The sequence below is a fragment of the Protopterus annectens genome, chromosome 17.part0 (assembly GCF_019279795.1).
Source record: "Protopterus annectens isolate FY-2018-M chromosome 17.part0, PAN1.0, whole genome shotgun sequence".
In the NCBI taxonomy this organism is placed as follows: Eukaryota; Metazoa; Chordata; order Ceratodontiformes; family Protopteridae; genus Protopterus; species Protopterus annectens.
In genome coordinates, this window is record NC_056751.1 from 30085386 (window position 1) to 30157474 (window position 72089).

Below are 72089 nucleotides of genomic sequence, written 5' to 3' on the forward strand. Positions count from 1 at the left end.
CCCACAACTGGCCACCTCAGAGGGATGCTAGTGGTACCTAATGAGGAAGTGGAAACATTAAATTTCATTCACCAGGCTGACTGATGGCTGCACAGCAGCTCTTGCTCAGAAGTGAACTAGTGATGGACATATTCTCATTGCTGTGTTCTGTGATATGGAGGTAGACAGAACTGCATGTCTTTGGTGCCAATATCCAGACGTAAGTGTGCACAACATCAAATGTGGACTTATTTTACTAGCATGGGGAGCACCCACCTCTTACTCCACAGTTTTTTATCTATTTCCCAAGAGAAGTCACAGACTCATCTAATAGTGGGGTTCCCTATTAGAAGACCGAAGACGCATTCTTTCGAATGCGTCTTGGTCGAACTGAAAAGACTGAAATGGCAAAATATCAAAGTGGCTTTTAAGCAAATTCTTTCCCGGGGAAAGAATTTGCTTGGGCTCTTCCTTACTTTGCCATTTTCGGCACTGTAATGCAGTCTCAGAGTTAGTATATTTAAGTAGGGGGGTGTGGGGGTGACATCCCCCACTTAATGTAATGTTTAAAGTATTTTATTTATTTATTTGTGTTGGAACAGCGATTTTTTTTCCCTTGGAAAAAAATCTCTGTTCTTCGACATTGTAAGCTTTCACTTATATAGGGTCGATTTTCTTAAGACAGAAGTGGTAAACTTCACGACACCATGCAGATGGATAATGGAGGTACGACTGCTGAATCCTACACAAATGCACTTTATAAGCACTTACAGAAGTGCATGGATCGTGCTATCCCTAACAGAACCAAGATGCTATCCTCCAAAAAATGGAAGCCAATCTGGTGGTCTTCTGCCATAAACAAACTCTACAACAGAAGAAAGAAACTGTTGCAAAAAAAGGGTAAAATCCAATGATTGGAGGAACTCCCTGGTCAGCCTCAGTAAGAAGCTGAGATCCCTCACAAAATCCTCCAAAGCTAGTTATGAAAACAAAATCGCCACTGATTCTAAAGACAACCACAAAGCATTCTATAGCTATGTTAAGAATCTCAATGGCAACACTCAGATCTGCTCTGAGTTACAGCACAATGACACTAAATATACAGAACCAATTGATATTGCCAACATCCTGGCAGATAGGTTCAGTGCTAACTTTACCCCCTTCTCACCCCCTAAAGGGCCCATCTTTATACCGGAAGAATGCAAAGTTCCTGTAATCATGGCTGCACAGGTAAAAACCTCATTCTTCAAAGCCAAGAACACAGCACCCATGGGACCTGACAACATCCCAGGCTGCCTTCTACATGAACTACAGAATGAACTGGCACCTCACCTAAGTACCATGTTCAATCATAGCCCCACCTCAGGCTTTGTGCCCATTGAATGGCACACAGCGACGGTTATCCCACTTCACAAAGGGGGGGGCACAACAGACCCCGAGAACTACCGCCCCATTAGCATGATGAGCCTGGTCTGCAAGGCCATGGAATATATCATCATGGAACTCATAAACAAAGACATTGGAGATCTCCAAACTCTGCACCCCACACAGTTGGGTTTGTGAAAGGCAGATCATGTCTCCTAAACCTGATAGACTTATTTGAAGCAGTCACCAAAGCCATAGATGAGGGTAAGGTGGTGCACACAGCCTATCTAGATCTCACCAAGGCATTCAACACCACCCCCCACTCTGGAAGTATAGATAAACTCACTAAATGAGGCATAAATCCCTATGTCACAAGATGGGTTGCCAACTGGCTTACTGACAGAACCCACACTGTGAAAGTAGCAGACTCTAAGTCAGACTTCAGACCAGTGACAAGTGGAGTACCACAGGGTTCAGTCCTGGGTCCTCTCCTGTTTGGTATCTACTTCTCTAAAGTACAGGCTAACACAGAAGGTCTTTTGCTAACTAAATTCACAGATGACTGCAAACTAGGAGCCATAATCAGAACTCCTAATGATGTGGACATCCTACAAAAGGGCCTCACTGAGACAGATGCCTGGTGTCAAAGCCATGGTCTCAAGCTCAATGCCAAAAAGTGCATTGTCATCCCCTTTGGTAAAAACTCTGTACCCATGAAATACCACATAGGCAGTAGCCTACTTAACACCGAAAGTGTGATAAGAGACCTTGGAACACAGGTGGACAGTAGTCTCTCCTTTGCTAATCACATTGCCGCAGTGGTCAGGAAATCCTTCTATGTGGCACACCTTATCACAAAAGGTTTCTCATTCAGAAAAAAAGAGGTCATTGTTCCCCTCTACTCATCATTCATTAGACCCATTATAGAGTACAACACCCCTTTTGGTATGTACCTCACAAGACATCTACAACAACTGGAAAGGCCGCAGAAATACGTCACAAAGAGGATTACCAGCCTCAAACAGATGCCCTATGCAGACCGACAGATGCCCTACGCAGACTGTCTCAAAAAACTCCAGCTTTACTCCGTCGCATATCGCCTACTCAGAGACGATCTCTGCCTAACATACAAAGCTATGTCAAACCCAGAGCTGTTGGACATGCTCGACTTAAAGAAATCTCAATCCCTCCGAGCTACACACTCTAGGGACCTAAATCTTGCCACCACAATAAATAGAACATGCTGGAGGGATTGATTCCTGTCCCAGAGACTTCCAATACTCTGGAACAGACTACCTATCTATGTCAAACAGAGCTCCTCATTAGCACTCTTCAAGAAAAATCTTGATGATTGGCTGGGTAATAAGAAATTCACCCCGGGGATCACTTCTGTGGTTCTAATTGACAGGGGCACAGGAAAATAATTTTCTTGGGTGGTGAAAGTCAGGGTACCTTTTTGGCTAGGCTTGTATAGGCCCTAGGGCCAATAACCTAGTACCTACCTATGAACCTATTAATCACTGTTCACTTTTTTAAGCATTCTGTGATCTAATACAGACCCACTGGTGGCAAGTGTAAACCTGATTTCTTCTAGTATCTGTAGTATTGTAGTCACAGATAAGAGTCCTCTACTTCTTGGTACAGTCCTGAATGAGCCGTTAATTGTGAGCTCTTCTAGTATCAGTACTATTGTAGTCACAGATAAGAGTCCCCTACTTCAGTAGTATTGTAGTCATGGGATAAGAGTCCTCTATTTCATTAGTATTGTAGTCACAGATAAGATTCCTCTACTTCAGTAGTATTGTAGTCACAAATAAGAGTCCTCTACTTCAGTAGTATTGTCGTCACAGATAAGAATCTTGTACTTCTTGGTACAGTCCTGAATGACAGTGAACTATTAATGAGAGACTTACACAGTGCATGAATGGCTACTAACTGAATTAATGTTTGCAGTCATTTCCAAAGAGCTCAGCAAAGTCTGGCACCTTAGGCTGAGATCCAGAAAAGTTTTACTTGCATTCAGGGTCATCCAGGAAAATCAAAGTACTTTTGTCTGTTAAATCATACTTGGTTTACTTAAATTAAGCTGCTGTATTCTTGCCTTATCTGTGCTTCTTGTTGAATTTTAAACTAAGTGTTGTCCGTCTCCCTGTTTGCTGCTGTTAGACTGGTTGGACTAGAAATCACCTGCTATGCAGAACTTTTATCCAGTTGTTTAAGTTATTTGTGATAACATTGCATTTGTGGGGTTCTTTTTGCTGTGTTTTAACATTAGGAAGACTAGGATTACTCATCTTGTGGCAGGAGATGTTTACCTGGTGTACCCGAGTGAGGAAACACTCCAAAGGGCTCATAGTGTAATCGTTTTATTGGTCACAGGGCTATGTAGACAGGTTTCTGCTTTTTCATTGCTGGTATAAATTCAGCACATTAACGTGGCTCTGCTAATTTCCACAGAGTTCAGCAAAGCTTAGCATGTTGTTGCATCTTTCGGCTTTTCCCGGTTAGGGGTCGCCACAGCGGAACTCCGGTCCGCTAATGATTGGTAGTTAATTTTTATGTGCCGAGTTATCAGCCCTGATGCACAACCTTCAATGAAGGTACGCCCATTCACGCATGTCTCCAATCAGAAGACGCTCTAATTGAGAATTGAACCGGACAGCATCTTACTGTGAGGCGACAACGCTACCGCACCACCACCACCGATCCTAGCCTGAAATCAAGAGGTTTCTTACTTGCATGCAGTGCCATCCAGACAAAGATAAGTACTTTTGTTTGATAAATCACACATGGTTACACTAATTGCCGGTAACTATCTTGCCTAGTCTGTGTATTTTTTCTGATTTTTGAACTAAAAAAGTGTTTTTTTTTCTCTCACTTTTACTGCTGTTAGACTATTTCCCTTGAGATTACCCACCTCCATAGGTATCACAAGGGATAAGAAACTAAGAGTAATGCTACTCAACGCCAGAAGTCTAAACCTCAAGATGCACGCACTCGAAACTCTCCTTAGCATGGAGAACATCGATATCTGTGCAGTAACAGAAACCTGGTTCAAGGCTCCTGAGAGCACCCCAGCACTACCAGGTTATACCTCATACCATGCTTTTCGCCCCCAAAACTTGGACCGACCCACAAAAGGAGGGGGAGTATCAATATTCGTCAAAGATACCCACACCTCCAGGTTGGTGGCACAGCACGAAGCATCAGAGACTATCCATGTGCAATTAACAGTGGGTAAAACTGCCTTCCAGTTTATAGCCTGCTACAGACCACCCTCCCAACCCAGGAACCCCACTCGGCCTTCCTGAGAACACTGGAAAATATGAAGGTCTCTCCAAACACCATTATATTGGGTGACTTCAACTACCCAAACATAGACTGGGAGCATTACTCTAGCTCCAACACCCTAGCCCAAAGGTTCCTAGAATTTATAAACTCAAATGCTGTGGAACAACTTGTTACCACTCCCACAAGAGGGGAAAACATACTGGACCTGATCATCACCAACATGGGGACTCTATGCTCCAGACCAGAAGTGTATCCCTCACTGGTAAGATCAGTCCATAAACTAATCTCACTGGATATTCACATCCCGACACCACCCCCTGCCCAGAAAACCACAGTGAAAAACTTCTCTAAAGCAAATTTCACACTCCTCAAAACCGAGGTGGAATCCTTCAAAGCCCCTGGGCCTGTGGAAAATATGGCCCAGACCACAGAATCCTTTATAAACGCATTCTATGAACACCTTCAGGAATGCATGGATCATGTGATCCCAAATAAAACCAAGACCCAATCCTCCAAAGGCAGACATCCTGTCTGGCGGACCCCAGCCACAAACAAACTATACAATAGAAGGAGGAAGCTACTAAATGATAGAGCAAAATTCCAAAAAGGGAAGGCATCTCTGATCAGTATTAGCAAAAAACTACGGGCACTCATAAAATCGTCTAAGGCCAGCTTCGAGAGAAAAATTGCACAGGACACTAAGGATAATCACAAGGTTTTCTTTAGTTATGTTAGGAACCTGGGTGGTAATTCCCAGATATGCTCAGAATTAGTCCAAAATGACAAAAATTACACCAAACCCACAGACATTTCCAACATCCTAGCTGACAGGTTCAGTGCAAACTTCTCCCCCCCCTCCCCATCAAAAGGGCAAATATCTATCCCAGCAGAGTGCTGCCCCCCTGACATCTCAGATGCTCAGGTAAGAGCCGCCCTCTCCAAAGCAAAAAACACAGCATCAATGGGACTAGACAGTGTCCCGGGCTGCTTCCTACATGAACTCCAAGAAGAGCTAAACCCAAACATAAAACTACTGTTCAGTCTCAGCCTTACTACAGGATATGTACCCAAAGAGTGGTGTACAGCAACTGTGGTCACTCTCCACAAAGGTGGTGCCTCAACGGATCCTGGAAACTATTGCCCCATAAGCCTGACTAGCTTGGTCTGCAAAGCTATGGAAAGGATCATCATGGACCTCATAAATAAAGATATTGGGGACCTACAGACACTGGATCCTACCCAGTTCGGCTTTGTTAAGGGCAGATCCTGCCTCTTAAATCTGGTTGATTTCTTTGAAACAGTCACCAAGGCCATTGACGAGGGGAAGGTGGTCCACACAGCCTACCTGGACCTCGCAAAAGCCTTAGATACAATACCCCACTCGGGCATTATAGATAAGCTCACCAGCTTAAATATAAACCCCTATGTCACTAGATGGGTTGCAAACTGGCTCAAGGACAGAACCCACATGGTTAGAATTGCTGGAGCCATGTCAGACTCCAAACCAGTTACAAGTGGCGTCCCACAAGGCTCAATCCTGGGACCTCTCTTGTTTTGTATATATTTCTCGGAGGTACAGGCCAACACGGAAGGACTGTGGCTGACCAAGTTCGCAGATGACTGCAAACTGGGCGCCATAATCAACTCTCCAGCCGACACAAGCATCCTCCAAAAGGGCCTCATAGAAACAGACAACTGGTGCCAGAGCCATGGCCTCAAGCTAAACGCCAAAAAGTATATAGTCATCCCCTTTGGCAAAAACAAAGTGGCCACAAATTACCACATAGGTGGTAATCCATTAAGTACAGAAGAAGTAATTAGGGACCTGGGGACCCAAGTTGATAGCAATCTCTCATTTGACAACCACGTGGCCAAAGTGGTTAGAAAAACATTTTATATAGCCCACCTAATCATGAAGGGATTCACATCTAGATCAGGGGAGGTCATCGTGCCTCTTTACTCATCCCTCATCAGGCCCATAATTGAGTACAATGCCCCTTTTGGGATGTACCTTACCAGACACCTGCAGCAACTGGAAAGACCCCAAAAGTACCTCACCAAGAGGATCAAAGGGCTCAAACAGATGCCATATGCTGCCTGGTTAAAGAAACTCCAGCTCTACTCAGTGGCATACCGCCTGTTCAGAGGTGATCTGTGCCTGACGTATAAAGCCCTGTCCAACCCGGAATTAATGGACATGCTGCACCTCAGAAAATCCAAATCCCATCGAGCTACACGCTCGAGAGACTTGGACCTCAGCACTGAAATAAATAGGACATGCTGGAGGGACAGATTCATAACCCAGAGGCTCCCTTCACTCTGGAATAAAATCCCAGTCCAGGTTAGGCAGAGTCCCTCATTGACTCTCTTCAAGAGGAATCTTGATGAGTGGATGGGAGAGCATAGGTTTACCCCGGGTATCACTTCTGTGTCACTGTTAGACAGAGGCACAGTATACTAACCTCAAAAAAGGGCAGAGAAAAATTAATTTAAAATGGGTGGCGAAAGCCAAACATATTCTGGCTAGGCTTATAAATGCCCTAGGGCAGATAGCCTAGTATGAACCTATGAACCTATTGCCTCTGTAAGGGATTTCTAGCTATTTGTGTAAGTAGTTTTCTGGTTAGCAGAACCTTGTATAGAAGCAAACGCCCTATAGAACTGTCTATAAAACTGTACCCTGTAAAACAATAAGTGTCGAACAAATACCTTAGACACCAACAAGCCTGAAGCAGCTAGTTTGTGCATTGAGGGCAATACCATTAGAGTCAGTAGAATTTAGTATTTTATAGACACAAAAGCTAGTAAAAGTTAGGATTTTTAGCCTAGTCTGTCCCAATAAAATGCCAGTATTAGTCTGCCCCATTAAACCACCCTTAGCAGCCTTCTGTAAACCTCAATACCTCATCCCCTTGTAGCTCACCAATTAAAGACTGGACAGCATGGATATGCAATTTACTAACCTCTCTTCAGCCAGCATGGTGAATATTGGTAGCTTGAGACAATGTAGCCATTGTCTCATGTTTGCCAATAACCATTTAATCCTGAAAGCAGTGGATACTGGATGCGAGATCCGTACTGACACATTGTCACTGAAGGCTAAACCCTCGCATAGAAGCAAACATCACATCATCAAAACCATGCACACAACATCCACCACACGTAGCACACAGCATGCACACATATAGACCAATATATGCTGAGGCACTTAAATTCAATATTTTTAAACAACAAAGATTAGCTAGACTGCCTATTGGCAAATATATTCCTCAGCAAACACAAAAGCACTCAGGAAAACAACATCTAACAGTACACATACAGTCACACTACAATGTAGAATCCAAATACAAAGCCTTTAAGGCAAGCTAATCCATTTCCCAGAGCTCTTGTCACAGGGGACTCCATTGTATGACATACTGATGCCTCTCTAACCAGACTGCACAAGGAGAAGATAACGGTTAGCTGGCTATCTGGAGCCAGGCTCCTCCAAATTACACGCGCAAGCAAGTGATTACATAACAGGTGCTAGTCGCAAGTGATTACATCACAGGTGCGAGTCTGATACCATCATAGTCTGTGTAAGCATAAATGGCACGAGACATACCTTCCTTGACTATATAAAGAGAAACATTATGGAGCGCTCAGTCCATGTGGGTCAGGTTGCTATGAGCCTTGCATTGAGCAGCATATTACCTTCACTGCGGATGATGCCACAACATGAACAAAAGATGATTTGTTTTATCAATTGGCTGAGTTTCTGGTATCATTTTATGGGGATTTAATATTTGCCGGCATGGGAGGACACGGTTAGCAGATCACATTGCTTTGCTAAGGATGGCCTGCACCTAACCCCCTTAGGCTTTTGAGTACTAGCTAAAACTTTATCCACCTCCATAGTAACTTTTATTAAGGCAATGCCAGATTGGCAGACCTACTGACATAGCAAAATTAACACCAATGAACATCAAGGTGTTACTGCTTAATTCCAGAAGCCTCAAGAATAACTACACTCCCTCCAAGCTTTCCTAACTCTTGAGAACACAGGCATCTTTGTGGTTACCGAGACATAGTTTAAAGCTGCAGAGAGTAGCCTGACAGTGCAAGGTTTCAGTGCCTTTTACACATTTAGACCAGTAGCTGCACAGACAGGGGATATGAAGGAGGTTTCTTAATGTAAATCAATAACAAGCACACCTTTAGGTTGGTGAAGCAGGATGATGCACTGGAGTTCCTCCACGTGCAGATAACCGTAGAAAAAAATCCTGTACCAGATCCTAACTACACATAGGTCACTCTCCATGTTCAAAGAAACTCACAGTGCATACTTGGACCTATTGCAGATACTTACCAAACAACCAAACACCCTACTCATGAGGGGCTTTAATTACCCTTCTATAGACTAGGAATCTTAACTGCAGGGACGGAGATGGTGCCATATTATGACCACCTGTTTGGTATGGCGGAGCACTACCTAGAAAAGTTTGATATTTTATGGCATAAAATCAGCCAGTGCTCTTTCCAGTAATGGGCACACTGCTACCTATATGACCTGAGGGAGTGTTACAGAAACCCCCCTAGAACAGACTGAAAAACACATATTGAATGTAAAGTGTTGATTGTATCATGTGGCCTGCTTTCTCTTGTCCTGTATATATATTAATTCCATTCAAGTACATTTAACAGTGCAATAAGATGTATTTCTATGTATAATATAGCTTCACCAGTCAAGGCATGGCATCATTATATTATTCACATGCTATAAATCACATTACAGTATTACTGTTTACTAGGGCTTGCTACATGTAGTCTAGATACGTTTGCTCAAGACACACATCCTTGCTACCACACACTCATTTCAGCAAGTGCTCTAAATCCCACTTACCAGTCTACCATAATGTTAACTCTCCCTACCAGAACCCTTATCCTAATCCTAAAAACTCCCACTCAGTGCCTAACCCCAAAATCCACCAACCCTCTCTCTTTCCCTAAGCCTAAAATTCCTGTCTCTCTCCCTAACCTTAAAATCCTGACCAATCCCTAAACCTAAACACCCCTTCTCCCTTCTATTTCACAGTGCTCCTAAACCTAAAATCCCTATCTCCCTACCTAACCCTAGACTACCTATCATTTGTCCCCATCACCCCTAAAGCTAAAATTCTTGTCCCCCTCCCTAAATCTAAACCTAAAATCCCCTTCCTCTTCCTGTCCATCATCAGCCCCTAAACTTAAAATCCTCATGCCCCTCCCTAACTGTAAAGTACCTGTTCTACTCTGTGTCCTCCTCTCCACATAAAATCACCCTCTTGCCTCCCCCTCCCCACTTACCCAGTCTGTAGGGAGCACTTGCTTGTGCCTGTGTCCTAAGATGCAAGTAGATGTGAGCAGCTAGTTGGTTGGGTTTATAGCCATTTGAATCTCTGGCTGTGAGTTCCTAGAACTGTAGCAGCTGGGACTTGAGCAGCTGCAGAACACTTATCTGTTATGGATTCTATTGACATTCCTCATTAGTTTATGTCACTCTTTAGAATTGTAAAGCCAGGTTTGATGCTACTGTCCTGTATTTTAGTGCTTATTCATGTACTCCACTGGAAATGCATGTTCATGACCTTTTCACACATGTAACTCTGTGGACTGTGTAATCTATTGAGTGTGGTCTGCAGTCGATAAAGCTACATCTGGTGGAACAAACCATGACTGGCCAATAATTAAACCATAATTGTGGGCATTTCTGTGGTCTAGTTGTTGGATGAACCTCTATTTTGGCTGGGGAATACTTTTTTTATTTAAGGTATTTACTGTGTAGATTACCAGATTGTACCAGACGGCCCACTTCATCCACAATATTTTTTATATTATCAAAAATAAGATAGAGCATAATACAAACTATTATTGTGATATTTAACATACTCAACAGCAAGAAAGATAAGCAATAAGTATTGCAGCTGGAATATATACATATATTGTCAAAAAGCTAGAATTGCCAAGCCTGCATTCATCAACATTATGCTTAAAAACAAAAACTAGGCAATGCATATGCTGACCCAGATTCACAAGACTATATATATATTTATTTTATACTAATTACACTGCTCACTTTGCATCATCAATCACATGTACAAGTAACATTCATTCTCAATATGTAACTGCAGTGAGTTTTAGATAATGAACAAAAAACTTGCACTTGCGGTTAAATCCAAGGCACACACTACGACCATAAAACAAGAATACTTTACTGAAAGTTAAGCGCTTTCATCCCTGTTACATAAGGGCCTTCTTCAGAACAAACAATTCTAAACAGCTCAATGCTTATAAGCGCAGTTAATTAATCACTTGACTCACTATTAACCATTCGTTCCCTGTCATCTTCTGTGACATAATCTAAAAAATACATCCATATGAAAACTCTACTTTATTATAAAACAATTTAATTCTAAGTTAAATAAAATGCATATTCTGAATAAGGGAAGGATGAATTTGCTAACAAAGTGATTGCTTTACTGTTCTGAATATATTTAAGACACTGCAGATGTTAGTATAGCACTGGCCTGAGATTTTGCATGTGTATATAATTATGGCGTCTGCGTTACTTAACATTTTTATAGGCGGATGGCAGACACACTTTCATTGATGTGTTGTTTGACTGATGATTACATCAAAAGGTTTTTGTGTATGACTGTGGCATATTTTTCATGTTCAGTAATAATGCAAAACAATGGGTCAAGGCATAAAAAGGACAATTTCAGTCATGAGGAAAGCTGCACCCCTTTGGTCATATTATAAATGTCTGTTTAGTAAAGGCAGGGGAGTCCAAACAAGCTGAGAGGACTAAAGCATGGAATCAAGTTGTTCAGGACATTAATGCAGTCAGTGGACGAAACAGCATATTAACACAATGCAAAAGGAGGGCAAATGATATGGCAGTATGTGCTAGAAGTAAGATAAGTCAGAATGCAATTGTCTATTCTGGTACTGTGGGGAAGCTCCAGCAAAGATCTCATTAATACTAGATGTGGAATACCTTCTCTCCAATCCATGGGTAAGATTATGATACTGAAGATGATAGCCATGGAATAATCAGAGGTGAAGAGAGCAGCACTTGTCTGCTCAGGAAGATTGGTTTAAAAACAGTAACATGTTTGTATAGAGAATTGAATGCTGACAAGGAATGATTACAATGAACACAAGACAATTACTATTAATAGGTGAACCTTCTGCATCTGCATAGAATGACAATGAAGGCAGTGTGAATGGTAAGTGCCCACCATACCCCTTAACAGTGTGGGCTATTTCTTTATCAGTAATGTTTCCCAATCACTTTTGCAGGGCCAGCAGTAGAAACACACAGTTCCTCTACAGCAAAACAAATGGAGGATATTAGCAGTAGAGTCGCTGCTGAAGATGATGATGATGATGATAACATAGTTATATGTAGGAGGCATCATAAGGAAATTTACACAGTCTGCAAGTTTAATGTCAGGATCTCACACCTCACAACATGTTAGTAACTCTGCAGGATATGACAGTGTATCACAAAGTCAAGCACATGCTGACATAATACTCATGTTTGTACAGGGGGAAAACACATGTACTACTACACCAGTATCGGAAAATCCAGGCAAACACTTTCTGGATAATGGTAGACATTCAGAGGTAATGGTATCCACAGTGACACTTTTGCAAAGTGAGTCAGGGCAGGAATTTGTTACAGCTACCCCAGGAAACATACAAAGCATTGACTGCCTAGTAACAAATGTGCTATGACATTGTTAGGGCTTGCAATACTGCCACAGAGAGTCAGCTGGTAGTGCTCAGAGTCCTTCAGAGTATATATGAGGCATTCCGGAGCTACTTGGAAATGCCACATAGTAAGGATAATGCCACAATCACACTGATGTGTACTATGGTGGCACACCAAGCATCTATGGCTACCTCCATTTGTACACTACTTAGGACTTACCAGACTCAGGCAAGAGTCAGTTTTGTAAAGGAAGAAGACAGGGTACGGTCTAGATACATGGGGCAGATTACATGAGACTACAGGTACTTCTAAAAAAAGTGCTAATTAGTCAGGGGTAACAAGCGCAACATATTTCATGCAATCCACATCAGTGTACATCAGTACCTAGCAGAACCTCTCATTTGAGGTCCAAATCATGGCCAGCAGCACTGTCCAATCAGCATTTGCAGGATCACCTGCATCAACTAGGTCATGACATCAGACCAGCTTACCATCCAGCTCTTATGGCAACCCATCTTCAAAATCACTTACACCATCAGCTAGCCTATCTTTAGGAGGTATGTATGACACATATGACTTTGATGTACAGTGAATCAAGTGTAACATTTCTGGTACTTTCAATATGACCCATACAAACATAGATGAAAATTTAACTCAGAATGGAATAAGTTAATTTAAAAAAGGGGGACTTAATGACACTTTTCAACTGTATGCATTTCATTCCTGTAATGGTACTGCTTAAAATGTCATTAAACTGTGGAAAGAAAGGTGTATGCCATAACATAAGATTGCAATGATTAACACCAATTATGTTCTATGAACTGACATTGCTTCAGCTGCCAGTTAACTACAACTTCAAAGTAGTAATGCACAAGTTTTAAGGGAAACAGTAATATGATTACAGATCAAAATGAGTATCCTGCTATGTGAACAAACACTGCTGACACCTTCACCCTCACCACTGCAAAAATGGGGATATTTTTTGTCTCTAAGGCCACAAATTGTTCTATATGACAAAATAACATAGTCTAATGTGCAGTATATCAACAGACGGCATACTTCAAACTGAGAAAACATTGCATAACATAAAAAAAAAATATATGACACATTTTCATTCAAATGCAAGGTATGAACTCATGCTGAATAGCGAATTAACACATTTTGCTAACTGAACCATTTGAGGACATTCAGGATATGCATACTGGTAAACCACCTCACTAGAAGTTATTGTGCTAAACAATTAAAAATGTGACTATTACTTATATGATCCACAGTCATTGGGCACTCAGGCACGACTTTTACAAACAATAATATGAGTAACTATTTTGAAATAAAAAAAATATTTAAAGATGAGAAAGAATGTCAGATGAACAGTGACAGTAGACTATGTACCACACAGTATAGTATACAGGTATCACTGTATAAACCATCAATTATACTCCCTGTTTTTTTGTTCAAAAGAAAGGTTACGCTAACCTGGATATCATGATCCATAATTCTGTACTAGATGCTACCTCTTTATCTGTGCAGCCATAAGCTGCACATGAGTCTGCTATATGGGGTTCTTTGCTACTGCTGCTGGATGATCATCATTAAGCAGAGTGGAGCAGGAGCTAAGAGCTGCAGTGACATCATGGGTCACTTCACCACCAAACCAGAACATGATTATGTTGTGCAGAATGCAACATGCAATAAACATCATGCATGCGATAGCTGGTTCAAACTGAAGGATACCCCCAGTCTCATCCTGGTAGCTAAAACAACACTTCAGGAGGCCGCAGATCCTTGCAATGGCAATATAGGTCTGGAACAGAACTGTGTTGTAGCTATCTTCTGTAGCTACACTTGTATTTCTTATTGGCGTCATGTGTCATGGCTCTAGTGGATATCCAGTATCACCTGAAAGACAATAAAAAAGAGAGAAAGAGAAAGAAAGGGGGGAGGAGAGACAAAACAAAGAAAATGTGGTTTTGTATTCAGCAATACATTTTATATGCATAACTACTTAAATACATTAGAAAAATGAAAAATATAAATTCTTCCACTTACTCACAAAATGACCACTGGGTATCCCACTTTGCAAGAACAGGTGCTAGAGTGAACTAGTGCACTAGATATGAGAAATGTCTGCACTGCTGGGATGCTGGGCAGAGACATGGGTGATACACCACCATCCATCACATAAACTACCTGGCAGTTGATGGAATGGTAGCCCTTCTTATTGTGGTACCATTCACCCCATAAACCAGCAGGGACCCTAATTACAGCATGGCTGCAGTCTACTGCACAGAACACCTCAGAGAAATGTGCCACCTCATAAAAGGCACTCATAGTCCTGGTTCAGTCTTGAGGTGACACCAAGATATAGATATACGGATCCACACATGTCAAGAATATATCCAAGAACTGCTGCAGTAACCTCAAGGCAGATGTCATAAAATCCCCAACGTTTTCCCAGTCTGTCTCCGAAATGACCCATTGGCAAGTATAGCGAGGGTTATAAATACCTTATTATCCAGAGGAACAGGAAGTCTATGGATTCCTCCTGTACCACTTTGGGGATCATAAATACTCACTAAGACCCTTATAATATCCCTGCCCACTCTAAACCTATCTAGTATCTTCTGATTAACAAAAATATCATGGGGTATTCTCTACTTATATCTGTGCCACCTTGGCCAGTGAGTACTGCTGGGTTCAAGTGGTTTTGGCTCAGTTAAGGCAAGCAGCTCTCAAGGCTAGCAGCAAGTGACAGCACTTTCAAAGATTACAAAGTAGGTGGCATAGTCAAGACTCCTCTTTACATAATGTGACTGCAGACAAAGCAGAAAAGAGGGGAAATCTCACTATGAATTGCGAATAATGAAGAGAATGCTTCAATAACATATGCTGTTTTACAGTATTCCTCATTTACATCTTCAACTGCTTAGGTTTACTCTCGGCCATTACAGCCAGCACCCTGTGGCAGTACCATGAACCAGCACCACACCCCCCAGCACAAAAAAAGCCTTTTACTGTATCTTCCAAGCACATCCATTGAAGAGCAAAAAAAAAAAAAAAAAAAAAAAAAAAAAAACACTTTCCTTATATTGCTAAACCAACCAGGAGGCCAGATATGCAATGCACCCTGCTCTCTCTCCATCCCCAACCCTCCTCCCTTTTATTAAAAATAAATAAATAAATAAAAATGTTCTTCTTATAAGCAAGTTGCCTGCATTGAGCGCTAAGTCGTTCATGTTTTAGTTAAAACAAATCTTCATATAAATTGTAGTAAACTGCTTGCTACAAATGTATCAAATAGTTGCTACAGTTTATACTCGGCCGGCACACATTGCTATAGAGCTCACATTTTAGTTAAAAAAAAAACAAGATTTTTTTTTTCTTCTAACTTTTAAACTGTACCAACTGTTTGCTACAATGTAGCAAACAGTTGTTACAGTTTAGAACACAGAGTGCTACGGGCTCAGGTCGGACTGCATTATATTAGATATCAGAATCGGCTGACTATGCCTCCTATCAAAACTGCATCTGGGGCAGTTGTCCCTCTTAACCTGCCCTAGCTCTGCTACTGCCTCTATGAATCGCAGCTTACTTGTGCTCATTTGTGGACAACAAGGATAGCCTTAACACCTTCATGCAATGACCGTGAATACCACCTTAAGTGTAAAAATCAGGTCACTCATTCACATCATAAATACCTTTCATAAAGAGTCATCTTGAGCAAAACCACTGCAAATCTATCAGTCTAAACCACAGCAGCAATAGAAATGAATTAGTGTTTGGTGATGCCATTGTCAGGCACACTGACTCTTCACTCACAAGTTGATCAAGGAGAAGATTGCAGTTAGTTGTCTTTCATATCAGGATTTCTGCCATTACAGGGATTTAAAGGACCCTAACTCCTGACAAATATCACCATGATATGGTCATGGTACATGAGGGAGTGAACAACGTGTGACATAAAATCCTGGGAACTTGCACATAGACATTTCAGAACTTTTAATGAATGTTACCAATGCAGGCTATACACTGGTCTTGAGAAGAATCCTTCCTTCACCTTTAATAATGCTTAGATACAAAGGAATCCGCCATGGTGGTGTTGCGGTAGCATTGTTGCCTCACAGTAAGACGCTGTCCGGTTTGATTCTCAGCTAGAGTATCTTCTGCGTGGAGGCATGCGTGAATGGGCGTACCTTTGTTGAAGGTTGTGCATCAGGGCTGGTAACTCAGCATGTAAAAATCAACTACCAATCATTAGCGGACCGCAGTTCCACTGTGGCGACCCCTAACCAGGAAAAGCCGAAAGACACAAACAAACAAAAGAAGGATAATTAGTTACAGTGAATGGTTAAACAGTTGGTGTCATTCCAGGAGATCCATCATGTGTCAACATGGGTGGAAATGTTTGAGAGTCCAGTTTGCTTTGTGAGGGTGGTCTGTGCCTCTCATTCTTTGCTACCCTCCAGTGATTTTTTTTTAGGCAAGTTCCAGTTGATGGATAGTGTAATGTAACTAACAAATCAGGCTCCAAATCTGATCAAGTTAAGGCCAGCAGGACAAACAACAAATTATTTCTTCTTTAGGCATGCCTGCATTTTAAAAATATCCATCTCTGCATAGTTACTAAAACATTGTTTATATGCAAAGAGAGTTCGCCATCTGTATCTGGGTTTTGTGTTTTTATGTCTTTGGACTTGATGGTATATTTGTCAAAGAACATATTACCTCCAGCCAGATGTATTTTTTTTTTTTATTTATTTTACTTTTTTTACAGGGTCCATCTGAGTGGGTTTAATCAACAACATCTTTTCAGTAGAGGCCTGGAGATAATAGATCAAACAGACATTTAGTAATTGCATGAAGAGACATTACCTAATATATATTAACAATTAGTTCTGCATTTGCTAATCACATTAAATACATATAAAATAAAAACAACTGTGACACCTACTTTGAGCCAGTAATCAAGGAGCCTGAATCCTCTACCAATGGCACTGGAGAGAGACATTCACTTGGAACAAAAAGGGATACACCTAGTATTTCCAGATGCAGCTCTCTGCATCAAACACAATTGCCCTTAAGAACATTCAGGGAACACAATCAGTCCGGGTCTGGATTTCTCTATCTGTCTCCCTCTAGGTCCCCAATAAGACTTTCCACTGGTACAGCTATAGGGTTGAGACCTCAGCCGAGTGTCTAAGCCAAGTCCTCCAGCACCCTCTCTGTGATACTAGTGTCCTGTCCTTGCTACAAGTAGCTGACACACACACACACACTTTGAGATGTCATTTTCACACACGCACATACCCACCGGGAAAAGTCTTGCACGGATTTATGAGCTATGCCCCCTTCTGTCCAGCCTATAAGGTAGTTCCACTGCTACCAGACACCTCAAAGCCAGCTACTCCAATGCTCTTGCAAGGGTACCCAATTATACTGAGCGAAATTAATATTAATACAAATGGTAGTTTGACCAACATAGTAAGGCTTCCAGAAATGGCCACAGTGTCACCAAATAGATGAATGTCCTCTTAAAGTTTAAAATATTCTATAAAGGACCAGCCACAATGAAGCATTTAAATATATTTAATACTAAATAATAAAAGAACATAAAAATACTATCTATTTACAATAAACACCAGAGTTTCAACCACAGAAAATATTAAAAATAAACACAGGTGGACAGGTTCATACAGTTACAGAAAAACAATAATTAACTAATCTCAGTATATTTTCCCTGACTGATCTAAAGAATTATTATTCCTTGGTTACTTACAAGAGCAAGGCAAGATGAAGTAGGTGAGAGATCCTTCTTTGTCAGGTTACAAAAACAGAATACTCTTAGACTTCAGTCTCATCTAATGTTAAACATTATTTTTAGTGATGGATTACAGAATGACATCACATTCATCTGGGCATCTGACTTCTGGTTCCCATGCAACCCCCCTCCCAGTGAAAGAAACTGCCTGGATTCATCACCTATTTGTCAATAATATACACACACAGAGCCTTGCTAAGATCTGCTGCAGCTCCTGGAAGTCATAAAACAATTTCAAACCTCCACCTTTCCAGAGTAGCAATTAGTTTATCCCAGTGACAATGCAGGAAGCTTCCAAGTACAGATATTTTGTCTCGGGCTGCATTGAGAACTGTAAGATACAATCTCTATGGCCTAAATCAGGTAATTTCATTTATTACTATTTTCCAAAGTCAGGTGGATTGAGATTAACTTCTTCTCTTCCCGTATCATCTGTTACAGTATATACATTTCAACACAATAATACATGTACATTTCATCCTCTGTCCAGCAGGACACACTGTTGATACATATTAACACAAGCACCTCTACAAATACAGGTTTTCAAAACAAGCATCTGTACAAATCAGTTTGATATTCAAATAAAATATAATTCTTTACTAAATTCCAGTGAGCTGTGCTGGCATATTTTACACATCCACTGCCCTACTTCTCCTGGCATAGCTGACAATACCTCACATCATCACAACTATTACATTTTTAAAGATCCATTTAGCAGATGTGAAAGTTGAGAATATAAAGAGGTATATTAAGGGGGTTGTCAAATAGATAATAGATATTGTGGTTAGTGTTTATAAATTCCAAGAAATGGAAGTGAGGAAACAAACTCAGTAGACAGAAAATTATAATATTGTAGTTAAGAGGTGAAGTATTAAGCAGGTTCACAGACGTTATATGTGACTATCATTAGGTTTATATTAGAAGTATGGAGGTGGGGTGGTGAATAGTGTCCCAAAACTATTTATATTGCTTGGAAATGCTAGTAGAACTGTCCAGGTGCTGGTGAAGACTGGTCATGAGGCTAGGATTCTGAGTGAATAGAACTGGTTTCATGATAATGCAAGCTGAAGATAATACTGGCCTTTATTCTGGAGATGTACATGACCAAATTCATTAATTTGATAGGTTAAGTTTTAGTTATGTTTTAAATGAGTTTACATTCTTAATTTATTTCAGTAGTAATGGGATGTAGTCCCCATATTTTAACTAGAGTATCAGTGTTAGACAATTTTGTTTTAGTGCTGGGTGATTTTTTTCTCTACAGCATACATTTCTATTAGGGAAGTAGGACTGTATAAAGTTGTAACGGCTTGGGCAATTTTCTGTCTCATAGCAAAGTCTGTATATTGTAGTTAGCCGAGAAAGAGCTAGGTGATGTGGTAGATCTAATCAGTTTAATTTGATGAGTGCTGGGCATTGGTGTGTTTGATTGTTACAGTTTACTGCAATTTTATTATCACAATGCTTAATTTTGGACAGTTGTGAGACTTTAATGTTAGTGAAAATTGGGACAGCATAGAGCAGAAATGGCAGAAAAATGTAGAAGCTGTGAGTCTTTCAGGTATGTCAGTGAGACAGATTTTTACTCTTGCACAAATGTGTGTAGTTTTCAATGTTTTTTTAACCATGTGTGCTATATGGTGGTCGAATTTCATCTGGTCATCTGTGATAACACTCAATAATTGTGTATGTTTTACTTGCTCTTAAGTTATTTTTTACATAGATAAAGATCTTCAGGGGCCCACAAACTAAGGTCAGTGAATGACAGACCATTCTAGATATGATTAATTATCAACAGCTTGTTACAGAGTACATTCTTTGTCTCCTGATGACCACATAAGAGTAATTCAGTGTTTAAAACTGCATTGTTCTAGAACTTTAATGATCCTTCAATAAACCAGGGCACCAATATCTCCAATGAAGGATATGCCCAGAAATTCCTAAGTATATTAAACAAACACTCTGTTGAGCAGTTGGTAAATAAACCTACTAAATGTCATAGCATTCTTGACCCAATTCTTACAAATATGGCTATCTCTTCCACTACTCCTCAGGTATCTCCTTCCACAGTGAAGTCTTAACACAAACTTGTTCATAGGTTCATATGTGTTTACTTGGGTAATGACCACACAGACCTTTTTAAGCCTAGTCATGCATCCCAAATCACTGACAAGTTTTGGAACCCTTAATAAGTGTAAGCAGGGGCTTGAGAGGTGAAACATTTACAAGCAAGCGCCTGGAAAATTAAATATTTACAGACTGCCTGTGTCCATTAGAGACATAGGTGCCAAACCAGGGATGAATTTCCTGTTCCCCATCCAATTTCAAAGTTACACTTGAATTTTGTTAGGAATGAACTTTGCTTCATATGGATGAGGAGCCTGTTCCAGGGAAGGGGTAGTCTCTGAGATACATATCTGTCTCTCCATCAGATTCTATTTATATCACAGGTAAGGTTTAAGTCTTTAGAATGGGTAATTATGGTAATGTTGTTTTGTGGATATGCAGGAGGTCCATCAAAGTGGGGTCTGACAATCTCTTGTAGGCCAGGCATTGATCTCTCTTCAACAGTCTGTAGGAGATAGAATACGGGGACAGAGCCTTGAAGCGGTCTGCAAAGGACATGTGACTTACTCCTGTAGTCTTTAAATGAGGAACCTCTGTGGACATTCTAACTGTTGGATATGCCTGGTTAGGTGCATACCAAAGGGAGAATTGTACTCAATGATAGGTCCAATGAATGCTGAATACAGTGGAACAATGACATCCTTGCACCTAGATGCCATATTTTTGTTTATAAGTTGGACAACATAGAATGATTTCCTCACTATTGTAGACGTGATTGTCAAAGGCTAGATTACTGTCTTCTGCAAGTCTCTGACTACTGGGTTAAGTCTTAGGGATGTGTTGTCAATATGATAGTTATGAGGGGGTGGATGACTTTACAAAGGATACTACTATGCATTTCTTGGCATTTAGTTTTAGTGCATGGTGTTGGTACCAGTTGTTTGACTGTGTCAACCCTATCTGGAGAACATCTGTGCTGGTGAGTGATTCAGTGACAGCTCCTAATTTGCAGAGAAGTAAATGCCAAAAAGGAGTAGTCCCAGAACAGATCCCTGAGGGGCTCCACTTGTGACTGGCCTCTTTGTAGAGGTGGACTTCCCAGTTCTAACTTCTTGGGTCCTGTCTGTGAGCCAGCTGGCTATCCACTGGGTTCCATAAGGGTTTGTACCTAACCTCAACCTCAGTTTATCAACAAGTGGGGGATTGTGTGAAATGCCTTGGCCAGGTCAAGGTAGGCAGTGTGAACCATTTTGCCTTCATCAATTGCTTTAGTGACCTTCTTAAAGAAGTCCACCAGGTTGAGTAGACATGACCTGCCTTTGGTGAAACCAAAATGGGTTGGGTCCAGTGTCTGGAGGTTTCCTATTTCATTACTGATCATTTTCCTGATAATTATTTCCATAGCTTTGCATATGAGACTAGGGACACTTATTGATCTGTAGTTTCCAGGGTCTGTAGCTGGCCCATGTTTGAGGGATGACTGTTGCTTTTCTCTATTCATGAGGCACAAAGACTGTTTGGAGGCTACAGTTAAATAGCTATTCCGGAGGGTCTGATAGATCATGCTTCGTGCTATTTAGAAGGCATTCTGGGATATTGTCTGGGCCCACTGATGCAGTGTTCTTGGCCTTAGAGAGAGCATTCAGGACCTGTTCCTTACTGAGAGTGGGGGTGGGTTATATTTGATGGCATTTCCTGAGGGAAGGTTGATGGAGAGAGAGGGGTAAATATGGAGCTGAATCTCTTGGCAAGTAGGTTTGCTATATCTTCAGGCTCAGTATAGGTGGCTGCATTTACAATGAGCTCTACACACAAGTGTGTATTACTTTTGAGGTTACAGACATAGATAAAGAATGCCTTGTAGTTGTTCTGGGCCTTGGGGGCCAAATTTACCTCAGATTTGACTTTGACAGACTTTATTTGTCCCCTGAGGTGTTTGTTTAATTTATGCACAGATATTCCTGGATTTTCTAAATAAAAACTCCCTGGACCAGTTAGTCAATACACCAACCAGGGTTGCAACCATACTGGATTTGGTCCTTGCTAATATGAGCAAGTGCTGCACACCCCCTACTGTAATGCCTTTCCTGATAAGGTCAGACCACAAAATGGTCTCCTTTGAAGTAAAAATAAAACCTGGACCCTCAGCTAAACCAGGATTATTCAGAAACTGCACTAAGGCTAACCTGCTATTAAGTGAGTACCTGGCAAAATTTCAAGCCCCTATAAACACTGAGAACAATTCTACCTATGCAGAACTGTTCACAGAAATTCTGTACAAGCATGTTAATAGCTGTATAGAGGCAGCTGTACACATCAGGCAGAAGTACCAAACTAATTAAAAAAAAAAGCCACCCTAGTGGAATCACAAAATCAGTCGGATGTATAACAGGAGGAAGAAAATTATGGCAAAAATTAGGAGGTGCAGCACCCAGCAGGATAAAAAGCACTCTCATTAAACTAAACAAAGAATTTAGAGGACAAATAAAGTTTACTAAAGCCAAATTTGAGGTAAGTTTGGCCTCCCAGACCAAGGACAACCACAAAGCATTTTTTTAGCTATGTCTGCAACCTCAAAGGCAATACACAATTGTGTGCAGAGCTCATTGTAAATGGAGCCACTTATACTGAGCCAGAAGATATAGCAAACCTCCTGTCTGGGAGATTCAGCTCCAACTTTACTCCTCTCTCCTCCTCAACCTTCCTTCAGAAAATATCATCAATATACCTTCCCCTACTATCATTAGGGGACAGGTCCTTAATGCTCTCTCTAAGACAAAGAACACTGTATCAGCAGGCCCAGACAATATCCCAGGATTCCGTCTAAATACCATGAAACTTGACCTATCAGAGCCTGTGGAATTACTTTTTAACTGTAGCCTCCAAACAGGCTTCATGCCTCATGAATGGAGAAAGGCAACAGTCATCCCTCTGCACAAAGGTGGGCCTTCTACAGACCCTGGAAACTAAATACCCCATAAGTATCACTAGTCTTATATGTAAAGCCATGGAAAGAATTATCATGGAGGTGATCAATAGAGATATAGTAAACCTCTAGACACTGGACTCAACCCAGTTTGGTTTCGTAAAGGGTAGACCATGCCTACTCAACCTGGTGGACATCTTTGAGAGGGTCACCAAAGTAATGGATGAGGGCAAAATAATTCACACTGCCTACCTTGTTCTGGCCAAGGCATTTGACACAATACCCCACTCAGGCATTGTTGACAACCTCAGGAGGTTAGGTACAAACCCGTATGTCACCCAGTGGATAGCCAACTGGCTCAAAGACAGAACCCAGGAAGTTAAAATTGAGGAGTCCACCTCTACAAAGAGGCCAGTCACAAGTGGAGTCCCTCAGAGATCATTCATTGGACAGCTCCTTTTTGGCATTTACTTCTCAGAAGTCAAGGCGAATGTCAATGGTCTCTGGCTGACTAAATTTGCAGATGATTGCAAATTAGGAGCTGTCATTGAATCTCACATGAACACAAATGTTCTTCAGGAGAGCATGACAGACAAACAACTGGTGTCAGAGTCACGGACTAAAACTAAATGCCAAGAAATGCATAATAGTATCTTTTGGGAAGTCATCCATCTCTGGTAACTATGATATTGACAACACACTCTTTAGAGTTGACCCAGTAGTCAGAGACATAGGGACACACATACATAGTAACATAGCCTTTAATCATCACATGTCTACAGTGGGTCTATGTTGCACAACTTATAAATAAAGGTATGGCATCTAATTCCAAGGAAGTCATTGTTCCACTGTATTCGGTATTCATCCAAACTATCATTGAGTACAATGCCCCCTTTGGTATGTGCCTAACGAGGCATATCCAACAACTAGAATGTCCACGGAGGTTCCTCACTAAAAGAATACAGGGCATAAGGTGCATGTCCTATGTAGACCACCTCAAGGCCTTATCCCTGCATCCTGTCTCCTACAGGCTTTTGAGGGGAGATGTATGCCTGGCATACAGGGCATTGTCAGATCCCACTCTAATGGACCTTCTGCATATCCACAAAACAAAGTGTACCAGAATTACCCATTCTAAAGATTTAAACCTTGCCTGTGATATAAATAGGACCGGCTGGAGATATAGGTATGTATCCCAGAGACTACTCCATCTATGGAATAGGCTCCCCATCCATGTGAAGCAGAGTTCCTCCCTCATCCAACTCAAGTGCAACTTGGACAATTGGATGGGAAACTGGAAATTCATTCCTGGTTTGGCACCTGTGTCTCTGATGTAAACAGGTAACCTGTAAATGGTTCATCTCCCAGGCCCATGCTTACACTCATCAAGGGTATCAGAACTTGTCAGAGATTTGGGATGCATGACTAGGCTTAAAAAGGCCCTTGTGGTTGTTAGCCTACTAAACACCTATGAACCTATGATGAGAGTGCTTTTATCCTGCTGGGTGTTGCACCTCCTAATTTTTTATATGATTTTCTTCATTCTGTTATACAAGCTATTGATGTTGTGATTCCACCAGGGTGGCTTGTTTTTTGAGTTAGTTCTGGACTTTTTCCTTGTGGGTACAGCTGCTTCTATACAGCTATTAACATGCCTGTATAAAGTTTCTGTGAACAGTGCCATATAGGCAGCAGTGTTCTTAGGGTTTATAGGGGCTTGAAATTTTGCCATGTTATGACTTAATAGTAGGAAGTTAGCCTTAGAGTAGTTCTTGAATATTCCAGGATTAGCTGGGGTTCTAGGTTTTATTTTTACTTTAAAGGAGACCATTTTGTGGTCTGACCTTACCAGAGAAGACAGTAAACAAGGGGGTATGCAGCACTCACCAGTATTAGTGAGGACCAGATCCAGTATGGCTGCACCCCTTGTTGGTGCATTGGCAATCTGGTCCCAGGAGTTACAAAATCCAGGAATATTTGTGATCTTACATTTGGTGTCTTATATGATTCCCAGTTAATAGTGGGGTAATTAAAGTCGCCCATGAATATGTTGTTATGTTGGATAGTGAGTGTTTCCAATAATTTTATATACATGGTATGGGTTTCTTGGTTCATAGAAGGGGACCTACAGCTTGTAAGAAATTGGTATTGGATTTTGCATATGGTGATTTCAATAAGGAAAAGCTCAAGTGCATTGTCTTGTTTGACTAGCTGTGAGGTATATTTATTTTTGATGTAAATCAAGACACCTTTACCTTAAGTCGCTGTCTGTGTAGTAGCTGGTCTAAATGTGTAGAAGGCATTTTAACTTTGCACTGTTGGTGTGCTCCCCATGGTTTTAAATCATGTCTTGGTGTCTGTGCAGACGTCAGGATTCTCTAGGGTGAATACAGCTTCTAGGGAGTGGAATTTTTTATTTAGATTCCTAGCATTGAGCTGTTGCACCCTTAGAATTTCTTGGTTTTGATCTTCTATTTCAGAAGTACTTTCAGTTTTGCACTGTTTAAAAAAGGCACTATGGGGGAAGACAATTATTTAGCCACTATTCGAAAGCCTAGAGGGGAGAGGTGCAAATCATCCCTGGTAAAGCAGCATGGTCTGTTGACCATCTCCTTCCATGCTGACAAAAATTTGTGCCTCCTTAGAATGACACCAAAAGCTAAGCCAATTGTTAGTCAGCCTTCTTTTGTTCATATTGTGGCATCATCCTCAAAGAAAGTAAAATGCTCCTCAGTGCTAAGCTCATACTAGCTTGAGACACATATTCTGAGAGATCCACGTTATCTCTCTTCATATAGTCTAGGGAGGTATGTCTCAGGTAATTTACACCCACATGGACTATGACTGAGTCATACTAGTACTTGTGGTCCAATGATGTGAGTGCATGTGTAATGTGGGAGATCCTGTCCCTTGATAAGCAACTGACCGTGACTTTCTCCTTACTCCTCCTGGACAGGGGGACAGCTGTATGTCTCAGAATGGAGTCTCCAATGAGTAGAATGTTGGATTGTGTGGTGCCTTGCCTTAAGGGCTTAGAAGTAGAGGCTCCATGAGATGTGGCTGTATGTGTTGACGTGGGTGTTGTTTTGAAAGAGTGCATTCAGAGTAGTTGAGGGTGTTTGTTATGTGTACTTCATCTAGGAGGTCTTTGGGGATTAGGAAGGTTACATTTAAGTGCCTCAACATATGTGGGTTTATGTATCTGCTTTGAATTGTGTGTGATGGGTCCAGCATAGGTTCATAGGTTCATAGGTAAGTTCTAGGCTATCTGCCCGAAGGCATTTATAAGCCTAGCTAGAATGTGTTGGCTTTCGCTGCCCTCTTAGATTAGTTCCCTGTGCCTCTGTTCAGCAGAGCCATTGAAGTGATGCCTGGGGTAAATTTTTTGTTTCCCATCCATTCATCAAGGTTTCTCTTGAAGAGGGTTAGCAAGGAGCTCTGCCTAATGTAGATTGGAATCTTGTTCCAGAGCATGGGAAGTCTCAGGGACAGGAATCTATCCCTACAGCATGTCCTATTTATTGTTGTGGTGAGGTTTAGATCCCTGGAGTGTGTGGCTCGAGGGGATATGGTTTTCTTTAGGTGGAGCATGTCCATCAATTCTGGGTCGGACATGGCCTTGTATGTCAGGCAGAGATCAATTCTGAGTAGACGGTATGCAACCGAGTACAGCTGGAGTTTGTTCAGTCGAGCTGCAGAGGGCATCTGCTTGAGGCCATTGATCCTCTTGGTGAGGTACCTCTGTGGTCTTTGCAATTGTTGCAGGTGTCTTGTAAGGCACATCCCAAATGGGGCATTGTACTCTATGACGGGTCTGCTGAGTGATGCATAGAGGGGCCCAATGACCTCTTTCGATCTAGATGCAAACCTTTTTGTGATTAGGTGGGCCACATAGAAGGATTTTCTAACCACTTTGGCAATGTGATTATCAAAGGAAAGGTTACTATTTACTTGGGTCCCCAGATCCCTTATTACGTCTTCCATATTTAGGGGGCTACCACCTATGTGGTAGTTTGTAGGTACTTTGTTTTTTCCAAAGGGGATGATTATGCACTTTTTGGCATTTAGCTTGAGGCCATGGTTTTGACACCAAGTATCTGTCTCAGTGAGACCCTTTTTGAGGGTGTCTGTGTCAGCCGTAGAGTCAATTATAGCCCCTAGTTTGCAGTCATCTGAAAACTTGGTCAGCCATAGTTCTCCTGTGCTTGCTTGTACCTCTGAGAAGTACATGCTGAACACGAGGGGTCCTAGGACTGTGTTCTGGGGAACACCACTTGTAAGCGGCTTAGAGTCAGACCTAGCTCCCGCAACTCTTACCATGTGGGTTCTGTCCGGGAGCCAGTTGGCAACCCATCTCGTGACATAGGGGTTTATATTCAGGCTGATAAGCTTGTCTATAATACCTGAGTGGGGGAATGGTGTCGAAGGCCTTTGCGAGGTCTATGTAGGCTGTGTGGACCACCTTTCTCTCATCTATAGCCTTGGTAACTGTCTCAAAGAAGTCCACCAGGTTTAGGAGGCATGATCTGCCCTTAACAAAGCTGAACTGAGTAGGGTCCAGTGTTTGGAAGTTCCCAATGTCTCTGTTAATGAGATCCATGATGATGCGCTCCATAGCTTTGCAGACCAAGCTAGTCAGGCTTATAGGGCTATAGTTCCCAGGGTCTCCACCTTTGTGGAGTGGAATAACCATTGCTGTGCACCACTCTGTGGGCATGTAGCCTGTGGAGAGGTTGATTTTAAACAGTGTGTTTAGGTGAGGGGTTAGTTCATCTTTGAGCTTATGTAGGATGCAGCCTGGGACACCATCCAGACCCATTGATGCTGTATTTTTGACTTTGGAGAGGGCTGTTTTAACCTGAGTGTCTGTGATTTCAGGGGCACTACATTCTTCTGGTACAGTTATGGGCCCTTTTCAGGGAGAGAGGGGGGTGAAGTTTGCACTGAACCTGTCTGCCAGGATGTTGGCTATATCGGTCTGTTCAGTGTATTTTGTGCCATTCTGCACTAACTCCGAGCAGATCTGAGAATTTCCACTTAGATTCTTGACATAGCTAAAGAATGCCTTGTGGTTATCTTTGGAGTCCATGGCAATTTTTCTTTTGAAGCTAGCCTTGGATGATTTTATGAGGGAACTTAGTTTCTTGCTGATACTGATCAGGGATGTCTTCCCTTCTTGGGATGTTACTCTTTTCTGTATTAGTTTCCTCCTTCTATTCTATAGCTTGTTTATGGCAAGGGTCCACCAGACTGGTTTCCTTTTCTTGGAGGAGTGAGTCTTGGCTTTGTTTGGGATAGCACAATCCATGCATTCTTGTAGGTGCCCGTAGAGTGCATTAGTAAAGGATTTTGCAGCCTGGACAGCATTATCCTTTAGCATGGGGGCTTCGAGACTTCCCACCTCGGTCTTAAGTAACGTGAAATTTGCTTTTGAAAAGTTTTTCACGGTGGTTTCTTTGACTGGGGGTGGTGGTGGAATGTGGATATCCAGAGTGATTAGTTTATGGTCGGGTCTAACAAGTGAGGGGTTGACATCTGGTGTGGAACACCGGTCGCCCATGTTTATGATGACCAGGTCTAATATATTGTCACCTCTGGTGGGGGTGTTGACCAGTTGATCCAGCGCATTTGATTTTATAAGTTCTAGGAAATGTTGGGCAAGGGAGTTTGTACTTGAGTAGTTTTCCTAGTTATTGTTTGGGTAATTAAAATCACCCAATATCTGGGTGTTTGGTAGGACCTTTATGTTTCCCAGTGTTTCCAGGAATGCGGAGTGGGGGTCCTGGGACATGGTGGGTGATCTGTAGCTAGCTATAATTTGAATAGCAGTTTTGCCCATTGTTAGTTGCACGTGGATGATCTCTGAAGCATTGTGCTGTGCCACTAATCTGGAGGTATGGGTATACTTAATGAATATGGATACTCCCCCACCCTTTGTATTTCGGTCCGGGTTTTGTGGCCGAAATGTATGGTATGAGTTGTAGCCTGGTAGTGCTGGGGTGCTCTCTGGAGCCTTAAACCAGGTTTCTGTTACTGCACATATATCGATTTTCTCCATACTGAAGAGTGCCTCGAGTGCGTGCATTTTGAGGTTTAGACTTCTGGCATTGAGTAGCATTACCCTCAGTTTTTTGTTACTTGTGCTATTTACGGCGGTGGGTTTGTCTTTTGAGCCTTGCCTAAAAAAGGCACTATGGGGGGTGGCAAGAGCCTTGGCCAGTATTCAAAAGCCTAAGGGTGACAGGTGCAAGCCATCTCTAGCGAAGCAGTGTGGCTTGTCGAGCATGTCATCCCAGGCTGACAGACACTGGATCCCCTTGGAATGACACTAGAAGCTTAGCCAATTGTTGAAATTGATAATTTTTTCTCTATACCATGGTATCATTTTTGGTGAGGGCAGGATGCTACTCAGGGTCAGGGTCATACTGGCCCAGGCTACGTGATCAGAGAGCTCCTCCATATCTCTTTTCATGTAGTCCAGTGAGGTATGGCTCAGGTCATTCACACCAACATGGACAATGACAGAGTCATATTTGTACTTATTCTGGAGTAACCTGAGTGCTTGTGTTATGTGGTGGATCCTGGCACCCGACAGACAGCTAACAGTAACCTTCTCATTGTTCAGTCTAGTGAGTGGGATGTCAGTGTGCCTGACTATAGAGTCACCTATTACTAGTGTGTTGGGTATATTTTTGCCTTAAGGGGTGTAATTGCGTGGCACACTGGTTTTGTGAAGTATGTGTTTCATGGTTTGTGTTGGGGGTTGCAGGTTGCTTGGACATCTGCTTTGGAAGTCTCTGTTGCTTTTGCAGATTTTTATTTAGAGCCTCTGAGTATGTTTTCATGTATTTATGTGTGTTTTTTGCCAGTGCTGGTTTCATAGTTCTATGTGAGACTAGTGGTGAGATGCAAGTAATTCCCTTCTCCTTTTGACTGCCTGGTCCAGTCTTGGGTTGAGAGAGCTTAGCCTCCAGTTTGGTTGTATAACTGCATCTCTCGCATGTATTAGTGTTTGGTGGAAGGAGGAGAGAGCTGTCTGTGTACATGAGGCAATTGTAACATTGCCTCAAAATGCCCAGATTCACCAGTTGGACCGGAAAGTACACCTGAAACTGCCCTTTGGACATGCCTGGATAGATACAGTGAACTGTTTTACTGATTGGCTCGTAAGGTTGAATAGAGAGCCTTGTCCTTTTTTAGATTAGAAGGGGGTCTAGTGCTAAGGTTTATTAGTGCTTGATATGAGTTATGAGCAAGTGCCGGGATGAGAAGTGAATGATTTGAGTGCTTAAATTGAAAGTTTGTCTAGTTCCAAGGGAAAAATTTAAGAGTAGACTTTGTGGAGCCGGGCATAGTTATACCCAAGCTAACCGGCGCTGCCCAGTGTGCAAATGCAGAAAAATGATACTTAATCACTCCAAAGTCTCTCTTTTGTCTTTCTGCTGCTGTAGAACTCTGTAGGGCACCAGGCAGGAGCTTGCTGAGCTGTATACTAGTGCAAAAACCTCACAAATGCAGGTTTTATAGCAGGGAAATGAAAGAGATAGAAATTAGCCCAACTGGCCAATAAGCTACTAATTTCTGGGCTGAAACCACTCCTCCAGGGACAGATGGGCTGCTCAAAGCTCCCTCTCTCACAGTGAACAGAGAAATTTCCTTCTATCCAAGTAAGGTATGGGCAAACACAGAAACTTGTAACACAGCCCTGAATTCAGCACTAACCTGAAAACTGGACTATACTAGCTTAGAAAGATGGGAAAACAAGTATTTTTTTTTTGTTTTTTTTTCAGAAAATAAAGCAGATACAATCAAAAAACACTTTAAATGCACAGAAATGGCTATCACACTTGAGTGTGTAGCCTACAACAGTTTAGCAGGTAATTTTAACAGAAAAACGACTTTGTTAAAGTGCAGGCAGTAAAATAAGTACAATATGTAGCTGAAACAAGCTTTTCAAATCACAGAATCTCTGGAAAATCGGCATTTTAGGTGTAAATAGCTAAAGGCAGCAAGACAATGCAGAAAAATGATAGTTAATCACTCCAAAGTCTCTCTTTTGTCTCTCTGCTGCTGTAGAACTCTGCAGGGCACCAGGCATGAGTTTGCTGAGCTGTATACTAGTGCAAAAACCTCACAAATGCGGGTTTTATAGCAGGTATGGTCAAACACAGAAACTTGTAACACAGCCCAGAATTCAGCACTAACCTGAAACCTGGACTATACTATCTTAGAAAGATGGGAAAACAAGTATTTTTTTTTTTCAGAAAAATAAATCCGATACAATCAAAAAAACACTTTAAATGCACAGAAATGGCTATCACACTTGAGTGTGTAGCCTACAACAGTTTAGCAGGTAATTTAAACACAAAAACGACTTTGTTAAAGTGCAGGCAGTAAAACAAGGACAATATGTAGCTGAAACAAACTTTTTAAATCACAGAAACTCTAGAAAATCTGCATTTTAGGCAGAATTAGCTAAAGGCAGCAAGAAAATGCAGAAAAATGATAATTACTCCAAAGTCTCTCTTTGTCTCTCTAATGCTGTAGAACTCTGCAGGGCACCAGGCAGGAGCTTGCTGAGCTGTATGTGTACTACTGACAACCTTATTGACATTAAGAGTACTTTTTTGTGAGAGCTTTGCCTTCAGTAACATTGTGAAAATCCCTGTCTTACATACCATGTCAGTTTGTTTGAGAATTAACTGGTTGTCAGTAAACATGAGGCCATTTCTACATTGCTTCAGGATGCCCATATCTACCAAGCTTGTAACGGAGATAGTGAGAAAGTTCATATTCTTGACAACAGACCCTTTTTTATTGATAAGACAGATGGAGTGAGAATATTAAGTAATGTTAGGAGTATCCAGTTTGCAGCTCTGGGGACACTACTCATCACAGCAAACTAGTTGTCCTGTGCGCAACTATGTATTTGTAAAATTTCAATGGTGTCTTTACAGCAAAAATGTCAACTCAAGGTATCTGTGGCTGTACAGGACACTGCCAAGCACTTGAGGGGAGCTAATAAGCAAAACCAATGATTTATGGGCAAAGTATTTAGGCATATATTCTGAAGTTAGAAACAAATCAAACAGTACTTTCTGAAAAGAAAGAATTAAGCTATCAAGAATGAGAAAAAGAGGAGATCAACCTAAATGGCTTCTGCCTGATTACTACTAGTGTTGGTCTCAGCACAGCTTCACTACCAATACCAAGATGAGAAGCAGGCCACAGCATAGTCTTGTCCCAGATGATGTAAGGGGCTACAGGCTTGTTGTAGCCTTTTCCTGGTAGATGCCTTGAATAGCAGCCAGACTAATCAGGAAGGTCAAGCACAAACACTCACTTCCCAACCAGAACGAGTCAGGACTCTATGCACAATGGTCCTTCTCTCACCAGGAGCAAAATATAAGTACAAATTCTAGACTGGCACCTATGATGTAGTTATTAGGCTTTCTGGTGATCAGAGGTTGAACTAGTCCATTACTTTAAAGTCTAAGGTTAATACAGAATTAGAAATGACACAAGACACCAAGGCTCAAACTTCATTTATTAAACAAAAACTTACTAGATAAACAGAAAAAAATGAATAAATCATGTACTTGCAAGCATATGCATAAACAACATAATCTTTGCCACTGATAGGGAGACTTCAATCCTATTCAGTGCAGCTATCTGTTCAGTCAAGGCAAGGCCGACACTGGCAAAATGGCTCTATGCTCAGTTCAGGCTGGTGCTGTGATCAAATCCGGATGATGATGATTTCCATTTTAGCCTTTGAGCTTTTTATAGTCTTGAACAAACAATAAGGTCAATAGGTTCAACTAATGACATATAGATCACAAGCTTATCATGAGTTGATGGAATATTTTAGAAAATTACAGATCATTTCCTAAGTTGTAAACAAGTTTCGTAATGTCTGGTCTTATGCCTTACTTCCCTTTCTTTTCTAAAGAACAGTTAGCTCATCAACTTGTGATATAGTTCCTCATTGGAATCTCCAACATTCTGGTAAACATCTTTTAGGCTGATACAGGTCAACAAAAGTTCAGTTATACCAGTAATCAGTGAGCAAGGCCTGCTCTTAAGCATATTGTATTGTTACAATATTAGCAGCATACAGTGAGGTAGATAATCAAACATACACAGTGGTATGTGGCTTGAGGCATAACAAAAAACAGGTAGACTGTGTGGATCCGTTACAGAGGTCCCAAGGAAATAATGTTCATATACTCCTCTCACCAAGAGCAAAATATAAGCACTAATCCCAAGATGACTTCTGAGAGGCAGAATGTGGGCACTTCAGTAATTGGTGGTCTTTGAGAAGATGTTGCAGATTTTAAAGGTAAGATAGAAAAATGGGTTAACACCCTAAGAGTTACTGTGTTCACTAAGCAGTTAGATATGAAAGGGGGTAACTTGGGCTTTAGCTACCTAATGGACAGCCATTAATTTTAAAACATCAAGACAGATTGGAAGGAGTGGGCACTTTGTATTCTAATTCTATGGAATACAGTGGGATGGCCAATAAATGTAAATAGTTTAAGGGGAGTAATTTCACAAAGTGATTATTTTGTGCTTACTAACAAAATACAATGAAAGAAGGCAGGGAACAAGATACAGTATGTGGTCAAATTAACACAACGGGCAAATAACTAGAAAGACAGTTGAGTTTAAAAACAGAAAAGCAACTGAACGCGAGGGTGGGGAAAAACTTAATTTCTGTATAACTCACAAGAGACACAGCTGTGGTCTCTTTCCTAGTTTAAACATGCAATTAAAAGCAAATTACAAGTAACATACACTCTAAAGAAAATAAATCGTAATATACAAAACAGAAGAAGCAATAAAGCAACACAAACTACAAGAAAGCAAAAACAAACTAACCTTTCCATCACAGCAAATTGTGGCAGAGTCTGTGTGAGCTTTTCTAGTAAAGGCTTTGTGACCTTTTTTTTAATTCTCAAAAGCCCCTGCAGTTAACTCTAGTAAACATAAGGCCTACAGACTTGTTAACTTAAACCCACTCTGTGATGAAATATCAAAATGCATTTATGACTGCACTATCCCTCGCCTTGATATAGCAGCAACAATTTTTCACTAAAGAATTCTACACCCATTTACAAAAATGCATAGAAGTAACAGTCTCTACCATAAGCAAGTATCATGGAGGATTAAAAAATAACCCACACTGGTGGCCTATCACCATAAATAAACTCTGTAAAAACAAAAAAAATATGTAAACTAAAGCATATAGTAGAGCCAAACCCCCTATTCTCAAGCAAAATAGTAAAAGCATCTCAAAAAGATAAAAAAAAAACACTATTAGGTCCATTAAAGGACTCATGAACTTAAGCTGTCCCCTGAAGCCAAGCATAATTAGAAACAATATCATACATTGCTTTGGGCTTATTCTTAACAGCACTTTCTATTCTGTTACACTAGAAACTGCCAATTCTTGCAAGCAAATCTAGTATCATACACCCCGGAACAGACTTCTATCCAAAGCCTAGATATGTCTGAATCCCTTACTTCCCCCAGTTTATCTCTAAATATCATTCGTTGAAAGCACTAGCTAAAATACTTCTTTCATGGGACCTAATAATATGTTTGCCTGCTTAATTAATGGTGTTGAACATGCCCTTGCAAAACCACTCTTTAAACTCTTTAACATGTTTAGCTATTGGTTTCATCCCTGAAGAGTGGAACACTGCAATGGCAATGCCCCTCCATAAAGGCTACCTTACAGATGGCTCAGGTAATCACAGGCCTATCAGTTTTATGAGCCTCATCTACAAAACCATGGTATATATTACAATTGACCTAATAAACAAATGATATCAAGAATCTTATTAGATTTGACACTTAACAGTTTGGCTTTGGAAAAGGTAGATCCTGTGTATTGAATCTGTTACATTTGTCAAAAGGGAGGGTACTGAGAGGTACTGAAACTATAGACAGTGGGCATGTGGTGCTCCTGGTGCATCTTGACATTGGCAAGACTTTTGACTCCATTCCTCATTATGACATCATACAGAAGTTAAACTTTGTAAAAACTAATCAATATATGGTAAGATGAACAGCAAACTGGCTGAGTTGCAGGCATCTCATCGGAAAGTATAAAGGTGAAAAGCAGGGCCCCTCAGGGATGGCTACTGGGACTTTTACTTTTTGAACTTTACTTCTCAGATCTCTAAACAGAGAACCATGACCTTAAATCAGGAGTGGTTTGTTAAGTCACCCTCTGACACCTAAACACTTCAGAATGAACTCCCCTTAGAAAACTATCGGTGTATTAAAAATGGGCTCAGACTAAATGTTAAAAAATGGAGTATCACCACTTTTGGCAAGCAACCCCTCCTTTCATCATACTATATAGAAATAAATATGTACCCAGGGACCACAAAAGAAAGTCTTTCACCAAGCCAACATGAATGCCTCAACAAATCCTTGGTATAACAGAATGCTAAGATAACCTCTTCTCCGTAAATGCCAGGCAGACCAACAGAGTGCAACCAAGATACACAAGCTTGCAGTTGAAATTACATTTAAATTCAATTGAATCAAAATGAACTAAGGGCTTTTGCCCCTATTAGTGCAGCAGGACCTCATCGGAGTTAATCGCAGTGCCTTTCACATATATATAAATGCAAAAATCTCCACCCCTGATTAGATAATCAATTTCAGTTAACCAACCATAGTTAAAAATCATCCTTAATACACAAAATTACTTGAAAATCAAATAAAGAAGAATAATAGAATATATATTATAAAAAATGCATATGTGTGCATATATATATATATATATATATATAAACACAACAAACATGCCCTTATTCATAAAACAAATCAGTAATTAAAAGCTTTCATTTTTAAGACACAAGTCAAAGAAGTTGAATCATTTAACCCATGGGGTCTAGTAGCATACATTGTCAACTGCTACTCCAATTCCTTACATTCTGTCTATGCCCAGCATATTCAATTTAGTCACATTTTTCTTATTTTTTTATTTTTTGTCTAGTATTTGGTCATTTGTGATTATATTTTGTTGCTGAAGTATTGCAAATAAAGCATATTCTATTTCTAGGGCCAATATATGGACACACTTAGTTCTAACCTTATTCTACTTATCAGCATTGTCTCCTCCATATCAAGCAGTGGAAATTTCAAACTTCTCTCTTGAGAACTGGGCATCCACAAACACTTGTCCTGCAACTAAAGAGACTAAACACTAATGTAAGTGCTTTAACTTCCAAGTGTCTAGACAGTAAAATACCTTACCTGCATTAACTTAAACAGATGTCAGTGAGTGTATTAGTACATTCCGCTGTATACTTCCTTAATCAAACCACTGTACTGATGAGTACATCACCAGGAAGAAATAGCTGCATAATACCCTCCAGTTAGTGCCCCCCCCCCCAAACTAAAGTCTATTTTCTTTTGAGAAATACTCAGATCTATAAAATAGTATTTCATTACCTCTCCTGTTTCATCTGTAACTAACCCCAGATTTAATTTTGTACCCTTTTAAGAATATCAGAAAATTTTACTCTGTGCCCATAACACAGTCTATAACTTAGTGCAAACATACAGTTTAAAATACAGTTAAAAATTCAGTTTACAATTCAGTTTGACATATAACAATTTAAGCTAACACTACATACTTACCAAAGCCTAAAGAAACACTTGGAGTCAGTGTTAGCCCTGCTCTGTTAGTACAACAGCTTATACTATCTGTTTCTGTTATTTTTTAACACTGCAGGATGCCTTTGGATAATTCTGCTTAATGAACTGCTGTCACATATGCACCTAGATATGTTCTGTTTTCCTTGTTTGTTGTTATAGAGGCAGAAGGGCTATTTCACATGTTGCATTTAACTGTTCTGTCTAACTGCATCGACTAGTGTTTAAATATGTTGAAAGTGTATCCTGCTTAATTTAGTAGAGAGCTACTTTATATATTATTTACATTTTATTTTTGTATGTTGCCATAAGAAAAGATTTTATGTTATCAGGTGCTGAAGCAGAAATAACCATTACCTGATGATTTTGTTATTGACTATTGCTAAACCACGTCCAATATGACTGGTCACACAGTGTGTGCTGCTTTAACCTAATGCTCTCTTACATTTTTCTTCTATTTTTGTTTCAGTAATCCAAACCATCCAAACCACCCATCAGGTCAAGCAGGTTTCTTCCCCCCATAACAAGCAGTGGAAATTTCAAACTTCTCTCTTGAGCACTGGGCACCCACAAACACTTGTCCTGCAACTAAAGAGACTAAATGCTAATGTAGGTGCTTAACTTTCAAGTGTCTAGACAGTAAAATATCTTACCTGCATTAACTTAAAAAAATGTTAGTGAGTGTATTAGTACATTCTGCTGTATAGCTCCTTAATCAAACCACTGTACTGATGAGTACATCACCAGGAAGAAACAGCTGTATAATACCCTCCAGTTAGTGCCCCCCAAACTAAAGTCTATTTTCCTTTGAGAAATACTCAAATCTATAAAATAGCATTTCATTACCTCTCCTGTTTCATCTGTAACTAGCCCTAGCATTAATTTTGTATCCTTTTAAGAATGTCAGAAAATTATACTCTTGTGCCCATAACATAGTCTATAACTTAGTTAAAACATACAGTTTAAAATACAGTTAAAAACTCAGTTTACAATTCAGTTTAACATATAACCATTTAAGCTAACACTACATACTTACCAAAGCCTAAAGAAACACTTGGAGTCAGTGTTAGCCTTGCTCTGTTCGCCCTCGCTGCCCTCCCTGCCCCCAATTTTCACCTGTCCCCACTACTTCTGCCTTTATTCTAACCCCTAATCACCTGACCAGTAGTCCAAACCCTAATTCCCTAACAACTAGCCTAACCCACTCATCCTACCTCCCCCCACCCTCCAATCCAATTACATCCCACACTGATCCCATTTCCAACAATACATTCCCAGACAACACACCTCCACCCTCACACACAACCAACCAGGAATCCTAGTTGTACTACTCACTCAAAGTAGTATCATGTTACCCACACTCACATCCCTATCACTAGCTCTACTATCGCTAAAGTTCCTAACTTCCTTACAAACAGGCGTACCACTGTACAACTACTCCTATCACACTACCCACACTAGCCCACCCTCTCAAACCTACTCACACTTCTACATCTGCCCCACAATCATAAATCTTGCAACTACATTTTACTCAGTAACAAAAATGTCACCATCTCACCACACTAAGAAAAACACACATAGACCAAGCTCACAAACAATTAATATTAAAAAGCACCCACTGACACTCCTACAAACTCTGCTAACCTCTGGTGACATTCTCCAGGTCACCTCTCAGCCAGACAAACATCTGACCTGATAATCCTAAATCTCAACATAAGAAGTACTACCAACAAGCTAACAGACCTACATGCATTCATAGCCCACTACAACCCTGATATACTCGTCATTACAGAGACCTGGCTTAAAGCCAGTATCCAAGATGAAGACTTTCTCCCCCCAGGGTATAATACACTTAGATCTGATAGAACAAACAGGAAAGGAGGAGGATGAGCCATTCCCTTTAAAAACACTCTTAACCTCCAGCTCCTGCACACCACACCACCCACTTTTCAAAATGCTGAAGTCCTATTTTCTGTCCTATCCATAAGAAATGCCAAGAAGATCAATATAATATGCTACTACATACCTTCAGGCAACAACTCACTCATAATAGAAGACATCCTACACTGGACAAAGGACAATCTACCTCAGGAAACAATCCTACTAGGAGACCTTAACACCATCTGGGCAGCCTGTAACTCCAGCAGCCCCTCTACACATATCTATCTATATGGGTTCTCTCAACTAATTGAAGAACCAACTAGAATAGATAAGAAAACAAAGAAAGAATCCATACTGGAATGGACACTAACCAACTATCCCAAACAAAACTATACAGTAGGTTGTCTCCCAGATGACCTAAGTGATCATCTCCTCACTTTCCTACTCCACAAACACTCCTATCACCCCAAACCAGTAGTCTACTAACTCATACGAGACTACCGTAACCTTATCCCACAATACCTAAATACTGTCCTAATCCACTGCAACTGGGAACCACTATGGACACTTGGGTTAGACCAGGAAGTAGACTACTTCAATACAACCTTCTCTAACATCCTTAACAGTCTAGCTCCCAGCAGAAAGATCAGAGTTAAAGCCAACTACGCACCCTGGCTAAGTAGGAACACCAGACCCTTACTAAAAGTCAGAGATAAAGCCTGGAAAATCTGGAAAACTGACAAAACCCCTAGCTCCAGGCAATACTATCAACAGCTTAGAATCAAGGCCAAGGCTGAATCCAAAATAAAGAAACAAAACTATTTTCTTAGCGCCCAAAGTAAATATTCAAATAATCCACAAAAATTCTGGCATGCCATTAACTCCCTACTAAAGGCAGACAAAACCATTACTCCAGCACCCAGCTCTACTAACAATACCCTAGACATAGCTTCTCAGTTTAATAACCACTTTACTAAATCCATCTTAGCCCTGTCCAGTCAAATAACCAAAAACAGTTTACCTCAATCACAACCCAACCTATCCCACATCACCCCCTCTTTCAGCCTATCACCAGTGCCCACCTCAAATATCAAAAAACTCCTTCTAAAACTAAAGCCAGCCACATTGGCAGCTGATAACATACCTGCTGCATACCTAAAAATAGCTAGTGACTCCCTATCATATCCTGTCTCCATCCTAATCAACTGCTCCATACTAGAATCCTACATACCCAAACTCTGGAAAGTATCTCACATCATTCCTCTCCATAAAGGAGGTAACTCCTACGAATTCTCCAACTACTGACCTATTGCAATCCTTTGCCCCCTATCCAAAATTCTTGAGAAATGTATCCACTTGCAAGTGATGACATTTCTTAACAAACACAATCTACTATCTACCACACAACACGGTTTCCGTCCACATCACAGCACTACCACAGCCCTTCTGTCCTTCACTAATCATATAAACCTTCACAGGAATGATAACAAATATGTATCAGCCTTTTTCCTAGGCCTCTCAAAAGCATTTGGTCTCCCACTCCATTCTACTAGACTCACTGACATCATTATCCTTCACCTGCTCTACTATAGCCTGGTTCAGAAGCTACCTATCTGACAAGCAACAATCAGTCCAGTGGAAAGGAAATCTGTCCACGCCATAGGACCCGCATAGGACCCTTCCCACAGGGCTCTATACTGGGCACACTATTGTTCTCTATTTTCACAAATAACCTCAATAGCTCTACACAACATGCCACAATCATACAATATGCGGATGATTCAACCCTGATCTGCTCCACCTCATCTCTCACCACCCTACATACACTCACTCAAGATACCTTTAACTCAGTATTAAAATGGATATCAGGTATCCAACTAATTCTAAATCCCAGAAAGATAAAACTGCTACTATTTACCCCTAATAGATAAAAAAACTCTCCTTTACCATAACATCTAAGGACGGCACCACCATCTCCCCTTCTCACCACACCAAACTTCTGGGCATTGAAATAGACAATAATCTCCACTTTGATGCTCACATCTCGTATACCATAAACTTAGTACACAAAAAGCTAGGCTCCTTATACAGGCATAAGTCCTTTCTCTCACAAAAAGCAAGAGTCACTCTTGCACAAAGCCACCTCCTCTCAACTCTATTATATGCACCACCAATCTTTACCCAAATCAGACAATGTGACCTAGACAAAATAGAATCATGCTACAATAAAATAGCCAAGTTTGCCACTAACTCAACCTATAGAACCCATCACTGTACTGCACTAAAAGAACTAAAATGGCTTGAGCTACCACAGCTACTTAGCTATCACTTGATGGGCACAGCCTACAATATTCTCAAATATCCTGAAAAAAAAAACTCTCATTATCCAACCTACTTACTGTCTATACTGCAAACTGGTACCTAAGATCTAGTGAACAAATCTCTCCTCTCCATCACCAAGACTAACAATAGTGCAGGAAAAGCACTCTACTCCCACACCGTTGCCAGAAATTGGAACTCTCTTCCCCTATCTGTGTCCACTGCTCCCTCCACATCCATATTCAAAAACTCCCTCAAATCACATCTTCTTAGTACCTAGTTATGCCCTTGTATCACATAACTCTATCCACACTGCTATTAACTCCCCAATCTCCTCTCTGATCACATGCTGGATCTCTGATCCCCTCTAGGCTTGGTCATCTGAAAGGGTACTCTTAACTGTAGGATCTTACTGGATATATTTTCTTCTCTTACCAATGTATAACTGACATTGTCTTTTTACCTATGTTCTATATCTTCTTTTACCTGGAATCTTCTTCTTCTTTCAGCTGCTCCCATTAGGGGTCCACAGCAGATCATCTGTTTCCATTTCTTCTTGTCCTCTGCATCTTGCTCTGTCACACCAACCACCTGCATGTCCTCTCTCACCACATCCATAAACCTTATCTTAGGCCTTCCTCTTTTCTTGTTAACTGGCAGCTTCATCCTTAGCATCTTTTTCCCAATATACTCTGCATCCCTCCACAGCACATGTCCAAACCAATGTAATCTTGCCTCTCTGGCTTTGTCTCCAAACCTTCCAACCTGGGTTGACCCTCTAATATACTTATTCCTAATCCTGTCCACCCTCGTCACACCAAGTGCAAATCTTAACATCTTTAACTCTGCCACGTCCAGCTCTGACTCCCGCCTTTTTGTCAATACCACTGTCTCCAACCCATATAACATAGCTGGTCTCACTACCCTCTTGTAGACCTTCCCTTTCAATCTTACTGGTACTCGTCTGTCACAAATCACTTCTGACACTCTTCTCCACCCACTCCATCCTGCTTGTACTCTCTACTTCACTTCTCTTCCACACTCACCATTACTCTGAACTGTTGATCCCAAGTATTTAAACTCATCTACCTTCACCACCTCTACTCCCTGCAGCCACACCATTCCTCTATCCTCCCTCTCATTCACACACATATATTCTGTCTTAGTCCTGCTAACCTTCATTCCTCTTCTCTCTAGAGCATATCACCACCTCTCCAGGGTCTTCTCCACCTGTTCCCTACTCTCACTACAGATCACAATGTCATCTGCAAACATCATAGTCCACGGGGACACCTGTCTAATCTCATTAGTCAACCTGTCCATCACCATTGCAAATAAGAAAGGACTAAGAGCTGATCCTTGATGTAATCCCACCTCCACCTTAAATGCATCCATCACTCCCACCGAAGACCTCACCGCTGTCACACTTCCCTCGTACATATCCTGTACCACTCTTACATACTTCTCTGATACTCCCAACTTCCTCATACAATACCACAACTCCTCTCTAGGCACCCTGTCATATGCTTTCTCTAAGTCCATAAAGACACAATGCAACTCCTTCTGACCTTCTCTGTACTTCTCCATCAACACTCTCAGAGCAAATGTTTTATTAATTTCTTGTTATATTACTATGCTCAGCATGCATGGTGAAACCTGTTTTGTGTAGTATGCTGGATGTACTGTACCTGACATTGTCTTTTACCTATGTTCTATATCTTCTTTTACCTGGAGTGTTTTATTAATTTCTTGTTATATTACTATGCTCAGCATACATGATGTAACCTGTTTTGTGTATTATGCTGGATGTACTGTATTTGTATAACTTGATGCCAAAGCTTTTCTCCCAGGCCTCCGCTGAAAATGGACCTGGTCCAGTTGGAATTTCCCAGTTAACAAATATAAAATAAATAAATAAATAAATAATGTCCCAGAAAATGTAGGTTCCTCTGACAGCACATTGGAACCAGTCTTAGAGTCTCTGTCAAAGGCTAAAACCAGTACTTATATCAGACCAGATACTATACAAGGCTGCGCTGGCATCATTACCAAGTATATGTAATACCTGAACCTCTACTTAAACTGTTCAGTCTCAGCCTATCCATATGCTTTTGCCTGATGTCTGGAGAACTGCAACTGTAACTCCCCTACACAAGGGTAGTCCCTCAGACCAGTCTGGGTAATTATAGAGCCATCAGTCTCACCAGCTTCTTATGCAAAGTCATGGACTGCATCATAACAAAACTCATATTTGTAGATATAGGCAACTTAACTGATCTAGACACTAGTCCTTTTGGTTTTGTGAAGAGAAGGTCCTGAACTTCTTTTGAAAGGATAGAGAGTCTTTTGATAGTGACCACTCCATGCATGCTGCTTATCTTTACTGACAAAGGATTTTGGCACTATCCCCTCTGGTGGTATTGTTGAAAATGCAGACAAAGTTAACGTAAATCCCTACTGTGTCCAATGAATTGCAAATTGGCTATCCAACAGGTCCAAATTGTGAAAGTTACTGGTACTCCATCTAAATGTAAAATTGTTGTTAGTGGGGTACCACTGAGATCAATGCTTAGCTTTCTCCTGTTTGGAATTTATTTTGCAGACATACAAGCCAATACCCCCAAAGTGTATTAATCAGGTTTGCTGATAACTGCTAGCTGGACACCTGCTCATCTTCTGAAACTAAATTACTCCAATGAGGCTGGAATATGCACATTACTTGTGTGTGGGAAATGGTCTCAAACTAAATGTAAAAAAGTATAGTATAATAGCATACATCCAAAAAACCTGCTCTCATCTCATGTGTTATAATTGGTACTCCTCTTTTAAACAGATAAGTTATAAGAGACTGGGCACTTATGTGGACAACTTTTTCACATTTGATCATCATGTTTCAATCACTCAAGAAATTGTTCTGCCTGGCTAATTTCATTTGCAAGGGAATATCTTCAAGTTCCAAAGACGTCATCTTAACGCTGTACTCTTCCCTTAACAGACCCATCAGCTAACTCATTACCCCCTATGGTATATACAAATCTAAGCAAGTCACTCAACTGGAAAGATCCCAATAATTTTTAACCAAGAAAATTAAACGCCTTAAATCCTTCAACCATCCCCACAAGGTCACACAAGTTAGCTCTCCTTGTACTCACAAACCAATTTTTCTCATAGTTAACTTCTGTCTTGCTTTCTAAGCCATGAAAGACTCATTCATATTTCACCTCCTATTTCTTTGCAAAGCCAATAGTTCTACAAACACCTGTACTAATGAACTAAAACCACACTAACAAATAAGCAAGACTCACAGGAAGGATAGTACCTTTTTTATTTATTTTATTTGCAGTTTGTTTGCCAGGATAGTCCATTTGAGCCACAAGGACCCCGTTTTCAATGGAGTCATTGGGAGAAAAGCTCCAGAAAAATACAAACACACAGTACACCTTGCACATTTATATTATAGATTATCTCATAGGAATACAAAGTAAATATAATAAGAAAAGGTTAACAATGATAGAATACATCTGTAAAACAGCAATAAAAAAACTTTTTTTTGTTTTTTTTGCACAAAAGTAGCAGCATAGGGTAACATTTAAGTAGCTGGTCAAATAGTTCAATAGAACTATAGAATTATAGGAAGCAGTGATGGTGTATTCAGCTCTAGGAGAGTAGGAAGTGGTATTAGAAGGATTAGGTAGGGTGGGAACAGGAGCACTTCCATTGTGAAGTTAGGTGTGAGTGCAGCAAGGTTTTAAATGAGGAGAGACTACTGGTGATGCGGATAGGAGATGGTAGAGAATTCCAGAGGCGTGCAAGAGAGAAGGACATTAGGTGATTCCCAGCTGGACATGTGGGTTTGAGCAATTTAATTAGTTTTTGGGAATTAGATCTTAGAAGTCATTCTGTTTCATACATTTCAAAGGTAGTGGCTAGGGAGGGAAAAGAGAGGGGCTGTAAATGAGTTTGTGTGCTTGGATGAGTTGGGTATAAGTGAGGAGGTTAGGTAGCTCAAGCCAGTTTAGTTGCTGAAGAGAATTACAATGGTGAGAAATGGCTCTGTGACCTGCTGCAAGTTTTGATATCTTGTTATAGCAAGAGGAGAGTTTTGTTTTGAGGGAGGATTGCAGGTTGGTGAGGATAGATGCACCATATAGGAGGGATGGGATGAGATAAGTATTGGCTAGTAGGACCCTAGTGGAAGGAGATATGTAACTATTATGGCAGTATAGCAGACCAAGTTTTTTTTTTTTTTTTGTTATATTTAGTTGTAAATGTTTGCTGAATTTTAGTTGATCATCTATGAGCACTCCTGGTAGTTTAGTGTCAGAGACTATTTCTATGGGAGTATTATTTTTGCTGGTGATTATAAATGAGTGTTTATCTAGGGAGGAGGTTTTGGAGGCTGTGAATGACATAAGTTTAGTTTTGGCTGCATTAAGAGCCAGATGGTTGTCTAGCATCCACTGCTCAGTAGAGGAGAAGGCACTTTGGGTAAGCTTATTTAGAGTGGGGATAGAAGGGGAGGAGCAGATGATGGTAGAATCATTGGCATATTGGATGAGGCTGGAGTTTGGAATGGCTTGGTAGAAGTCGTTAATGAATATATTGAATAGTAGGGGGCCTAAAATGGAACCTTGGGGGACACTTGTGGGAGTATTAAGGAAGGGTGAAGTGGCTTTATTCCATTTGACTGCTTTTTGTCTGGTTGTGAGGCAGCTGGAGAACCACTTAGTACAAGAAGTGGATAGGTTTAGTTTGGAGAGTTTATTAAGAAGCAAGTTGTAGGAAATAGTGTCAAATGCCTTGGAGAGGTGATTGAGAAGGGTGGACATGAAATGGCCAGAATCACGGGCTTTGTTAATTGTTTCAAAGAAGGAGAGGAGAGCAGTGGAGGTGCTATGAATGGGTCTGAATCCATGCTGTGTGGGGGTAAGAAGTTGCTTCTTGATGAGATAGGGTAAGAGTTGTTGGTGGATACATTTTTCAAGAAGCTTAGAAATAGGGGATAGGATAACAATAGGGTGGAGGTTTGGAATGTCATTATTATTATTATTACCTCCTTTATGTAGAGGAATAATAAAGGCTTTCTTCCAGAGCTGGGGGACCTGGCTTTTTGAGATAGACAGATTAATTAGTATGCTGATAGGGAGACCAATGACTTCTGTGGCTACTTTTAGGAAGTAAGAGGGAATTTCATAAGGGGCATTGGAACCAAATTTTAATTTTAGGAGAAGTTTTTTTTTATGGTGGATATAGAGATGGGATTGATAGAGAAAGGTGAAGGTTGGGGACAAGGGATGCTATGGGAGGAAGAGATGGGTGCATGCTGAGAAGGGGTTGTAGAGGTGTTGGTGAAGGATGATGTTAGCTTACATATGGACCCAGCGTATGAAATAAGTTAACTCTACAGGCCAAGCATAGTACTATTTTGCCTATCTTTAAGTTCAGTATTGGTGACTGGATGTTTAGACACAAGTTTACTCCAGAGTTATCATGTACAGCCCTGCTCAATTAGAGAGGTGTGTGCTATTAAGTGGTTGAAAGGGTGTATATGGCTAGGCATCTTGTGGGTCCTGCACTTGATTGCCTAGTGTTGTGTCTATGCTCCCCATATTCCTATATCACATAAGTGCAAATGCACCATATCACATATGGCTTATAGAAAAAGAATAATTGTCCTCGATTGCCCCATTGGGCAAGGGAGCTTTTATCTCTCACTAAAACTCATGAAAATTATTTGTACAAATGTAAACATTCATATAGATCCACTCTTACTAGAATATCAAAGCAAACTATAAGACTCTTGGCTGACATATCTTTTTTAAACACCTTTATTTAATTATTACTTGTGAAATAGTCACATTTACATTTCTATCCTCTAAACAATTCCTTTCCCAACTTGCAAATCTTTGTATGTAAAATAAGATTGCCCTTTGCCAAATATTCAACACAGCTTACACACCTTGGTATATAAATATGCATTGTAAGTTACACACCTTTTTATATAAATATGCATTACACATTACACACCTTGGTATAGAAATATGTATTACAAGTTCCACACTTTAGCATATCAATATGCATTACAAGTTCCACACCTTGGTATATAAATATGCATTACAAGTTCTATACCTTGGTATATAAATATGCATTGTAATTTCCACACCTTGGTATATAAATATGGATCAGAAGTTACACACCTTGGTATATAAATACGCATCACAAGTTCCACACCTTGCTGCATAAATATGCATCACAAGTTCCACACTTTGGTATATAAACATGAATTACAAGTTCACACCTTGGTATATAATCATGCATTACAAGTTCCACACTATGGTATATAAGCATGCATTGCAAGTTCCACACCATTGTATATAAATATACATTACAAGTTACACATTGTGGTATATAAACATGCATCACAAGTTCCGCACCATGGTATATGAGTGACACAATTACATCATGCTCACAGTGATGTCCCACTGTCTTAGTAAAGTCTTTGCTTCCATCTTTGAGAAGAACTCTCAAATAATAAATGCCATCATTAAGAAGGTGCACCAATGACTTCACTTCTTGTGAAGGTTGAGGAGATCAAACCTACCATCAATGGCTCTCACAACCTTCTACAGGGGCACCATCAAAAGTTTACTAACAAACAGCTTTACAGTATGGCATGGAAGCTGCTCTGATTCTGAGCACTAGTCCCTCCAGAGGGTAGTGAAAGTGGCTGAGAGGATTATCAGGAACTCCCTCTCATCCATACAAGACCTGCACATGTCCAGATGTCTCAGCAGGGCAAGGAAAATAACCAGGGACAGCACTCATCCTGCTTACAATATGTTCTCACATTTAACATCAGGAAGGCGCTTTCGATGCATACGCTGCAAAGCCATGCGATTCAGAAACAGCTTCTTTCCACTAGCAATCAGGTTACTGAACTCCAGGAACTGTAGCCTGTACAATGGACATTAAGGCAGTAATGCAACAATACTGAAAAGTCTCTATAGTGCAATATGGGACAAGGTCTTACCCGCACCCAGACAGCAAAGTCAGCAGTAATCAAACTGTACTGTCTTACTGTGCACTATAAATGTAAGTCTTAAATCAACTGCTTACGTGCATTTCTTCCAGCGAAAATAAGTTAATAACCTAGTAATGAGTGACAATCTGTTAAATCACTGCAATAATGCAAGTATTTATTATTGATGTGTTTGTCATGTGTGTTTATAGAATTTTGTGTATTATGACATTATCAAATGTAGTGTATATGCACATTGAGCCCAAAGAAATGATCAGTTAACATTTGTGTGAATCAAAGTGACAATAAAGTTTACTTTGACTTTCACTTATATGTTTTAGTAAGAACTGAATGAAACCCTTTGCAACTTAGTAAATGTTTCTATTTGTATATCAGAATTAAAATCCCAGTGTACACTATTACTCTGTGAAGTCATATGTAACTTTCTGAAGGGGCACTAATTTTCTATGTGTAAAATTCCTAGTATCTCTGTTAAACTCACATTTATGACACGCAAACGTGTGTCCTTGCACCCAGTTTTTAGTTGAATATGGTCCAACAACCAGATCACTAACCCGGTTATCAAAGAGTAGGTAGGCAAGTAAATAAATAAAATTAAATGTGATTTTTAATGAATTAACTTTTTCACAGAAACACTTTATACCTCATATTATATTTTTATGAATAGTCCTCATTGCCTCATTTCATTCAGGATACTACCTTAAGAAAGGTGAATAATTTTTCTGTTCAGACTTTCCTTTTTTACTACTTAGTTTGATTTGTATATATTTACTTGTTGGGGATATAAGTGTTTACACATTTTATTTATTTTCAAATATGTTTTATGGTCTTCATCGGTCAACTTGGGAATTAATCTGGTCTTTGATAGCTTAGTCTTAGCGAAGGTTTGGGCTTGGGCCTAGGAGTTGGTATTAATCTCATTAATTGCTTTATTACACCTGTTACTGATTGATTTTTAAAGCATGTCAAGTGGACTTTACAGCCACGATATCTACTTTCTAAGGGCTTACAGGGCACTTTGTGACTGTTTCTAAGAGTGATTTTTATAAATGGAAGACATTTTATGTTATAAATTTATTTCATCTCTAGTTTATTGGAAGAGATGGTTCGAATGTCATTGTGTTATGCTTTACAATTGCTTTATTTTGTAAACTATGTGTGACTACTTTATGATTCTTCATTTTTACAACCCGTAGAGTAACTGTTGACGATGATGAGCTTGTTCTTTCTTCTTCGCACATGACTATTTATTCAGTTTTTTCAGCAGTTTGTATTTTTAATGTATTTTTAAAGCGTAGGTTAATTTTTCCATTTGTGAAGGTTCAATTTTTATGGGTGATTTTGTGTTATTTTATGCAGTAATTGGGTAATCATTTTAGTATTTTAATGCAATAACGTGCTTTTCCTAATGGCATGTTGTTTTTTGTAGCAAATTTGTAGAGTAGTACTTAGGTTTGACATATTTTTATGTCACTGAGGGTTGCTCTGATGAACATTTTTATTTATTTGACTATATTATTTTTGTTTGATATTTGTTAACTGAATGAATGGGGTGGTCCAGAGACCCTGCACAGTCATGTCTCAGGCCTAGGTGTCTGAGCTGGGGGAACTACCTTTTCCATAACTTGGATAGTGCCCATGACTGAGGTAGCAGGCTGTGTGCCCAGAGATGACAGTGATACCATCTCACTAAATGTCTGCAAAGTATGAAGTGAGGCAGTCTGTGGCTGACCTCTCAGCATTTGACCCTCCTGTGGCCATGCAAGGGATCTCATATGGAGGTAGACCAGATAAAAGCTGCAGTGTGTCTCATGCAGGCACTTATGAAGGTAACATTCACCATCAGTGACCTCACTAACATTGTCTGCTCCTTATCTCGATATTTCATGCCACTGTGCATTTGGTACACATTGTCCTGTGAGTAGCATGACAAAGTCACCATCTCCACAATGCTACTGGTAGCAGCCAGGTGTCCCTGGACCACATGACCACACATACATTGGTTATGCCAGGTGTTGTGGCCATATCAGGGATAAACCTGAAGTCATGTTAGCACTGAACTATCCCACATCTATTCTGTATAGTGGGTATGCACACCTCAAAGATAGTGCCCATTCTGGGTACAGATGCTGTTAGAACTATGAGAGACTGTCAGATGCAGGATGTTTGTCATCTCATGTTGAAACTGTCTCCGCAGCTTATACATCTAGAGGTCCTCTGTAATGATGGATGTGAGTGCCTCTTCCCCCTGTGGTCTTGCATACTGAGCCAGTGAGTCATTTCACCACAGTAATTGCATGTGGCCATCATCATCAGCTTCAAGTGTCCTGTTGATGTCAGCTCTATGTTGACCTTCTGTGCTGGACAACCCTCCATCAATACAACCTGTTAAAGAAGGAACACCTATGACATCATTGTGTGCCTTTACACACATAGCCTTATAACCCGCTGAGGCATATATATATATATATATATATATATATATATATATATATATATAGCTACAAATTAAAATACAGCTATGGGATACATTGACAGATGTATTTCTCATACAGGTTGTTGCAGTTGTAGACCAGAATTACCTGGAAGGACAGATATGCAAGTAGGTCTTAGGTAATCCTTTACTTTAAAGATACAGGGGAGTGTTTTATAGGGTACTGTAACAAACATTGCCAATCTGGTGCTTAGTTGACCAACACACACTAGTGGTTGGTTTCAGACCAGCTCCAAAATCCCAATCCTCCTCCAACTAATAATGACCATTCCCCCTGACTGGTAAGTGAGATCAAAAAGCTTTAACCTTAGTAAGCAACTCCAGCATTGGTGGTCCACTGTTGGTAATGGACCTGTCTTTTGCAAAGTCCTGTGCCTTTTCCTGTGGAACGAGTATCACATCAGTATCCCCTTCATCAAAAAATTTTACAAACCTATTAAAACTCATTAACAGCTGAGTGCACCTCCAGGTATTTCTGCAGTTATCTCCTGCAGTGCCTCTAGGCATCAAATATTGCTTGTTCATACTTGCATTAACAATTCAAAAACCATGCTACATAGAAGGCATCAGAATATTTTATCTTGAAGTATACATGACATTGGCAACCTTCAAACACTGGACCCCACGCAGTTTGGGTTTGTGAAGGGCAGATCTTGTCTCCTGAACCTGATTGACTTTGAATCAGTCTCCAGAGCCATGGACAAGGGTAAGGTGATCCACACAGCCTATCAGGACCTCGCCAAGGCCTTCAAAACCATCCCCCACTCTGGAATCATAGATAAACTTACTAAGCTGGGCATTAATCCCTATGTCACTCAATGGGTTGCCAACTGGCTTACTGACAGAACCCACACTGTAAAAGTAGCAGACTCCAAATCCAGCTCCAGACAAGTGACAAGTGGAGTACCTCAGGGTTCAGTCCTGGGACCGCTCTTGTTTGGCATCTACTTCTCTGAAGTGCAGGCCAACACTAAGGGAATCTGGCTAACAAAGTTCGCAGATGACTGCAAACTGGGAGCCATTATTGAATCCCTAAACTATGTAGATATTCTACAAAATGGCCTTACAGAAACAGATGCTTGGTGCCAGAGCCATGGGCTCAAGCTCAATGCCAAGAAATGTATAGTTATCCCCTTTGGGAAATAACATGTACCCTGTGAATTACCACATAGGTGGCAGTACACTAAACACTGAAAGTGTGATAAGAGACTTAGGGACACAGGTGGACAGTGGTCTCACCTTCAATAACCACATTGCCACAACAGTCAGGAAATCCTTCTATGTGGCACACCTCATCACTAAGGGTTTTTCATCCAGAAAAAAGGAGGTAATTGTCCCACTGTACTCATCCTTCATTAGACCCATTATAGAATACAATAGCCCATTTGGTATGTACCTCTCAAGACAGCTGCAACAACTGGGAATGCCACAGAAATACCTCACTAAAAGAATCACAGGGCTAAAGCCTTGATTATAGCAAGCTCAGATGCTCATAAGCCAGTACTTATTATACAGCACGAACTTCTTCTTCTTGTAACATTTGTTAATGTCTGGTATGCACTTCACAGATAAAGATTTTAGTTGTCTACTGATGTACTATGTTCTTCATCTGTAAATATGTTGTAAGTAATTGCTATGTAAATTGTTAATCACTATGTAATCCAAAGTAAATACTGTCTGTTTATTTTAACTGTGGAGCTTTTCTCCCCGGGCCTCTGCTGAAAATGAACTTACGTCCAGTCGGACACTCCCGGTCAACAAATTTAAATAAATAAATAAATAAATAAATAAAGCAGATGCCCTATGCTGACCATCTAAAAAAACTCCACCTATACTCTGTCGCATATCGTCTACTCAGAGGCAATCTCTTCTTAACATACAAGCCCATGTCAAACCCAGAGCTGTTGGACATGCTACACATGCTCCAGGGATCTCAACCTTGTCATCACAATGAACAAAACATGCTGGAGGGACAGGTTCCTGACCCAGAGACTCGCCAGACTCTGGAATAGACTGCCCATACATGTCAAGCAGAGCACCTCTTTGACCCACTTCAAAAGGAGGAACCTTGATGATTGGATGGGAGATAGAAAATTCACCCCGGGGATCATGTCAGTCACCCTGCTAGACAGGGGTCCAGGGAAGTAAATAGTGTGGGAAGAAATAGCCAGGGAATTGTTATGGCTAGGCATGTATAGGCCCTAGGGCAGATAGCCTAGTACCAACCTATGAACCTATGGCACAATTGTACTGATATTTGATGTCTGTCAACAAGCATTTATTAGAACTGTAAGGTGGTGACTTATTTGTTTTAAAGGCTCAAGCGACATCCACTAGGAGTTAAAGTATACACACAAAAGAGCTGTACTGGAGGAAATGAGTTAAGGCATCCCACATTATTCACATCCAGTTGCTGCCATATCTTGTCCTGATAATTTTTGTCTGAGGCACCTTTGCCCAAGAGATGTATATCACATGTGTAGATGGCCAGCAGTAGTACCTCATTCTCCTGGGTAGTGAGCTTTTCCAAATACTGCCTCCCTTAAGTGGCAATGTCAGTACACCTGTGGGGGACATCAGTCAGTGGGTGTGTATGGTATGCAGTTAGATGTGCATACCTTGGGTCCCCCTTTATGCACTTGTTTATTAGCTGAAATTAGTGCTATGCATGGCCTCCACATTTATATACTTTAGCCATGGTCACAGCCTCCACCATCTACATATTATAGCCATGCCTCAGCATACTGCCCAGACTCTGAATCCTATACCTCTTATAGGATGCAATTGATAATGTTTCTATTGCACACAGTTCCCCCTTTCACAGCCACAGAAAGATGGTGCAGTACCTTGGCAGTAGCATATGTTAGCAATTGTATGTGCACCACAAAATCTGCTTTATTGCCACTGGCATTCACTGAGTTTGTTGTTCATGCTGAGGTATGTTATCAGGCAAAAGTTCTGTGGTGATATAAGTCTGAACAATCTTTTCTGAAATTCCTCTATTTTTACATTGTACATAATGAAATGTGCTGTAGACAATTGTGCTAATGCTTTATATTGCACTAACAAGGGCTAATTAATGCACTGATAAAGCTAATGAAGCTACTTACCACTCTGTCTGTGCATTACTGCTGTAGCACATTATGCTCCAACATTTCACATTGGCCCCACAGCATTTGCCCAGTTTGCTTACTCATAGCATGTGTGTACCTGTAGCACCATGATGCAGCACTACATCTATTCCTTGCATTATGGTGCATTGCTAAGAACATATTCCATTGCAAATGATTCACAAATGGGTATCCACTTGCATACAGCTACTATTTTGCTCTTTAAGAAGTTGACTTGTGTGAGTGGCCAAGGCTAATTCAGACATTGTGAAATGCAGGGCTCCTATGCGGTATGTCAGCATGCTGTTTCCATTCTTCCTGCTCAGGATCTTCAGAGTACTCTTGCTGGTATAGTGGTGCACTGCTGAAGGCAGATATTTGACTCAAGCTTCCCAGCATGCAGAGTGATGCCATTGGCAACCCCATTCGGCCATGATGGAAACAGCACAATGATTTGATGTGATACCAACTTGACCTACTTCATAAGTGGAAGGAAGAGAGTCAGGAGAGAGCCTGAAAATATACTCTAAGCATTTTTCTGTGCTGTCTTCTACTATATTACAAGTTGTGCTTGCATATTTAAGAGTGCATACTTTAGTTTACAATGGAAGAGGACTAACAACTGAACATGACTGGGTGTTGCACAAGGTGTGGTTGTCTGAACTAGCAGTAAAGTCATATGATGTCTGTGCCAGTCCATCATGCAACTGAATTTTTAGTATTTATTTATAAACATACTTTCCTATTATGTCATTATTTTGCAGAAACAGTTATGGGAAAGGATAAGATGAAACCATGATCATCTCAGCCTGTGCTGACAAATGCCTCTAATGCTGGCTTGTTAGCGGCCACTGAATCTGCCTCCCAGCAGGGGAACAATAGTCTCACTGCTGAATGAGTTGGCAGTGGCCTCTGTGTCTGTTTCTTGAGGTAGGGGAGGTGTCAAAGGCTCCTTTTCTAACAGTGCAATAAAAAAGCCTACTCTCATATCTAGTAATTACTTGTGGTGGATGGTGGCAACAAAATGCGTACCTTAACAGGTCAGGGTGCTTTCTGGCTGGAGATGCAGAATTGCCTGACATGTAGGCCTTCCTTTTGGCCACCAGGGGAACAACCTGTCCACAGTATCAGCCCCCCAACTGAATAATGTCTGGATTTTTTGCCCTCAATTCAGCCTGGCATCCAACCATGTCAGCAGCCTGCCTTATTCTTTGTAGTGTCTTTATCACATGAGTTACTCCCCATTACTTGGTTGTTGCACAACCTTCTCCATCGTCATTTCTCCATCCTCTTTCTGTCTGAATCGACCCATTGTCTTTCCAATCTTTTGTGTCTTCCACTCTTGTCTCAGTCTGTATTTTGTCTTTGTCTGTTTCCAACTACAACCTGCCCTTCTTCCTCTGTCCCATCCATACCAGTCCCTGACTACCTTTCTCACTTACTCTTCTTTTATTTTTTTATTTTGTTTTTAAACTATAAAAAGTACACATTCCCTGAGGAAAATACCTCCACCTATCATATGTTATGGTTACCATTGTCTGTTTCACTCTGCATGCTCTGTTATGTCCTTTCTTACTTGCTCATCTACTCTGTCCCTCAATTTTTATGGTAAACAAGGTTGTAATTTTGCTGTGCATCCTCACTGTGCTGTGTACTGAGGCCACAATGATGCCAGTCTTGTGCCAGGTGAGTGTGAGATGCAGCTATGCAGTGCTTCATTGACTGCATGAGTGCACATTGACTTCATTTTGATAATTTTGATGTCATTCATGTGTCTTACTGTAACATTGTTCTAGCTGAAAACACAGACTAGCAGTGCTTCTTCCATTAGCACTAAAAGGCTTCCCATGGAAATTCTGAGTATCATAACTGTGATCCTCAAAGTAGCAAAACTTTAAGAGAAAACAGAGGGATATACATTCTAATTGTGAGACTGCAGTATGCTGTAGTTATACTCCCAACTCTGGGGTACAGTGACCTCAAAGTTTGTATGCATAAGTAGGTTGCTAAGTGGGCACAGCCTCCCACATTGGATTATACCACAGATAACTTGAAGGGACCCATGCATGGGATAAATCATCTAGGAACTGCCGCTGTCCATTAGTAGTACAGGAAGAAGTCCTGGGGTAAATGTTCTATTGCCCATCTATAGATCCAAGTTGCTATTGAATATGGACAGAGATCAGCTTTGTTTTACATGGATAAGCACTGATATGCTCTGTGAGAAATACCGGTCCCTCCAAATTGCTCTGTTGATGTTGTAGAAGAGGTTTAAATCCCTAGACTGAATATTTTTGATGGTAACTGGTTTGTTGATGTGCCATAGATTTATCAGTACTGGGTCAGAGGATGCCTTGTATGCCAGACAGTGGTCAACTAGCTGTCTGTAGGATACCTAGTATAGTGAAAGGGTTTTGATTTGATTCATGTAGGACATATTGTTTAGGCCTTTTAATAAGGTATCGCTGTGGGTATTACAGTTGTTGGATATGTCTAGACAGATACATGCCAAAGGGAGCATTATACTAAATAAATGGCCTAAGGAGGCAGATTAAAGGGGAGCAATGACATCCCTAGATCTAGATACAATCCCTTTGTTTATAAGCTGGACAATGTAGAAGGGCTTTCTTACAACCATGTACACAGGTTGATCAAAGGTTGGGTCACTGTCCACATAAGTTTCAAAATCCCAAATGGCTGGGTCAGCTTTTAGGTGCATATTGTCAGCATGGTAGTTTCCTGGGGTAGATAACTTCTCAATGGATATGATAATGCATTATTTAGTTTCAGTCCATAATTTTGGCACCAGTTATTTGTTTGGGACAAAGCTTCCTGCAGGGAATTCAACGATTGTTCCTAGCTTGTAGTAATCTGAAAACATAGTCAGCCAGAGACCTTTGGCATTGTTTTTTCCTTCACAGAAGTAAATGTCAAACAGGAGATGTCCCAGCACCAAACCATGGGGGACTCCACCAATGACTGTCCTATTTGTGGAGATAGCTTCCCTTATTTTAATCTCCTACATTCTATTTGTGAGAGAGATGGCAACTCAGTGGGTGACATAGGGGGTTATTCTCATTTTATTTAAATTTTCTACTATGTCTGAGTGGGGGATTGAGTCAAAGGCTTTGAACAGGTTGAGATATGTGGTATATAACATTTTGCATTCATCCATTGCTTTGGTGTCCTTTTGCAAAAGAGTTGACCAGGATGAGTAAGCATGACCTGCACTTGACGAATCCAAACTGAGACAAGTCCAGTGTTTGGAGGTTCCCTATGTTCTCATTGATTAGTTCGATCCTTGATAAGTTTTTCCAACTCTTTGCATATGAGGCTAGTCAGACTTATGAGTCTATAATTGCCTGGGTCTGTGAAAGGTACTCCCTTATGCAGGGGAATGACTATAGCCGTTCTCTTCAGTTTTGGTACAAAACCTGTAATAAGTTTGAAGACTGCTGTGGGGGGAGGTGACTAAATTGTGTTTTGTGCTATTCAATATGCATCCAGGGATATTGTTGGGGACTATTGATGCAGTATTTGTTTAGTTTCTGACAGCGCTTTTAGGGCTTGATCTTGAATGACAGCTCGAGGTGATCCAGTTTCAGGTATATCTTGTGGGACAGATGGACAGGGGAAATAGGTAAAGTCTGAGCTAAATTTATTGGCCAGTAGGTTCATTATATCTTCATCCTTAGTGTAGGTAACATTTATCACAATCAGCTCAGTGCATTATTGTGTTGAAGTTCTGAGATTATGAACATAACTAAAAAGGACCTTGTGATTTTCTTTGGCTTGGGGTAGCTATTAAAGACTTAACCTTGGCTTTGGTGGATTTTACTAAGTTCCTGAGTTGCTGGTTTATTACAGTGATGAAGGCTGTATCATTCTGGGAATTACTGTTCATGCTTTTTGTCAAAATTATCTTTTTTATTTTTAAATCTTGTTGATACTATGGTTGTACCATGGGGTTTGTTTCTGGGGTTTACCATCTGTTTGCTCCTACAGGGGGTACTACTGCATCTACACAGCTGTTTACATGCTGGGATAGTGAGGTGGTGTATTGTTTGCATATAATCAATGGATTTAACTGGGTTTGACTGGTATTTTAAACATGCCAATGTTTCACTTCGGAGTAGGTAGTTTGTCTTACAGAAATTTCTAAAGGTACCTTGGGTGGAAGAGGTCTCTGGTTTCAATTTTACTTCAGAGATAGCTTTATGGTCAGACCTAGCAAGTAAGGGAGATATGCAGGGGATAGTACAAGATGCCTCACTATTAGTAAGGACAAGATTAAAGATGGCCCCCAATGGATAATCTGACTGATTGTTCCAGGACATTTGTATTGACAAAGTCCAGGAATCTCTGTGCTTGTGCACTAGTGGTGGTGTAAGTTTCACAGTCTATAGCTGGATAGTTTAGATCATCTTGGAAAATGGTATTGAGTTTAATACTGAGTGATTCCAGTTTCTGTAAACACCCATTGTGGCTTTCTTGTGACATAAATGGAGTTCTGTAGCTAACTAATATATGATACATGACCTTTCTGATGGTTATTTGGACTCAGAGAAGTTCAGTGCATCATGCTGCTTTACCAGCCTTGATGTGAGTCTCTTCTGGATGAAATCTGAGACACTTCCACTCTTTTCTCCTCCTGAGCAGTACCTGATCTAAATGTCTGGAAGACATTACAGTTCTGCACAGCTGGAATTCTCTCCATTTTAAAACATTTCTTAGTCACTACATAAACATCTACACCCTCCAAGATGAGAATGGCCTGTAGGGAGTAGAATTTCTTGTTTAGACTCCTAACATTGATCAGTAACACCTTCATATTTTCTTTTGCTTGATGCTTTATGTTGGTAGGTTTATCCGGCTGGCATTGCCTAAAAAAAGACACTATGGGGTGGACAAATGTCTTTGCCAATAATCAAAACCTTTGAGGGGACAGATAGAGGACATCCCAGGTGAACCATCATGATTTGTTGATCATATCCTCCATGACTGACCAATATTGAACCCCTTTCAAATAACACCAAAAACTAAGCTAATTGTTGAAGTCAATTATTTTTTGCTCACATTGCAGCATCATCCTTGGAGAAACTTAAATCCAGGCACTTCAAAAAGAAAGGCCCCATAAGACACATATTGCATAAGTCTGGAGAGGTATCCTTGTTTCAGACCCAGATCAAAGGACTAGGCTAGAAAAACACTCATTAATGTGTAGGCATGCATATGCACACACACACACACATACACACACACACACACACACACACACGCACACACACACACACACACACACACACACACACACACACACACACACACATATACTATAGATAGATATACATATATGTCATTAAGACAGAGGGGAAAAATCTGATGACAATGTCCATCATCCTCCAAGGAACGTGATATGGCACTAACACCCCATAAATATCAGAGACGACAGCAGAAACTAATAAACAGGGTTGAATGAGAATAGTGTAATCAACCACATATCTAGACCTCTTTTTCAGTATCCTTCTTAGTCAAATATCCAGAAGTGGAGAGTCCTTGCCATTTTCAAAACACCGTTATTGTTCTTCAGTTTTTTTTTTCTCTCAGCAATGGCTGTTGTTCTACTCAGTGCATTAGGGTGCTAGTACTACAAAATCTCAGGTTGCCTTGTCTTGTCACAGGGGTGAACTGTGTAGGAGAGGGAAATCAGACCCATTTGGGAACCACTATGTTTCAACCACCTTTCACCAGTTGTAGCAGGACTAAAATTAAAACTACCAAAGTTGAATTAGTGCAGTATCTAGCACTTAGTTTTTAGACAGTAGCAGAAAAGACAATCCTCATTTTATACAGCAATACCGATATTTATTATGATAATCCAACATAATTACAACCATCAGACAATCTATTGGTAAATAAGCCCAATAATTCTCTACCAGGTAAGAGCCAACCATGAGTGGAAGTCATACAGGCAGCCATTGGGGTGGTTCAAGTTTTTTTTTCCCTATTTTTCTCCCTTCCCTATCATACAGGCATTTGGTGAGTGGATATGTAATGGGCTGACTTTGAGGACATCCCTCACTTCGGCATGGGAAATTGCATCCAAGCAGCCCACCCCCTGCCCCTGCATGAGTAGTGATCTTTCTCCAGATTCTTGTGTGCCTCCAAGTGCACACAAACTCCACCATCCTCTGGAAGAGGTGAGTAGGCCATGCTCTGTTATGTCTTCCCCTTACTGCCTGGCTCATACAGTGCAAGGGATGCTAATCAAAACCGGGTCTCCCTGATTACACTCAGGACTTCATCCCTCTATGCCACAGAGTCAGGTTAGTAAATCAAGCTAAAATGTATCTACTCTTAGCCTAGCCCCTTTTTATTGACAAATGTGAACAAGCCAAAATAAGACTTGCAATATACCCCAATACGAATTATTTTAAATTCCCACAACAAGCCACTTGTATAACAGGAAAAGTCCATATATGCATATATGGCAAACTATCTGCTCCATTGCCACTAATGTTTGAGGCAGTCTACAGTACTTGATGAGCTCTTTGTACAGTAACAGTTTGGCAAAGAGCTATCCAAATCTGTCCTAAAATGGAAAAGTATAAAGGCAAAATCTAAATGCCCAAGGAGGTAGCACACAAATAGGTGGGAAATATTTCATATTAACATAGTCCTCAAATATCTCTTGTATATCAAGCAGTAGAGACACTGGATGACCTATCTCATTATATAAAGCTCTGCATTGAAACCAAACAAGATAAATCTCTTACATTTTCTTCACTATATCATGGATCCGATGGTGGAACAACTTTAAAGCCCTATCCTGGATGAAGGTGACCAGTTCCACCCATAAATAATCCAATTCTTGTAGATGTAACTAAGAATGTCTCCTTCAAACATCACTTATTAGAGCTATCATACTTATCAAATACCTGGGAATACCACTGTGAGCCTTCCTAAGACAGTTCTCTATCAAAAGTCTTCAGAGGTGGTCTACTTGGAAGCCAGCTCACTGAAACACCATTTCATCATATTTGCTTTCTTTCCTACAAGTGGCGTGACCCTAGTGTTTGTTTATGTAAGTAAAGGGGATACAGGGCAGGAGGTGCAGGAACCCCCCCCCCCCCAACCTGGAGATCTACTACTTTGCAGGTAGCTAATTTGACAAAATGATTTACTGAGTAGTTGGCTTCTAATTAAATGATTGAATTCATGTCTTCTTATAACTGCAAAGACATTCCTTTAAGTGAATCTAACACTTTCTCGAGGAAGAAAAAAATGTCTGAGATGAGATTCAGTCTCTTCCATATGTCTCAACTGTGCAGATTTTCACAGAATGTCCAGATTTTTGCCTTATGTTTTTGGTGTGTTTTTCATAAAAATGTGGTTTTCTGACAAATTAGTGGCAAATCATTAAAGGGTGGAGTTAGAAAATAAGGACCGACAATGGAGTTTCAGACTTCATACCCTTCAGAAAATTCATCCTAATACAAAACCTGTCATTATATCAACTTTCTAAGTTTGTAGGAGCAATATTTAAAAAGTGTCCCTATTTTTGGACTTTGTCCAGATTCCTTGTTCTAAGAGGTTGAGCAGTATGGGCTCTTCATACAACTTCTCCAAGGAATACAGACCTGGAGCATCAACCTTCCAGCTGTAGTAATCAGGATGCCTTAGGAAAAATCTTCACCTATTGCTCTCTTAACCAGCTTGCGATATATTGATGGGGAAAAAATCTACCTATGCGTAAGTAAGTACAAGATTCCCAATAAGATAATAAAGTGTAGAGAAGGATACAGATTATTCCTAATATTTTTTCATGCTTCTGATCACGTAGCCCAGGCCGGTATGACCCTGACCCTGAGTAGCATCCTACCCTCACCAAGAATGATACCACGGTATAGAGAAAAAATTATCAATTTCAACAATTGGCTAAGCTTCTGGTGTGATTCAAAGGGGATCCATTGTCTGTCAGCCTGGGATGACATGCTCGACAAGCCACGCTGCTTTGCTAGAGACAGCTTGTACCTGTCACCCTTAGGCTTTCGAATACTGGCCAAGGCTCTTGCCACCCTCATAGTGCCTTTTTTTAGGCAAGGCTCAAAAGACAAACCCAGCGCCGTAAATAGCACAAGTAACAAAGAACTGAGGGTAATGCTACTCAATGCCAGAAGTCTAAACTTCAAAATGCACACACTCGAGGCACTCCTCACTATGGAGAAAATTGATATATGTGCAGTAACAGAAACCAGGTTTAAGGTTCCAGAGAGCACCCCAGCACTACCAGGCTACAACTCATACCATACATTTCGGCCACAAAACCTGGACCAAAATACAAAAGGTGGGGGAGTATCCATATTCATCAAGGATACCCACACCTCCAGGTTAGTGGCACAGCACGATGCTTCAGAGATCATTCACATGCAACTAACAATGGGCAAAACTGACATTCAAATTATAGCTTGCTACAGATCACAACCATGTCCCTGGACCCCCACTCCACATTCCTGGAAACACTGGGAAACATAAAGGTCCTATCAAACACCTTGATATTGGGTGATTTCAATTACCCAAACATTAACTGGGTGAACTACTCAAGTACAAACTCCCTTGCCCAACATTTCCTAAAATTTATAAACTCAAATGCCCTGGATCAATTAATCAACAACCCCACCAGAGGTGACAACATATTGGACCTGGTCAGCACCAACATGGGCGACCGGTGTTCCACACTGGAGCTCACCCCCTCGCTGGATAGATCTTACCATAAACTAATCACTCTGGATATCCACATTCCACCACCACCCCCGGCCAACAGAGACACAGGGAACTAATCTAAGGGGGTGGCGAAAGCCAACACATTCTGGTTAGGCTTATAAATGCCTTCGGGCAGATAGGCTAGTACCTACCTATGAACCTATGAACCTATGCCACTATTGCCATGTCATATTGGTATAATTCCCCCAATTACCATACTGGTGGACACTCATGGGCACACCTGCACACTTTTATACATTACTAGTTTATTTCACCCACTGTTTTCTGTATTTTATGTGTGTTTTTTCTACTAGTTTTCATTGCATAAATATATTTTAGGGGCTGTAAACATGAAAACTTTCATGACTGTTTTTTTTTTTTTATTTTGCAAAGCACTGACATTTTTCTGAGCTGTTAATAACTTAGGTTTTTTTATGCAAGCTAATACACATTGATGGATATTTACTAGCTATTATTAGACATATGTATTTTCATATTTGTAGTGTTTTAGTTTGATTATGTTTATGGTTAGATAGCTATGTGTTTTTTTTTTATTTTAATTCTTGTCACAGAATGAAGGCTTTATTTCATTAGTTAGCTGAAAGAGATTTTAATTAATAGTTTTTTATGTATATCTTTTTTATGTATATGTTATGCTGATCTTGGAATGCGGATTGCAAATAGGTAGTGTGTTTTCCTTAACTAGGATTTAGTTTGATCTAATCAGTAGTAGTGTGTGGGGTGGGTAATTGCTGTTCTACAATGCTCTTTCACAGCCCTGTTTATATTATATGTCATGAATAGGCAGGTTTAAAATAAAACAATCCATATATTTTCCACACCTACTTCTAAGTATATAAAAGCTGATATGTTTAACATTGTTAAAATATTTCTGATTTTTTGTTTCTGAGGGTCTTTGTGAAAAACTTTTCAAAAGCAAACTTCACGTTACTTAAGACTGAGGTGGGAAGTTTCAAAGCCCCCATGCTAAAGGATAATGCTGTCCAAGCTGCAAAATCCTTTACTAATGCACTCTACTGGCACCTACAAGAATGCATGGATCATGCTATCCCAAACAAAACCAAGACTCACTCCTCCAAGAAAAGGAAACCAGTCTGGTGGACCTCTGCCATAAACAAGCTATACGATAGAAGGAGGAAACTAGTACAGAAAAGAGTAAAACCCCAAGAAGGGAAGACATCCCTGATCAGTATCAGCAAGAAACTACATTCCCTCATAAAATCGTCCAAGGCTAGCTTCGAAAGAAAAATTGCCATGGACTCCAAAGGTAATCACAAGGCATTCTTTAGCTATGTCAAGAATCTATATGGCAATTCTCAGATCTGCCCAGGGCTCAGTCCTAGGACCCCTCCTGTTTGGCATACACTTCTCAGAGGTACAGGCAAGCACAGGAGGACTATGGCTGACCAAGTTCGCAGATGACTGCAAACTAGGGGCTATAATTGACTCTCCGGCTGACACAGACATCCTCCAAAAGGGTCTCACTGACACAGATACCTGGTGTCAAAACCATGGCCTCAAGCTAAATGCCAAAAAGTGCATAGTCACACCCTTTGGAAAAAACAAAGTACCCACAAACTACCAAATAGGTGGTAGCCCCCTAAATACGGAAGACATAATAAGGGATCTGGGGACCAAAGTAGATAGTAACCTCTCCTTTAATAATCACATTACCAAAGTGGTTAGAAAATCCTTCTATGTGGCCCACCTAATCACAAAAGGGTTTGCATCCAGATCAAAAGAGGTCATTGAGTCCCTCTATGCATCACTCATCAGACCCATTATAGAGCACAACGCCCCATTTAGGATGTACCTTACAAGACACCTGCAACAACTGGAAGGACCACAGAAGTACCTCACCAAGAAGATCACTGGCCTCAAGAAGATGCCCTTTGCAGCTCGACTGAAGAAACTCCAGCTGTACTCAGTTGTATACCGCCTACACAGAGGTGATCTCTGCCTGACATACAAGGTTATGTCCAACCCAGAATTGATGGACATGCTCCACCTAAAGAAAACCATATCCCCTCGAGCCACACGCTCCAGGGATCTAAACCTCACCACAACAATAAATAAGACATGTTAAAGGGATAGATTCCTGTCCTAGAGACTTTCCATGCTCTGGAACAAGATTCCAATCTACATTAGGCAGAGCTCCTCACTAACCCTCTTCAGGAGAAACCTTGATGAGTGGATGGGAAACAGAAATTTTACCCTAGGGATCACTTCAATGGCTCTTCTGGACAGAGACACAAGGAACTATTCTAAGGGGGCGGCGAAAGCCAACACATTCTGGTTAGGCTTATAAATGCCTTTGGGCAGATAGCCGAGTACCTACCTATGAACCTATGAACCTATGCCACTATTGCCATGTCGTATTGGTATAATTCCCCCAATTACCATACTGGTGGACACTTGTGGGCACACCTGCACACTTTTATACGTTACTAGTTTATTTCATCCACTGTTTTCTGTATTTTATGTGTGTTTTTTTCTACTGGTTTTCATTGCATAAATATGTTTTAGGGGCTGTAAACATGAAAACTTTCATGACTGTTTTTTTTTTTTTTTTTGCAAAGCACTGACATTTTTCTGAGCTGTTAATAACTTAGTTTTTTTATGCACGCTAATACACATTGATGGATATTTACTAGCTATTATTAGACATATGTATTTTCATATTTGTAGTGTTTTAGTTTGATTATGTTTATGGTTAGATAGCTATGTGTTTTTTTTTATTTTAATTCTTGTCACAGAATGAATGCTTTATTTCATTAGTTAGCTGAAAGCGATTTTAGTTAATAGTTTTTTATGTATATCTTTTTTATGTATATGTTATGCTGATCTTGGAATGTGGATTGCAAATAGGTAGTGTGTTTTCCTTAACTAGGATTTAGTTTGATCTAATCAGTAGTAGTGTGTGGGGTGGGTAATTGCTGTTCTAAAATGCTCTTTCACAGCCCTGTTTATATTGTATGTCATGAATAGGCAGGTTTAAAATTAAACAATCCATATATTTTCCACACCTACTTCTAAGTATATAAAAGCTGATATGTTTAACATTGTTAAAATATTTCTGATTTTTTGTTACTGAGGGTCTTTGTCTATGATGAATAAAGGCTTGTTGCTATGGAACACTAAGTTTCATGATTTTTGGAAATTATTGTGACTGAGCTCATCAACGAAGTTTTAAGACCACAAGTTTTTCTGTTTTTTATTATTCCTAATATTAGCATTAATATGGAAGTCTCTCATAACAATGAAAACTCTCCTCAATAGAGGTGCATTAATCACTTGAGAACTAAACTGAACATTGTTTGAACTACTAGTTAAAGACCTTTGCAAATCATAAAGATAATCTTACATAAACAGTATAAAAAAGAACTATGCAGAAAGGAATGAATCTGTTCCACAGTTATAACCGTATCCTTTTAGGGGTGGGGTAAAGTAGTGACAATGGTAAAACAAGTAATGCAATTGCCTTTTAGTGCAGAAGACTGTGGTTTCTTTTCCCACTCCAGGTAAATAAATTCCTGACACTACAATGCAATATATGGGGGGGGGGGGGGTGGGTTGCTGCAGTCCTGGGTATGTCATTCTTCTAAAGAGATGTTAAATCGAGGTTCTCTCTGCTTGAGTTGGTGGTAGCTCATGTTGATGTAAAAGATCCCACAGTACCTATCAAAAAGAACAGGGAAAGTTCTCTGACGACCTGACCATATCTCCCCTAGAAGTATAAATACCACTTTGGACAAGTGGAAAAGAGGCCACTAGCCTAGTGGGAGTAACCCAGTCAACAAAGATTAAAAAATAATTGTTTATGTCTTTTCCTGGTTAGGGGTAGCCACAGCAGAACTCCGGTCCGCAAATGATTGGTATTTAATTTTTATGTGCCGAGTTACCAGCCCTAATGCACAACCTTCAACGAAGGTATGCCCATTCACGCATGTCTCCATGCAGAAGATGCTCTAGCTGAGAATCGAACCGGACAGCATCTTACTGTGAGGCAACAACGCTACCACAGCACCACCACTGCGGCTATAAAGATTAAAAAATAATAAAGACATAAAAAAATAAATAAACACTACAATTTCACCATAATTTCAGCACCTTATCCACAAAGCCCTTTATAGCCCATAACTCTTAAAATCCAGGAATTCCTACACTGGAGAGAACAAAATACCCACAGAACAACAGTTATCATCTCCTAAAGACCACATAGAAGATACTCTCCAAAAATCGGAAACCCCTCAGTGTCTTGCACTGTACTGAAAATTATGACTGTATAAAAAGAGAATATCCAAAGGCAATGACTTTAAAGTTAACAGAAAGTCATGATGCCTTTTCCAAAATTTGGCACTATTTATTCTGAGTGCTTTTGCAGTCCATTTAATCATGGCACTTTATCCACAAGATTTTCCATTTTTGTATCTACCACAGTAACCTGCTGTTGATGACATTCTGTTGAAGTATTGTGGAGAAGAGATGTAGAAAGCAGAGCAGTCCATTTAAAAAGGGTCTTTTCTAGAAACACTAAATGGGATAAAACAGAACAGTGATCGACCATTTCTACCTCATGCTTCTTCTAACTCGGTGCCATACTCTGAAGTTTAGGCTCTTTTGCCAGCTCCAGTGATGAGTTAGATACATGCACTCAAACCTCCACAATTATTTCAAGTGAGTTGGGAGACCACTTGTACAAATGTTGTATCACCAAGACCCAGTGATAGAACAACAGGATTCTTCACAGTATCAGCAGGGTAATGAAGGCCACCATGATCCCCTAACTACCACAAATCCCACAACACAGTAAGGTGAACTGTGATTTGATGTGTCTCTCCTCTCACACACTCACAAACAATGATAACAGTGTCTAGGCTGTCCAACTCAGAAAAAAGGGAGTTCAGGATGTCAGTGAAAACACATTTGTCAGTTGTCTCATACCCTGCCCATCCAAAACCAGCAGACCCTATGCCCCCCAAGTAGGTATCAGGAACTCTGTCTGATCACAGACTTTCTAAGGACTTACCAAAAAATAAAGGAATGGATAACCACCTCAAAAGTTCTTGCCAACTGATGGTTTCATTATGAAATAGAACAGCACTAGAATACACTTGCGGAATGAGGAGAAAGATTGCCACAATATCTTATTAACATAATGAAAATCTCACATTTCATTATATTTCATCCAGAAAGTACCAACATGTCTCAGTTTCATAAAACCCATGTCATAAGTGGACTCTCCAATGGCATGGATTAAAACTCTTAATATCCTTCACTGAAACCTGATTGCTTTTTGATAACCTTCTTTTGTGCTCATGGACTCTCTCTGGTTGCAGTTATGTACTCCTTGAGTGGACTCACATCAAATTACCTCTGAGAAGCAGCTCTGAAGACATGGGTACCACCCTTACAAAATAGGATGACATATCCACCATTTCTAGATAAGATGTCTGCTCCTTTACTGAAGAATTTGGTTTCCAGGTGCCTGACTACATCTTAGTCTATGGACCAACATGCAAATTATATGCACATACTGTAAAGCACCCTCCATGCTACTAGCTGTGCTGATAATAGCAGGAATGGAACTGAAGTGATGCCCTGCAGATATCACCATAATAAATTATATGGAACTGGTGTATTTAGCACACTAAACTAATGTATTTTGGCTTTTCCCAGTTAGGGGTCGTCACAACGGAACTCCGGTCTGCTAATGATTAGCAGTAGATTTTTACAGTGCCGAGGTGCCAGCCTGACACCCAACCTTCAAAAAAGGCACACACATTCATGCACGCACCTACCTGCGTGTCTTTAGATGTCACTTGGCCGTGGGGAGGACATGCAGATTCCACACAGAAAGCGCACCAGCCGAGAATCGAACACACTGATGAAACTAAATAATGCTGTTTGTTATATCATCCCATCTCACTCCAGATTTATCCAGTATTGTTATTCTCTTCATTGTTGCAATCAGATGGAGTAAGGAATTTCTCTTATATCTTGTTCAAATTACTCTTAGGATACACGCATCTCAGTTCTCCCCCTCATGTAATCAACCTGGTCAGCAAAAGTACTATGCACTTTAGTCCAGACTGACATGTTGGACAAAAGTTATATGACATCACAAAGTTTTGTGATCTGTGCTTGCTGCAAATTGTCTTGATACAAGTGCCATGCCTTGTTTAAGGACAGTAAAAACATTGTCCACACACTTCATTGTATATTCCCTAGTAAGGACATATGGACAACAAATGGGGACATACATGGCTATGCTGTGCATTGTTCAAGCAGCTCCAGTAAAACATAATGTGTTTTAAGAAGAAGTACTGACTTGACAGTCTGGAATGCTGAATAAAAAAACAATGGCTGTTTGATGGGTGATAAGTACAGCTCTGAATTTAAACTGCAATTTTTATAAACATCGAATTGGTTATTTGGCCATTGATTTAAACCTACAAGATATATCTATGGGTCTTATTTTGCAGCGTTTTGTTTTCTATTTTATTACATTTATTGAATGGTTTCAAATAACAGTTATGAAATAAACATAAGCTAAAGTCCTAAAGCTGAGTACTTTTGATATGATCTGTCTGCTATTGCAAAACACGGTGTTGAAAAAAAGGGTAGTAAAATAAATAAAATGCAAAAACAATAAGTACAAAGGTAGTTAGTAGCATAGCTCTCAACCTTCCATCCCCAAAACGCAGAACACATTTCATAATATGGACTAAATGGGCAAAATATGATGACCTATAACTTCAACTAGAAAGTTCACATGATGGCTAAAATGTGTTTTATGTTTTTTAAAAATTGTTTTGATGAATTAATATGATTCCATAGCATTTACAATGGCTATTAGTTAAATAAATTCTTAACACTGAATGTGTGACAGACCCTTTCAGTGTGGAACAATAAGGAACATGGACTATTCAAGACAAAAAATGAGAAGCATTCTTCAAACTGAGGTACACTTGAGAGGCATGGTTACTAGGCATGCAGTCCAGGAAGCTACTGGGCAGCCTAACTTCATTTCCCAATTGCCTCATAGCATTGTTTGGTTAGGTTCCTTGCTCAGAGTCACACAGCAGGAAAACGAAGGCTAAGGGACTCAAACCCTGAACTACAGGAAGCAAATCACTAACACTGTATAGTTTTAATCTTCTGCACTAACTACCAGAACACTGAGCAAAGTGGGCTAAGAATGAGGTTTACATCTGATTTGCAGTTATGCAGATATTTAACCTATGGATAAAATTCCTTATACAAGTAGAATTTCCATGTCTTTACAAATGCGTTGATATGTGTGCATGCTCCTTCTCTGTTTTCACTAATTTGCATTCTGCTTATATTGATGCTGGTCTGACAGATTGCAACCAATGTCCTATTAAATGCATTCTGTTAAGAATTAAAAGTTTGATTTGTAAAGGCTTTCATCCCATTTCCCTCTTCTCCATCCCCTTCCCTTTCCCCTTGACAAAATTCCCAGAATACCTTGCTAATTAGTTATGCTGAGCCATTTTGATGGGACAAGGGAAACAAAAGGTTAATCTTCTCCAACCTGCCCATGCTGACTTAATGTAACAGAAGGTAGCAAATTGTATTGATTTAGTGACATGCAACTGTCCAGAAAGAGCTATTTATACATAATTCAGGACAAACATTGTCATAATGGACAAACAGCAGCAGCATCTGGGATGTTAATGTCCACAAATAAGATTATTCTTTGAAAGGATTAGAACTAAGCATTTTGTATAATTAGATTTCTCAGTTTCAGGAATGAATTGCCTTTTAGCAGTAAAAGCTGTCACTGGGGGAGCCATTAGCTCCTCATAACTGAATTAAATGCATAATTAGTGACATGATTACATTAGGATTTGTTTTATTTTAACTGATCTGGATTTGTTTCCTGGGTCACTGGGGCCCTTCTCAGCTGGGATAGGCCTCAGCTGGCTTGTAGGAGTTGGTAAAAGTCAGACGTGTGTGAATCAGCGCCTAGGCCTCGCCACGGCAACGGCCAGGCTATTCATCACTGGTCGGTGGGTGACAGTGACTGATGGGATAGGCCCGGGCCTGGCACTTCACCAGTACAAGAATCATATGAGCCAGAGAGCAGAATGACAGCTGGAGCGCTGTGTCAAGTGGTGTAGAGACCAGAGCTATTAATAATCTGTGCCACACGATCCGCACCACAAGAAAACAATGATTTAGACATTGGTTAGTATAAAGATTTTACATTTAGTCTGTGTGGCAATTGTAGTGCTTGTGGAATAAATTGCTATTCAATCAGATGTATGAAAATCAGGCAATGAATACATTATAGGTTAGAGAATAAAGAACATGTTAACAATGCTTTGAGAAGTGTATTGCTAATCACTTCACTGCACTAGGGACTCAGCCTCATGCTTTGGGATAAGAGTTTCTTTTTTTTTCTTTTTCTTCTTCTTTCTAAAGTAATTTGTTAAGTGTCTAGAAATCTGTTAATTTGTTAATGGGTCTATAATTTGTGCTTTGCCTGCATTTTCTGTTACTGACCAATTGTGGCTGTCATTTGCATTTTACTATGTGTAACATTTGTGTAAATGCTGAATGAAGCCTGTCCTAAGCATTTTTACTTTGTTTAAATATATGGCTCTAGACTGCAGGACTGTGTGGAATTTTACTACATACGTATTTTACCACAATATATTTTCTGCCTTTAGGTTCATTGTATTGATTATTTAACATAGCCTTAAAACAGCATTTACTGTTAATGAATTCCTTAATGCAGCCTTAAAACAACATTTGTTTTATATGCGTAAGGCTCAAGAATCGTTAAAGATTTTTATCTAGTTATGGTGATGAATGCTTATTGTATTTTTAGCCTTACTTTACTTACTTACTTATTCCTTTGTTTTCATCTGAAAAATCATGCAAAGTACTTATCTGTTCTACGAAGACACTTCAAATGTGTATTGTAAAGGAATGTCAAAATAAATATTTGTGCATGATTATTCATGACTAAACTTGTTAGTGTATATCACAAATATGACAGGGTCATATAATGTTTAACAGATGATATTCCCAATAAAATAATTAACCCTTTTTTCTAGCTACAGCAGCAAAATAGTAATATCCAAAGTTATCCAAAGACAGTTAGTTCCTACCGGCATTTACTGATTATCAGACCGATGGAGGTATTTACTTACATATTGTTTGAGGTATAGGGCACAAGAAAAAGTTGCATAAAGCAAACATTAAAATAAAGATGCAGACTCACATCAGGTCAGAGACATCCACAAATGTAAAACCACACTTCTGTCATAAAAACATAGACTGATAGCAGAAATATTAAGCAATCCTCCAATGCTGCCTGGTACAGTAGTTACCTTCATTTAACTCTTGGATGGTGAGAATTCTACTTTTCCATTTTTATGTTGGGCTACTATATTGCACACTGTATGTCACATGATCTATCTGAAGGTTAAGCTGAGTCAAAGGCAGTATTCCTCCATGCTTCTCTGCAGTCTTCATTACAGAGCAGATCATAGCACTAAGGGACACTAGTGCATGGCAGTCAGTGTGCAACCCATTCAATTTCCACTTTACCATTACAAGTCTT